At 46.5% G+C, this 71591-nt stretch overlaps 1 protein-coding gene, 1 long non-coding RNA gene and 1 other non-coding gene across 3 annotated transcripts; 1 reads left to right on the top strand and 2 right to left on the bottom strand.

Annotated features, from left to right (window-relative positions):
* Positions 1-14104: 14104 nt before the first annotated feature.
* LOC128110218 (U1 spliceosomal RNA) lies at positions 14105-14267 on the bottom strand. The gene has a single exon (XR_008218170.1). It is a non-coding gene; the product is annotated as a U1 spliceosomal RNA (small nuclear RNA).
* Positions 14268-30137: 15870 nt separating this feature from the next.
* On the bottom strand, positions 30138-66775 carry Acbd3 (acyl-CoA binding domain containing 3). Its single transcript, XM_052737809.1, has 8 exons — positions 66379-66775; positions 53428-53569; positions 52577-52717; positions 50100-50258; positions 48133-48307; positions 40571-40757; positions 38808-39092; positions 30138-35800 (listed from the first exon to the last, which is right to left on the bottom strand). The coding sequence occupies exons 1-8, from the start codon at positions 66665-66667 to the stop codon at positions 35589-35591; spliced, it is 1590 nt and encodes a 529-aa protein (XP_052593769.1). The 5' UTR covers positions 66668-66775; the 3' UTR covers positions 30138-35588.
* A 520-nt stretch (positions 66776-67295) lies between these two features.
* Positions 67296-68959, top strand: LOC128110065 (uncharacterized). Its single transcript, XR_008218011.1, has 2 exons — positions 67296-67751; positions 68472-68959. It is a non-coding gene; the product is annotated as an uncharacterized LOC128110065 (long non-coding RNA).
* The last annotated feature ends 2632 nt before the right edge of the window (positions 68960-71591 follow it).

Here is a 71591-nt window from a genome sequence, read left to right as displayed (position 1 = left end):
CTAGAGCCCACTGGCCACCCAGTCTAGTCAGCTGGCGAACTTCGGGTCCAGGGAGGGAAATAAGTGGCCAGGTGTAGTGGCACCCGCCTTTGATCCCAGCACTCAGGAGAGGCAGGTGGATCTCTGCGAATTTGAGGCCAGCCTGGTCTACAGAGTGAGTACCAGGACAGCCAGGGCTACACAGAGAAACCCTGTCTTGAAAAATAAATAAATAAATAAAATAATAAAATAAAATCAAGACAATCCCCCATAGGCATGCCCTCAGGCCATTCTGATCAAAGTAATCCCTCCATTAAAGCATTCCTTCTCAGATGACTTGAGGATGTGTTGAAAGGTCCCTCAGGCTGGTGATGGTGGTGCACGCCTTTAATCCCAGCACTCCCGGGAGGGAGATCTCTGCATTTGAGGCCAGCCTGGTCTACAGAGTTGAGTTCCAGGACAGCCAGGCTACAGGTCTACATAGAGAAAACCTGTCTCAAAAAATTAAAAAAAAAAAGAAAGAAAGGAAGGAAGGAAGGAAGGAAGGAAGGAAGGAAGGAAGGAAGGAAGAAAGAAAGAAAGAAAGAAAGAAAGAAAGAAAGAAAGAAAGAAAGAAAGAAAGAAAGAAAGAAAGAAAGGAAAGAAGCTGGACAGTGGTGGCACACATCTTTAATCCCAGCACTTGGGAGGCAGAGGCAGGTGGATCTCTGTGAGTTCAAGGCCAGCCTGGGCTACAGAGTGAGATCCAGGACAGGCACTAAAACTACACAGAGAAACCCTGTCTCGAAAAACCAAAAAAAAAAAAAAAAAAAAGAAAAGAAAAAGAAAGGAAAGAAAGAAATGAAATGGTGACTCTTCTCAAATCTGCTTTCGGCTCAGATTCTTAAATATATAAACCAGTTTCTTCCTGGTGTCCTGGAGTGCACACTTTCCTCTCTTTGGAAGTTTTTATTTTTTATTTATTTTTGCTAGGGTTGGAACTCATAACCTGTATACATGCTCGGCAAAACACTATACAGCCCTCTCTTCTTATAGCCTAAAGGACAATGAGGGTCGCATGCATCTGGAGACAGTTCTAGAGCAGTGTGCTTTACAGAGTTCTGAGGGGAGAGCAAGAGACCCCACAACAGCATGGAGCAGGCATTTCATGGCCAGCAAGCTCCAGCGAGCCTCCCGTCTCTGTGCACACACACACACACACACACACACACACACACACACACACACACACACACACTCAGTGCTAGGGTTACAGACACCTGGCTGAACTCAGGTTCTTGGGCTTATGCAGCAAACGTTCTTATCCACTAAACAATCTCTTGAGTCACCTGAGGTCACAGTCTCAAGGGCAGAGCCAGGTATCAGTAAGTCATGATGCTCAGAACTGCCAAGAAACAGCCAGCCACAATCCCAGAGAGACACTTTTAAGAAGGCTACTTGGCGAGGAGCTCTGGAGGCCCAGGCCTCGGAGGCCAGGCAGGCTCTTGGAGTCCATTCCTGGCAGCCCTCAGGCCCTGCTTTGCCAGACTACGTGGGAAGCCCCACCTCCTCCTGGCCCAGAGCTTCTAGAAAGATAGCAGGAAGGAAATGTGGACTTTGGGGTCAGGGAGCCCTGGGTCCCAGTGCCAGTTCCTCAGGCATGAGCCATGTGGCCATGGTCATGTGGAACCCGGGGAGCCACAGCTCATTCAGTGACAGAATTAGATCACCAGTTACCCTGCCTCTCCTGAGGCCCTGTGAGTTAATGGAATATCATGGGTGACTGAGCTGAGAATGATGGCCTCCCAGCAAAGGCAGGATCCTGTCCTCTGAGGAACTACAACCAAATGTGGCGGCTGCTTTGTGTACCGGGTCTCTGTTTTAACACAGAAATTAGGCTGTCGCTAAATCACCAAGCCCTGTCCTCGTGGCTTACTGTGACACCGCCGAGTTCTTAGACACAGTGGCAGACACATTCAGGGCGAGGACTATACACAGAGCTCTCTGAGTGGGCTTTTTGAAGGTGAAGCCATTTACCCACACGAGGCTCGGCACTGTCACGGCTCCCACTACCAATGGCAATGTGCAGGGCTCATTTGGCTGATGGCCAAGGACATCTCCACTCCCACAATGTGGACAAGGAGAGTGAGCGGGGAAAGGGATGGACCCCAAGTCTGTCCAAAGTCACAAGGCACAAGCAAGGCCCCCAGGTCTTGTGGAGCAGGGAGGGCAGCGTCAACGCCAGGCCTGGGCTGAGGGTGCACTGTCCCCTCTTGAGAGGGTCTCAGGCTCTGTGCCTCAGTGACCTGGCCTGTAGAATGGGACCATCACCTGCTGGGCACGCCTTTAATCCCAGCACTTTGGAGGCAGATGCAGGTGGATCTCTGTGAGTTCGAGGCCAACCTGGTCTACAGAGTGAGTTCCAGGACAGCCTGGATCGTTATACAGAGAAACCTTTTCTTGGGAAGAAAAATGTCACCATCACACCTTTCTGGGTTGATGACCATGTGAAGGCTGAGCGCACACCTGGTGCAGCCTGGCCTTAGCTAGAGAGGGGTGCAGGGACTGAAGGGAGAACAGGCAGGGAAGGGTAGAAAAGCGGTAGAAAGGAAGGAGACCCCAGCTCAAGAGTCCATGTCAGGGCTGGACAAAGGCACAGGTGAAGTTTGAGGGTGTTTCAGCTAGGGGAACTCACACAAGCCAACCAGGGATTGGGGAGACAGAGTTCTGGAGGGTGAGGGAGAGATGATGAAGGGTCTACCTGAAAAGAGGCTGTTCCTACCTTGATGTGTGATGTGTGTGTCTTTGTGCATACCTGCGTTTGTGTGTACTTGAGTTTGCCTGTGAGTTTATGTATGTTTGTGTATGGGGGTGTTTGCATGTGTGTGTTCATGTGTGTTTCTTGTTGTATGTGTGTTGCAATTTTATTTGCATTTGTTTTGACACACTCACTGGGAAGCTCAGGCTGGCCTCAGACATATGGCAATTCTCCCCAGTGCTGGAATTAAAGGGGTTCACAGCCTCACCCAGCTTTATTATGGGTTATTAAGTCATGTGACCAGGAGTGTCTGGCAGGAGGTCAACTCGGCAAGGAGGCTGTTTCAGCCTGGAGACCCAATCTATTCTCCTGCCTCACTCCTTCCTGAGACAGGGTCAGTGCCCGGAGGAGCCACTGCTGTTCCCTGCCTTCTATCTGCCTACTCCTGCCTGTCACCAGTGTCCTTTCCAGGCTGCGCCATCTCATCTGGAGTCATGGCAGCTCAGCTCACTGGTAGCTCTGCTCACTGGGCAGCTCAGCTCATTGGCAGCTCTGCTCACTGGGCAGACAGCTCACTGGACAGACAGCTCACTGGCAGCACAGCTCACTGGCAGCACAGCTCACTGGACAGACAGCTCACTGGACAGACAGTTCACTGGACAGACAGCTCACTGGCAGCACAGCTCACTGGCAGCTCAGCTCACTGGCGGCAGGCCCAGAGGTGTTGAGCCTTGTGCTTTGTGAAGCTCCAGTCAATTCAACCCTCAGCCAGGCTATCTGCCATGAGCGTTGGGGATGGGGGATGTGGGCTATCTGCCATGAGCGTTGGGGATGGGGGATGCTGCTGAGAGGGGAGGCCCTGCACCTGGTCTGCAAGTCACATCCAACCAGGTTCTACGGCTGGAAGACAGCCCCAGATCAGTGACTACCTTCAGTAATGCTCATCATTCAACCATGTTATGTGGTCACCGGGGCGGGAGGGTGGGTTGGGGGGAGGATGGAGTGTGGAGAGCAAGGTTCTCCTCTGCTCAGTGTCTCAGGGATCCAGACTCCCAGAAGAGCCACCTTGTGGACAATCACCAGGCACTCTGGCATGGGAAGACAGGGCATGGAGCACTTACGCTTTTGACCCGGAAGTGACATGAGTCACTTCCAGTTATAGCTGATGGGCCAAGGCTAGTCCATTAGTCGGAGGTCAGGGCTTTGGAAGATGGAGGTGCCTGTGTGTACTTCCTGGGCAAACAAAGCCTGTTCAGCCTGGCTAAGTGCCAGAATAGAGACAGGTCACTTCTTGCCTGGATGTGGAAAATGGACGGTGAAGGGTACGGGGACAGTGTAACACCTTCCTGGCTGCCTCTGTCCTCCATCTGTTCTTGCCCCCCGAGGACAGCATGTGGGACACTGCCCCACTGCTTCATGTCACCCTCTCTCCTAGGAAATGCATCTCTACTCAGCCCTGGCCCAGCCCAGCCCCATCTTGGTCCTTCTCCAGTCTCAGCAAGGCTGCCCAGTAACCTCTGTGATCTCTGACTCCTCCTGGAACGCTCCTCCCATCTCTGCTCACTGGACTCCTTAGTAGCCATCAAAAGGAACAGAGCAGGAATGGGGGACAAAGGCCCAAGAAGATGGTGCCACTCAGGGCCAGGAACACCTGAGCAGTCCATGCTTTTGGCCACACACTGTACAGGAGGGCCAAGAGCAACAGAGATTCTTCCACGCAGACAGGGTCGAAGCTCCCAGCTTGGGACTTGCTCAACCTGGCCCCGGGTTCCTCATGTGCATGACAGGTGGGAGGCAATGGTAGCTTCAGGGCCTGGGGACACAGTAGGTATCTGGCTTCTCCATCTTGCTTCTGGGCATTTCTGGAATGGGAAAGGGCCACTCTCTGCTTGGATAGCTAGCAGGTCTTGGATTGTGTTAGATTTAACAGGAAAATCTGCAAAGACACACAAGAGCCTTATCCTTGGGGGATCCCCAGGGCTAATAATGGATAGTGAGAAAAGCCTGGTCTCCTTCCATACCCAGCCACCCTTGTTCCCTATGGCTTTGAATCTCCTTTTACATGAAACCCTGGGTTTTACACACACACACACACACACACACACACACACACACACACACACACACACACACACACCCCAGAATTCTTGTGAACACAAGACATTTAGGAATCAGGGCTGAATCAGAGCCCCTTCCGCTGTTTCTGTACCAGGTCCTGGAACACACATCGCTGACCCTGATGCACTCAGCTTTCCCCTTCAATCTTTTTTTTTTTTTTTTACTCTTATAAATGAAAACATTTAATTGGGGCTGGCTCACAGTTTCAGAGGTTTAGTCCATTATCATCATGGCGGGAAGCACAGAAGCATGCAGGCAGACATGGTGCTGGAGAAGGAGCTGAGAGTTCTACATCCAGATCTACAGGCTGCAAGAAGACCTCACCTTCAATGTGGGTGCTGGGAATTGAACTCAGGACCTCTGGAAGAGCAGCCAGTGCTCTTAACCACTGAGCCATCTCTCCAGCCCCTAAAAAAAAATTTTTTTCCCCAAGACCGGGTTTCTCTGTGAAATAGTCCTTTTTGTTTTGTTTTTCAAGACAAACTTTCTTTGTGTAACAGCCCTAACTATTCTGGAACTCCATTTGTAGACCAGGCTACCCTCCCAGAGTTTGCCTGCCTCTGCCTCCTGATTAAAGGCATGTGCCCCCACTCCCAGCTCACCTACAGTCTTAAAAAGCCTAATTAGCTGGGCATGGTGGCTCACACCTTTAATCCCAGCACTCAGGAGGCCAAGGCAGGAAGATCTCTGTGAATTGGGCCAGCCTGGTCCACATAAGGAGCTCCAGAACAGCCAGGACTACACGGAGAAAACTTGTCTCAAAACAAAAACAAATGAAAAAGAAGAGGAGGAGGAGGAGGAGGAGGAGGAGGAGGAGGAGGAGGAGGAGGAGTTATCGAGAATTTGGGACTAGTCAACTCAGAGGGTTCCATGCCCTCTTTTGACCTCCCTGGGCACCAAGGTGTACAGACACTAGGCAGCACCCCCATACACATAAAATGAAAAGAATAAAAGTTCCCTGAAGCTGGCGGTAGAGGCGACTGTAAACCGCCCAGTGTGGAGACTGAGAACAAACCAGGTCTCTGCAAGAGCAGCAAGATTGCTCTTAACCACGGAGCCATCTTTCCAGCCCCAATAATAATTAAAAATTTAAAAGTTAGCTGGGTGGTGATGGTGCACGCCTTTGACTCCATCACACGGGAGGCAGAGGCAGGTGGATCTCTGTGAGTTTGGGGCCAGCCTCTTCTACAGAGTGAGATCCAGGACAGCCAGGACTATTTCACAGAGAAACCCGGTCTTGGGGAAAAAAAAGTTTTTTTAGGGGCTGGAGAGATGGCTCAGCGGTTAAGAGCACTGGCTGCTCTTTCAGAGGTCCTGAGTTTAATTCCCAGCACCCACATGCTGGCTCACAACCATCTATAATGAGATCCGGTGCCCTCTTCTGGCCTGCAAGCATGCATGTAGGCAGAACACTGTATCCATAATAAATAAATAAATCTTTAAAAAATTTTTTTTTTAAACTAGTGTGGCAGCTGGATAGAAAACTGTTCTTGGTCTATATGTAGATTTCATCAACTGCAGTTAAAAAAGCAGATATCTATACTCTAGTTGTTCTAGACATAATGAAGATTTTCAAATAACTAAGTCAGTAAAAATTTCAAGTTAAATTAATTAAAATAAAAAAAATAGTTCAGGCTGGTATCCAAGCACTCAGGAGACTTCAGGGGTGAATGGAAAAAAGAAATAAGGAGACGTTTGAAACCTAACAAGAGGCAGGCTGATCTCTGCATTTGAGGCCGGCCTGATCTACAGACAGAGCTCCAGGCCAGCTAGGACTACACAGTGAGGCCCTATCCCTGACATAATTTCTGTAATGTCATGTGCTCCATAAGCGCAGTGGCTGGCTGGTGGTTCCTTCAGAGGCCGGCTGGGAACTGGCAGGTGTGTGCTTGCTCGCTCCTGTCCCCAGGTGTCCGCCCCGCCCCCCATCTCCGCGTGGAGACCTGTCCGACCAGCATTTGCTCAGCCCTACCCTTGGATGACCAGTGAGTGTATCAAATCCAGCGTGCCCAAAACTGCCCTCCTGAATCCCACGCCGCTGGCGGAACCTGCAAGGCCTGTCTTCATCTTCGATAATGGGCCTGCGAGGTTGGCTTGCTCTTTCCCAAGCATCCTCTCCCAATCCCAGCCTTAAACACGGCTACACACACAGCTCTCACTTCTTCTGGGTTTCATCGCCTCTGCCTTTATTGATTCACTTCCGCTTTTTTATTATATTTTATTTTTCGAGACACGGTTTTTCTGTGTAGCCCTGACTGTCCTGGAACTCGCTCTGGAGACCAGGGTGGTTTCGAACTCAGAGATCCACCTGCCTCTGCCTCTCCAGTGCTGGGATTAAAGGCGTGTGCCACCACTGCCCGGCCATTCTGCTGTCTTTTTGTTTTGTTTTCACAAGAAAAGGTTTTTGTTTGCTTTGTAGCAATAATTTGTATTTGTTTAAATCAAGGGCTCACTACCTGGCTCACCTTAACTTTGGGCGATCCTCTTGCCTCTGCCTCCAGAGTGCGGGATTACAAGTTTGCCACTACACCCGGCATCAATAAATATTTTCAGTGAATGATGACTTTCAGGTGGGCAGCACACTCTCAACTAACCCAGGACAGGTGCTCCTGTCCGAAGCGGTGAGACCAGAGTTTGGAACCCCAGTCTCTGTATGGGGAGTGAGCGTCCTGCGGGGACACTGGGACCTGAATATCCGCAAGGTGAGGGCAGTGACCACGGTGGCTGGTGGGGCGCTTCCTGATCGATCTGTCCTCTCTCTGCGGCTGGGAAGGAGGGAGGTGGCTTTGGCCACAACTGCTGCTGAGCCAGAGGATCCTGGAGGAAGGAATGACGCGCACCTATGGGCTCCAGCAGCAGGGTTTTTTGGATGCTGCTAAGTGACCAGAGGCCGGAGAAGCCTACCGTGGAGGTGGAGTCCCGGCCCTGCAGGAGGGCGGGGCGGCCCAGGGCGAGCGCGCTCCCGGGGAGGCGCGCTCGGGCGTCCGGACTCGAGCGCTGGGGACTCGGTTTACAAAGGCGAGCCCGGCCCTGCCCCGCGGTGTCTGCGGCCAGCCACCGAGTGGGTCCCCCGACCAATGAACTCCGGCTCTAGTGAGCCGTGGCTCCAGGGGTCCCAAGTGTCCCCGGCTCCCGTGGGTCCCGGGCTCCCCGCCGCCTGCCCCCGGAGGCCTTTTCTTTCTTTCGGCCAACAAGGCGGGGTCATCTACCGCGAAGACGAAAATCTTTCCAGGAAGTTTGTACCTATTAATATTCCAGTTCCTGGCAGCAGCTCTCCGCGCAGGGGAAGGGGGCAGGGCGGAGCCTGCAGCTGCTCTTACAGCCGAGTGTCCACCGCTGGCCCGAGGCAAGGGGCGGAGGGGCAGCCCCTAGGTCCCCACGCCGACGGCGGGAGCAGGACCTGCTCCGATGCTCGAGGCACCAGAGCCCGGCGGCTTGCCCGCGAGCAGCGCGCGGTGGGACCCGGAGGATCTCGAGGCCGAGACCAAACCAAGAGCTGGGACGCGGCGGGAGGGGGATGGGAGAGGGACGAGAGGGATCCGTGCCTCGGAGAGGGCAGGGGGTCAACCAGAGGCCGGCGCTCAGGCTGCGCCGCTCCCCCAAAAGAAAACTGGTCCGGGAAGCAGGCGCCCCAGGGCCCCGGAGAGGTTGGGACCCTGATTCTGACCTTGCTACCGTAACACAGCCGCAGGGCACTGCAGCAGAAATGTGATATTTGAAAGCTGTGTGGGCTCCTTGCCACCACCTTGCATGACTGCCATTATCTCCGATCACAGACGCAGAAATTGGAGCTCGGAGTAGTTAAGTGACTAGAGCGCTGGAGGTCCTAGGGTTGTCACCCACCGCAAGGTCTCGTGTGTCAGACAGGATCTCCTAGAAAGAAGCGCAGCTGCTTTCCTGCAGCAGTGGCCAGCAGACTCCTCAGCCCAGGGAACCGCAGGAGCCACCCGGAGCTTACTGGAGCAGTCGACCTAATGGAAGGGAAGGATAAACAGCTGGCAGAAATGCCAGCTCAGTCCTTCTATCTGGTCACAAGTGGAACATAAATCACTTAGTGAACGAACCTGAGTTTGTAACAGCGCTGGGGCTTATGTAGATAAGCTGTGTCCTGGAGTGCAGGCTTCTGACCTGGGCACATCAAGTATGTGATTTAACTAAGTGCCTGTGTCACACGGTCTCTTCCTCAGCGTTCTGGAGTCCTTTGCAAGGTACTATGGTAATCTTCCTGCCCGGGATGGTCAACCCTACCTACGCTGTGCAGGAACTCTATCCAGTACTGCATGGAGGGCACTGCCACCAAGTTACCAGTACTGAGACACGGAAGGGCAAAGGTAGTATCTCAAAACCTCCTCCTTCCAACCTTCAGGGGTTCCTGGTAGCCCGGGGCTCGTGTATGCCTCCCAGATGACCAGTGGGCCTGAGAGGAGGCTGTGACAAAATTTGGTGTCCTTAAGGTGGGGTTTGTCAACTAGAAAACCTTTCCATAGCCCTTCTGGGAAAAATCCTCAAAGGCAAGTCCCAAATAGAGTGTGAGACCCACCAATGGTGGCCTGTCTTCTGTCTCCTTGGGGTGACTGGTGTGGAGACCTCGCCTGGACATTTCAGCCTCCCCCTGGAAAGCATCAGCAGGAGATACCTTCTGGAAGCCTAAGTCCGCCAGCGTGACTGCCTCTTCAGCTCTCAGCCTTGTCTAAAGCCTGCCTTCTGTTTCCTTCACCGAGAAGAAGGCCCTGTGAGACAAATGCCCTGGGTTCAGCTTGGGTGAGCCAGGAAACCCATTGCCTTCCCTTTGGGCTGCAGAGACCTGCTAGGTTGTCATGCACAGGTCCCTGGAACAATGATTGGTAGCATCAGGTATTTTAATGCAGAGCTAGACACACAATCCTTGCTAAAAATAAATACAAAGGAAAACCCCAAAGTAGCTAAGCCTATTTTCATACCTTTTATTTATTTATTTTTTTCTTGCTCGGTGCTCTTTTGTGATACTCGGTGGCTGCTTTTTCTCCCAGGGCCCACCCTGAGTGTGGTGGTGGCTCCATTCCAGGTCCTGGACATGCAGCCATAGGCAGAAACAGAGGGGAGGAAGGGAATGAGCTAAGGACCATTTCTTTTGAGTGAGATTTCCATTAAGTGGGATGATGAACCCCCTTCGGAGACATGGGGGAGCTCCGGGGTGAGGACCCCCTCCCACTGTACAGCCCTTCTATGGGGAAAGGAAGTTTTGTAAAGCACCCGATGAACGCCTCACCGCACAGCAGAGGACACCTCTGAGTTACTCTGGGCTCCTGGGAGCATCACCTCCTCATTTTAGAAGGGACAAATGTCTAAGGATATCTAGGCTAGAACCAGTCACCCCTCTTTTTGTGGGGACCGATCTACTGAGGGGCAGGGGTGCAGATTTTCTCTGCCGGTCTCTCTCCACTTCCTGCGCCACTGGCGGGATGGGGTCGCACCTCTGGTCTGATCGGAAGGATGCTTCGCGTCAGGGACCTCGGACTTGGCCGGAGTCAGAACTTCTCTCCCCACTGGCTGGTTGGGGGCACTTGAGAGTTCCACTCCTGCTGAAACATGGCGGTCTCACTCTTCTTGTCTGTCTCATTACTGCGGAGCCCACAGTGCTTTGGTACTTACCCTGGAAAGACAGAAATGAGGTTCTTTTCCCGGTGGGGAGGGGACCCGGTAACCGGTTAATGCTGGCAATATCCTAAGTGCCCTAGACCGGAAGAGTGCCGGTTACCTGGGAGCAGAGGGCCCAGCCTGGGCAGGGAGCTGGTGGGCAGAACTGGTCTCTAAGGATGAGGGAGGCCCCAGCTTCCCTCTGTGTCCCCCAGTCCTACTACAGTGGGTCCTTGGGCTGGCTCCCACAGAGCACTGCCCCATCGTTACACTTGGTCCTCTCACTGTGGTATTTTCTCAAGGATTTGTGTGTTATTCTGTTGTGATTCTCCAGTCCCTTTTTATATACTTCAGTGTCTATAAAGATTTGGGGGGCCTAAAGAGATGACTCAAGGGTTAAGAGCACTGGTAGAGCTTCTAGGGGACCCGGCTTCAATTTGCAGCACACATATGGCTACTCACAGTTTTACTCACCTCCTGCTCCAGGAGATCAGGTGCCCTCTGCTGGCCTCTTCGGGCACTGCATGTATGTAGTACACAGACAAAAATACCCGTACACATACAATAAAACATTTTTTTTTCTTTTTTCTTTCTTTTTCCTTTTCCTTTTTGGTTTTTCAAGACAGGGTTTCTTTGTGTAGCCCTGGCTGTCTTGCAGCTTACGCTGTAGACCAGGTTGGCCTTGAACTCATAGAGATCCACCTGCCTCTTGTCTCCCTACTGTTGTTATTAAAGATGTGGGCCACCACTGCCCGGCTCTTTTTCTTGCTGTTATTAGCTTGTTTTTTAAGACAAGGTCTCATGTTGCCCAGATACTCATCATATCGCTGCCGATGACCTTGGAGTTGCAGTCCTCTTGGCCCTCCCCCAAGTGCTAGGATTACTGATGTGTACTGTACCATCACGCCTGGCTTTTATAATGACTTTGCCTGCATACCGGTTGGGTAAGTTACACAGTCGCATAGGTCGGAGTTCTTCCTTTGTGGGGCTGGGAGTGGGATTCAGGTCCCCTTGAATGCTAGGCAATCAGTTTACCCTGGAGCTAGACCCGAGCCCAGCACGTCAAAACGTAAAAGGTCAGGAGAGTGTCAGCCGAGTGTGGTGGCACATACTTTTGGTCCCCGCCACCCAGGACGCTGAGGCTGGTCCTCAAGAGTTTGAGACCAGCACAGAGCAATAGCGCAAGACTCCAGCTTTTTGTTGGTGGTATCTTTGGCACTTTGGTTTATTTATTTTGCCTGTGTGTGGGTGCACCCATGTGCCATGGCATGTGTGTGGAGTCAAGAGGATGGCTTGTGGGCATCAGTTCTCTCCTTCCACTCTGTGAGTCCCAGGGATGCAGTTCAGGCTGTAAGACTGGATGGCACATACTCTTACCCACGAGGCATCTTGCCACTTCTGGCTATTTACATTGTTTCTGTTTGTTTGATTGTTTTTTTTTTTTTTTTTTTTTTTTTGGTTTTTCAAGACAGGGTTTCTCTGTGTAGCTTTGCGCCTTTCCTGGAACTCACTCTGTAGACCAGGCTGGCCTCGAACTCACAGAGATCCGCCTGGCTCTGCCTCCCGAATGCTGGGATTAAAGGCGTGCGCCACCACCGCCCGGCTGATTGTTTGTTTTGAGACTAGGGATCTTTCTGTATGACCCAGGCTGGCCTTGAACTTGTGGCAGTCCTCCAGCCTCAGCTTCCCTGGTGCCATACCTCCTTTAAGGAAATCCAGCAAGATCCTGGTACATGCTAGGCAAGTGCCCCACCAATTCTAGATCCTGGCTCATAAATAAATCAGTCAAAGGGGCAAAGGGACATTTGGGGACAGCCTGAACCACACCCCTGCACTGCCACCCCTAGCATCTGACTGGCTGGGTCTGGGGAAACAGGCTCTGTTCTGTGTTCCAGCTGAGAGGTTTTGGCTCCCAGATATGCAGAAAGTATTTCTATACCCATGAGGCAAGTAAGCACCTGCCAGGGACACCCCAGGACTGGAGGGGACTGCCTCAGGACACTGACTTGATGGCCCAGAGCACTGTCAGCCAAGGCCAGAGGAGGCGAGGGTGGGCTTGGGTCTGAGGGCCAAGGAGGAGAAGTGGCTGGAGCTAGCTGGCCAGGACAGGTACCAATGGCCTCGGTTCATCAGCCCCTGTCTGGAGAGCCACGGGCTCTCTTCTTGGGCTAACGGGATATTGTTTCTCTTCTTCCTGGGTTGCTCCCGCTCTCTCTTTGCCACCAGACCAACTTAAAACCTCAGCAGTTAGAAGATACTTGTGCCGGGCCTCACTGGCTGCGTCTCCACCACCACAGAGTTCCGAGGGCCCAACCCTGTCCGTTGGGACAGGGGCTGTCACCATTTGGCTTGGGGGAAATGCCCGTTGTTCTGTGGGTGACATAGAGGCTGACTGTGAGTATTTGTGGGGAACCAGGTCTGAGCAGGGGCCTGTCCTCTCTGGATGGGTAGCAGCTCTGATGCTAACAGGGAGGTGAGGCGTAAGGGGAAGGGACCAGATCTTCATCCTGAGTCGGGATGACCTCTGTCCAGGTTCCAGAGGGTGAATCCACTGCCCTGGGGGGACTTTGTGGTGTCTATCTCTCTGACCTTGAAATGCTGCCCTCTAGTTTGAGGAAGGGAGGCAAGTATAAAGGTGGGTTTGGGAGAAAACAGATTTTACCTCAAGGGGAGGACCTGGAGGCCAGACCCTGGCTGGAGGGTGCCGTGTTGGAAGTAGATCGTGGTCTTCCTAGTGTAGAAGGGCTTATACTGTGTCCTGGGAGGGTGGGTTTCTAGCGTTAACCATGGGTAAAGAGGAACAAGCGTTCCTGGCTGTGGTGAGGCAGGTCCAGGTCAGGGCCACCTTCAGGGGAGGTCTTTAGGGCCTGTGAGGTTATCAGATTGAGGTGATCTAGAGAGGGTTTTTTTTTTCCTTCATGCCCTGGCTCACCCAGATCTCAGTTCTCAATCAGCTGCCAGCCACACACTGAATGCCTTGTATGGCATACCTCCATTTATGCCCCCAGGGTGAGTGGTCCTCCCCTCAGGCCCCCCAGGGTTTCCCTCTACCCTCCTGGGGGTGGAGGGGCTGCCTTTTCTCCAGGAGACATCAAGTACGGCTGTGGAGGGTGAGCCGCTCCTGTGTGGAAGGGGAGTGGGCTATCCTCTGTCTTTGGCTTCTACCTTTTCCTCATCTGACTTGGGGCGAGCTATATTTGTCCACGGGCTTTGAAGACTTGAAATTTTCACAAAGGCAGCAGGTGAGACGGCTCAGCGGATACAGGAGCGTGACGTGACGTCACGTCTGACGGCCTGGGCTTGATCCCCGGAACCCACACGGTAGAGGGAGGGAACTGACTCCTGCAAGATGTCTTCTGAGCTTCACACTCAGCGGTAGCACACATTCCCACACACATTCATCACACACAACCACACGCATGCACGCAATAAATAGAGGGTATAAAAATTTTAAAATAGTTATCTTACTTTTTCCAGTGTGTATGCATGTGCACACGTGCATGTGAGTACAGAGGCATCAGATTCCCTGGAGCTGGAGTTACAAGCAGTTGTGAACAGCTTGACCAGAGTGGTCTCTGGAAGAGCAGCAAGTGTTCTTAACCACTGAGCCATCTCTCCTGTGTGTGTGTGTGTGTGTGTGTGTGTGTGTGTGTGTGTGTGTGAACACAAACACAGTTCTCCACGACCACAAATGATGCAATCAACTTACCTGCATTTGGGGAAATTGAAGGAGTCAGCACACCGGAGTACGAAGTGTGAGCCTCACCCTGGAAAAACCACCCTCTCGATCATGGTATTGCCCCTGCTGGGTAACTACTGTAATAAATTAAAAAAGAAAAGAACAGAAGAACATAGGGCTGATAGATGGTTCAGCAGTTAGAACACTCGCTCTCAGCCTGACAAGCTAATTTCAGTCCTCAGAACCCATGGTGGCAGGGAAAGGTTACCTTTGGAAGGTTGTCCTCTGCCTTCACATGGAGCACACTCATATACATACACAAGCACACACAGGAATACATACACTGGCACACACAGGAATACATACACTGGCACACACATAGACAAACACAGGCACATGTGTATACACACACACACACACACACACACACACACATGCATGCACACAATATTTTTGAAAAAGAAAGATGATTTTAAGCAAAAGGCACTAGGGTGCTTAAGTGTACACACTTCAGGGTGAGTATGCATTTCTCAGGAAAGAGATCATGGTTTTGGTTTTGGTTTTGAGATAGGGTGTGATGTTGCTCAGGCTAGCCCAAAACTCACTAGCGGCAGATGGCACTAAACTTCGGACCCCCTTACTTCCACCTCCTAAGAGCGGGGACGGTAGGTGTGCACCCCAGCTGAGGAAGCGGCGTTTAAGTACTGTTCTAGTTTCCTTTGGACAGCTGTGATAAAGGCAATCATGAGCGCGACTTTAAGGTAGAAAAGCGTTTATCCAGCTTACAATTCCAGCTTACAGTCCATCCCTGTGGGAAGGTCAGCACAGGAACGTGAAGCAGCTAGTCACATAGATAAGTCTTTTGTTTTTTTTTGGTTTTTCGAGACAGGGTTTCTCTGTGTAGTTTTGGTGCCTGTCCTGGATCTCGCTCTGTAGCCCAGGCTAGCCTCGAACTCACAGAGATCCACCTGCCTCTGCCTCCCAAGTGCTGGGATTAAAGGCGTGCACCACCACTGCCGGCAAAATAAGTCTTTTTAAAAGGAGATTATTTTTACATAGGTCACAAGGTTATCAAGGTTGGTTTTTTTTTCATTTTAAATTGTGTGTGTGTGTGTGTGTGTGTAAAGGTGCCCAAGGAGGCCGAAAGAGGGTGTCAGAACCCCTGGAGCTGGAGTGAAGGCCACCTAATGTCGGTACTGGGAACCTAACTCGGGTCCCCTGTGAGAGCAGCAAGTGCTGAGACATCGCTCCAGCCCCCACCCCCACCCCAGTGCTGAGACATCGCTCCAGCCCCCACCCCCACCCCAGTGCTGAGACATCGCTCCAGCCCCCACCCCCACCCCCACCCCAGTGCTGAGACATGCTCCAGCCCCCACCCCCCACCCCAGTGCTGAGACATCGCTCCAGCACCCCCCACCCCAGTGCTGAGACATGCTCCAGCCCCCCCCCACCCCAGTGCTGAGACATCGCTCCAGCCCCCACCCCCACCCCAGTGCTGAGACATCGCTCCAGCCCCCACCCCCACCCCAGTGCTAAGGGTGGAACCCGGGCCCACACATGCTAGGTAAGTGCTCTCCACCACTGATCTACACCCCAGCACCAGCTTCTTTGACTTTTTTTTCCTTCACATTTACTTATGTGTACGTGTGTGTATGCGTGTGTCTGCCAGAGCATCCGTGACGAGGTCAGAGGACAACTTGAGGGCGTTGGGTCTCTCCACCATGTCAGTTCTGAGGACTGCACTCAGGCTTGGTGACAAGGGCCGCTACAAGAGTCTTCTTACCACCCATCACGTCTGAGATAGGCGCACACCAAGTTGCCCAAACTGGCCTTCAACTTACCTGTCTAGCCCAGGTAGGCCTTGAACTTGAAATCTTCCCTTCCTGGGTCACCAGTGATATTTTCTCAAGAAAGGTCCTCTGCGGGCAATTTGGGTTCAGCTAGCAAGACCAGATTCCTGGAGCCAAGGGCTTCTTTTGAGTCTCACGTTCCTTAGTTTTTCTTTTCTTTTTTTTAAGGCAGGGATCTTTCCTAGTCCAGGTTGGCCCTGAATTCTCTACCAAACAGGTCTTAAATTTTGGATACTCCCGCCCCCTCCTTCCAAGTGCCAACGTTTCAAAGGATTTACAGGTGGTGAAAATGAACAACAGTGGTTTCTCCTGATGGGCAGGGAACGTGGCGGCCAGGCGTTCCCTCGGAGGCATGAAGCTGAGCTGCCATGTCCTCTATCTTCCAGGACCCAGAGAGGTGCCCCACGGGGCTGAGTGACGCTGTCAGCAAGTGTGGGTGGGGTTGGGGATGGGAAGTAGGCCTCAAGCTGAGCAGGCAGTGATAGAAGCCTGAATCCCACATCAGGCCTGAGTTACAGTCTGGGAGGCTGAAGGACCATCATGATCCTCTGAGTGGTCAACTGCTGCTGAGCCCCACAGATCAGCCACAGGAATCTATGTTAGCCTGGCAGCAGTGGTGCAAGCCTTTAATCCCAGCACTCGGGAGGCAGAGCCAGGTGGATCTCTGTGAGTTTGAGGCCAGCCTGGGCTACAGAGTGAGATCCAGGACAGGCTCCAGAACTACACAGAGAAACCCTGTCTCGAAAAACAAAACAAAACAAAACAAAAATCTACCTTAGGAGTGGAGAGCTCCAGGCAGGAAGGGGCCCAGCTGTAGGAGCCCCAGGCTAGGTGGGACAGAAACTTGACTCTGTGCTAGGGTAGATCAGAGGGAACGGGAGCTACCCAGGCCCAGGGCAGCCTTTGCGGCACAGAGCGCTCTACCTTGTAGATGAGTTAGTTGCAGTGCGGTGTCTAGCTTCCTGAGCCGGTCACCCCGTAAGAGGAAAGGTTCCCTTTGGCTCACAGCGTCAGAGGTTTCTGTCCACGGTCGGTTGACCCAGCTGCTTTGGGCCTGTGGTGGTCCATTATGGCAATCATGTCCTAGGGAAGAGGGGGATGGGATCCCACGACCCGATTCTCGGGGTCCAGATCACTGCCCCCCCCCCTGAATGGTTCCACCACCTCTCAGTGGCACCAAACGGGGACCAAGCCTTCCGTACTTGGGGTACACTAATTCCAACCACAGCAGCTCGGCAGCGCTTTTACCTGAGTGATTTTTGCATGAGAACTAATATCCAAATCCCTAGGCTGATGGGAGAGTGTTTTGCCTGCACCTTATTCTCCGAGACATTTTATATTATATTATATATTATTATTATTATTTATTATTATTATTATTTACCATGCAGGTTTGCTTATGGGCAGGACAGAACTCTTACTGAAAAGGAGGGTGGGCTTCGGGATTGTGGTTGTCATATGTTGGGGCAAGATCTCAGCCGGAGGAGTGCGCTAGAGCCCAGAGGCTCCCCGCTCCCACCCTCTTTGATACCTAAGAGGCCCTCGTTAAGTCCCGGCAGAGAGCCTTCAAGGGTCTCCAGGCCACCTCCACTCTACCTCCTGGAGGGAGCCTCGGAATGGTACAGTACTGTCACCCAGGCGGTGCTGGCTGTCACAGGCCAGAGACCCAGTTCAAGAAGGGCCAGCCCCTTGTGAAATCACACAGTGACCCAATGGGGTTCCCAGGCTGGTGGTCCCTGTTGGCTCGGGTCCTGGAGAGGGTCCTCACCTCGGCCCCTCCACAGTGCCAGTATAACTTGGCCACCCTGTGCAGGGGCACCATGTGGCCGGTCTGGGTCTGATTGGCCACCCTGTGCAGGGGCACCATGTGGCCGGTCTGGGTCTGATTGGCCACCCTGTGCAGGGGCACCATGTGGCCGGTCTGGATCTGATTGGCCACCCTGTGCAGGGGCACCGTGCGGCCGGTCTGGGTCTGATCTTGCAGCACCTGGGGCCTGCGTCCCATGCCCGGGGCGGAGGTCCTACTTCGTGGCGACATTCGTGCGCCCTCTGGTGTCCATCTGGCGAGCCTGGGGCTCAGAATCGCCAGACCGCAAAGGGAGGGGTGACCCAGATCCGCAGACCCTGTGCTTGTGTCTCCACTCCTTGTTTGCAGAAAGGAAGCACGCTTCCGTTGACACTCAGTTCCTGGAAGCCAGCGGGGGAACACTTGGACCACCAAATGGGCGAGGAGTGCCCCCGAGGCCTGTGCCCCGGGAGGAGCGGGCGGGGACCGCGCACCCAGCGGAAATGGTGGCTGTTGTGCTGGTGTCGCGCCCTCCCACTCCGTGCTGCGGATGCCGAGCACCCTGGGTGGGAGGCCTGAGGCCAGCCGGCCAGAGTGAAAGAGCCCCCAGTCACTGGAGGGGACATGGATAGTGACTGATCCTCTCCCCGCCTTTCAAATTCGCCCTTGTTTACCGAATTTATCGGAGGCTCCAGATCAATACAGACTCGGTTCTCGGGTTTTTGCTTGGAAATGTGGCTCAGACACCGCTGTGCTGCCCTGGCAACCTGGGAGGGCCTCTCTACCCAGGCGCAACGCTGGGACCTTGCGCTGAGACCCTTAACACAGCCAGACCCAGGCAACTTCCCATGTGCTGCAGCGGCGGCGGGAGGGAGAGCGGGATATGGGGGGGTGGGCAGGAGAGAGGACAGGAGGTGGGGGAGTGGGGAGCGGGCTGCAGGGAGAGTGTCCTTCGTCCTGGACCTGCTGGGGACCTCGAAAGAAGGGAGCTAGATGGGGAGGGAGCCTCAATAGAGTCCCCTTTAAAGTACTTGCTGGCCGGGCGGTGGTGGCGCACGCCTTTAATCCCAGCACTCCGGAGGCAGAACCAGGCGGATCTCTGTGAGTTTGAGTCCAGCCTACTCTACAGAGTGAGCTCTAGGACAGGCACCAAAACAACACAGAGAAACCCTGTCTCGAACCCCCCCCCCACCAAAAATAAATAAATAAATAAATAAATAAATAAAAATAAAGTACTTGCTGCCTGATTGAGTCCTTAGCTCTAGAGCTAAGGGGAGTCCAGAGCTGGGTGGGGAGGATGGATGTTTTGAGTCTGCAGGAACCTCGAGGCCCACGGAGCAAGGGGAGTCCCTGGGAGGAGCAGGTATTCCACCTTGCATGCCTGGAAAGAAGGTTGGTTAGGTGGAGAGGAGTTTGAGGAGATAGGGTATTGCATAAATAAACGAAATTTGTTTTCGGAGGTCTGGAGGCTGAGGGTCTAGGAAGTGTAGCTCCGTTGGTGAAGTGGGGGTCTGGCATGCAGAAAGGCCCTGAGTTTGATTCCCCAGGGTGGCATAAAATCAGGCATGATGGTGCACATTGACAGGCACAGCGCAGGGCAGGTGGAGACAGGAGGATCAGAAGATGAAGGTCATCCTTGGCAACAGAGTAAGTTCAGAGCCAGCCTGGGCTATGTGACCCTGTCTCAAAACCAAACCAAACCATTGTTCTGGCAGTTGGGAAGGCCAAGATCAAGACCTGGGAGCTGGGGAGGCTCTGTGTCCCTTCCTACAGTGGTGGCGGTGGTGGTGGTGCATCCTCCAGGGGAGACACCTGTGTGTCTTCACATGTGTGGGGGTGGTGAGGACAAAAGGCTGCTTCCTCCAACCTCTGGCTCTTCTACAAGGATGCCAAGTACTGTTGATGGGACGGCATCGTTCAGACTGTGGTGGTCTCCGGAGGAGGCAGCCCCTCTGAGAATGAACTGCATGAAATGAGCTCCAGAGAGAACCACACATTTAGAGTGACAGTGGCGTCCAGTCAGCTTGTCCCCAGCACATGTCCATGAGGAAACGGGCCGGGCGTGTGCACTTCTTCCAGTTACCCCAGACGTGCTTCTGGAGGGAACGTGGCTCCCACTCAGCAAGGTGTCTCCTCTAGATCGAGTGCTGGAGTTGGTCCTTGGCTGTTGGTGCTCTCTGGGGAGACAGTGGGATCTTTAGTAGGTGGGGTGTAACTAGAGGAAGTAGGTTACTTGGGGTGGGGTGCCTTTGAAGGTTATACAGAGTCCCTGTCCCCTCCTGTCTCTACTTTCCCTCTACCTAGAAGTAAACAACCTTGTTTCTGCACGCTGCCCATTGCCCAGATGGCTCTGCCTTCACTGGGACCCAGAATTGATAAACTAAAGGACCGTGGGTGGAAATCTCTAAACTGTGAGCTAAAATAAGTCCTTCATTCTTTAAGTTGTTTCCATCAGGTATTTTCTCACACTGACACAAAAATAATCATCACAGTCTGCAAAGCCTGGGACAGCACAGGTGAGAGCCACTGGGCTCCTGGGTCCCCAACGACCTTGGGACATAGCACAGGACAGTTTTCTCCCACTGCGTGGAAACTGCCTTTGTGGAGTCACATCCCAAGTGCTGGTCCTGACGCAGCTCCTGCCATGCAGACGGCTTTATCTTGCTTATGTGGCCTGTGGCCTTTTGTACTGACCAGATGGCGTTCCTCACCCATGTCACTCGTAACACCAGGAAGGGCCACACACCGGGCTTCAGCTCCCAGAGGTCTGGGCAGTGGGAAGCAGATGAGATGCTCAGGAAACTACTCAGAACTTCAGAGAAAGTGTGGATGGCACCAGGTGTGGTGGCGCACGCCCTTAGTCCCAGTGCTCAGGAGACTGAGACAGGGGGATCTTTGTAAATTCAAAGCCAGCTTGGTCTACACAGTGAGTTCCAGGAGAGGAAGGGCTACATAGAGATGCCCTGTCTGCCGGACAGTGGCGCATGCCTTTAAACCCAGCACTTTGGGAGGCAGAGGCAGGTGGATCTCAGTGAGTTCAAGGCCAGCCTGATCTATAAAGCAAGTTCCAGGCCAGCCAGGACTGTTACACAGAGAAACCCTGTTTCAAAAAACAAAACAAAAGCCCTATCTAAAAGAAACAAACAACCAAAAAAAAAAAAAACCCCACCAAAACAACAACAAAACCCAAAACCAAAAAACAAAAAGTAAATAAATAAGAAGAGAAAGGGGAGACAGTGTCATAGCCCCAATTGGCCTGGAACTCACTATGTAGCCCCAGTAGCCTGGAACTCAAGGCAATTCTCCTGCTGCAGCTTCCTGAAGGCCGGGATTACAGACGTGAGCCACCATGCCCAGTTTATATAGTCCTTCAGTGTGACTGGTAGAAGTGTCTTCAGTGCAGCCGAGGGTACCACAGGATGGACGTCAGCACTTGATACATTTGTGTGGCTTCCCTCTGCTACAGAGCAACAGAGACTCTTTGTCTGCTGTTTGTTTCTTCAGACAGGACATCACTGTGTAGCCAAGGCTGGCTTCAAACTTTCTACCCTCCTGCCTCAGCCTCCAGAGCACTGAGATTACAGGTGTGAACCAATGCTCATCCTAGGTGCTATTCTGCACAGACATTTAAGTGCAAGTCCAGGGCCTGAGTGAGTGGCTCCATCTGAGGCTCCGTTGGTGCCATCTGAAGGTGCGTTGATTTGGTGTTGGCCAGGCAGCTGGTACTGTGTGGTGAGCTGCATCCTGGGTGAGAGACTGGACTGTGGACTGGGGTCTCAAAAATTCAAAGTATAGCACAGTGTGGTAGCATTCTGAAATCCTACCACTCAAGAGGATGATCATGAATGTGAGGCCAGCCTGGGCTAAATACTGAGACCTCATCTCAAAGAGGGAAGGATGGAGGAAGGGAGGGAGGGAAGGAGGGGGAGGAGGAGGAGAGGAAGAGGAAGAGGAGGAGGAAGAGGAGGAGGAGGAGGAGGAGGAGGAGGAGGAGGAGGAGGAGGAGGAAGGAAGGACAGATGAAGGAAAGGAAGGACCCACCCTGACCAATGGACCAGCAAGTTGACTCAATGGGTAAAGCTACACGTTGCCAATCCTGAAGGTCTGAGTGGGATCCTGAGGACCCACACAGTGGAAGAGAGAACCATCTACAAGTTGTCCTTTGACCTCTACTCATTCAGTGGTGAGTGCCTCTACCCCACATAAGTAAATAAACTTAATGAAGGTTGTAGAAAGGGAAATGAGGCTGAATGTAGGACCAAGTAAGTGCTTGCAGGCCCAAATGTGTCCACTAGATGGCATCAAAGCTAATAAGATCATCTTCCCAGGCCGACTCCCAAGAAGAGTGAACAAGGTCTGACCCCTCTGCTCCTGGGAAACCTGGCTGAGCCGCATATAGTTCCGAGAGATTGAGACTTGGGGAGTATGGTGGCTGTGGATGGTTACATAGGCTGTGTCCTGGCTAGAGATGGGGCTGGAATGCAGGTTGTGGCACAGACTGCGACATCCCAGGGGAGCTGCAACTTCGTTCTAATTTGCACTGGTTCAGAAGGCGCTCCCACAGAGGAAGAGTGGGAACCTGCAAATCTGGGAGGGGTGGGGAATATGGGCACCGCAGAAAATGCAGGTCCAGCTGGAAGACCCGCCCTGTCAGGTATGAAGACTCAAGGATGATACCACAGATCGCCCTGCCCCAAATGGAATGACTCAGTGGACACCAGACAGGGTACAGGTACCGGAGACGAACATGCTTTGCTTGAAGTCCTCACCCACATAAGGGTCGTGTCTTTGTCCTTATGTATCTAGGAAAGGAACAACAGCAGCAATCACTAACTGCAAAGCCAGCCCGGCTGTTCAGCCACCACCCCCTGCAGGGCCCACATCTGTCCCTCTCCCAACATCTCAGATTCCAAGTACCAGAGACCAGGTTTGCAGAGCCCCAGCTGCAGTTTCAATACATCCTGCACTGTATGCGCTCCCTCCACTCAAAGGACCAGGAAGGAGGGACAGAGAAAAGAAAATGGATGCTGGCCAACTGAAAACAGGTGACAGCGTGTCTCCCAAAGACAGCAGCACCCACTCTTCTTCCTCATGCACTTCTCACAACATGGGGCAGTCGGTCTTCTACAGACCCTGGAGTCAGTTCCCTTCCCTTGGATCTGGGAGCTCGTGACTCAGTTGTGTGTGATGTTTCCTGATGGTGGGGACCCACATCTGAAGTCCATCTACCTGGGAACCCCTGTGCAACTACCAATAACCAGAGAACCCAAGGTCTGGGTGAGGGGCCTGAGAACAGAAAGCAGGACACAGGACTGAGCGCAGGACACAGGACTTCCAGTGACTCCACACTAGCTTTCAGCCATCTGTGCTCACTAAGCAGAGCAGAGATGAGCTCGCCCAGGCCATGCTGCCGCCGATTCATGAGCGAATTATGAATTGTGTTAAGCAACAATTTTTCTTTCTTATTTTTTGGGTGGAAATGGTTTCACAGCAGCTGGTTGGGTTAGTTTTTTGTCAATTTGACAAACTAGAGTCACCCGGAAAGAGGGAACCGCACCTGAGGAATTGCCTCTGACAGACTGACCTGTGGGCATGTCTGTGGGGCATTTTTTTTTTTTTTTGATAGATGGTTGATGTGGGAGGGCTTAGCATGTAGTGCACAGTGTCACCCCTGGGCAGGTGGTCCTGGGTTGTATAAGAAAGCAGGCTGAGCAAGTTACGGAGAGCAAGTCGGGAGGCAGAGGCTCCTCTAATGATCCTGCTTAAGATTCCTGCCTGGCTTCCCTTGATCATGGACTGGGATGCGGACGTGTAAGCCAAACAAACCTTCCCCAAGTTCCTTTCGGTTATGGTGTTTATCATAGCAACAAAGAGCAAACTAGCCCGGAACCCAATAAAACACAAGACCCAAAGTTCCTGGTGGCCAACCATCACTGTTTGCTTGGCACTCGAAGGTTTCCGGGACACCTTGACTTGAGCGAGGGTGTGGTGGCTCACATCCCTGTAATCACAGCTCTCAGGAGGGCGAGGCAGGAACTGTATAACTAGACTGTTTCCACTCCCCCACCCAGAAGACTTTCAGTGCCTACAGTGACAGATCACTAGACCAACTGCACCAGCTGGTCTCAACAAAGCGGGGCTCTCACGTTCCAGGGTGCATCAGAGACACCTGGGGACTTCCACAAGGACAGGTGGTGATGGCAGGCAGGTGTCCTACCCCCAGAGTTTCTGGTTAGGTCAAGGGTGGTGTCTGATAATTTGCATTTCTAACAAGCTTGCCTCTGTTGGCTGGAGCACTAACATCCAGAAGGACCGGTCTCAACGCAATGCTGGGCCTGGCATCTTCAAGTCCCAAATAATTGCTAATCCCAGCATCTTCTCCAGGAGCTGGACCAGCGGGGTGGCTCGGAGCAGAGGACAGCAATGGCCTTTTGTTGTTAATCAAGAAAAAAATCTCGAGCCTCCTTGAAAGGGTGGCTGTTTATAGCAACAAGGCTCAGTCAAGAAGGGCCAGTCCCTGCCCAGTGAGAGCTGGGGTCCCTCCCATTTGTTGAGAGTTGAGAGCAAGCTGAAATGGGCTCCACCCAGTCAGGGGGCCATGCCCAGAAAGGGCAGCTCTGAATGCTTCAAGACCAGCCTCTGGGAAAGGAAACCAGAGGCCGGGGTTTTAATTCCAGAAGCTGCAACCTCTATTTTTGAGTTATGGGGATGAAACCAAGGGCCAGGTACATGCTGGGCACAGGCACCACCATGAGCCACACTCACTAGTCCCAGACTTCCTCTTTTTCTTTGGTTTTGTTGAGACAGGCTGGCCTTGGATTTCTGATCTTCCTGCATCTAGTTCTCAAGTCCTGGGATTACAGGGTTGTGTCACCGGGCCTGGCCCTTGCCTTTATGTGGGCAGGCTGCAGGCTCTGAGTGGCAGGACGTGCCCAGGCCGACCACTGAGAGCAAGATTCCGCCTCGGGCATCTGTGGAATTCCTCCCTCCTGGCTGGAATGCTGCTCCCAAGCAGTTTGTGTTGCTGGCAGCACTTGGTTCTCCTTAATCTACTGTTTCTAGATGCAGTCCAGCGGGACACTGGCCTCACAGATGCAACGCTCTGGTTCAATCCTCTCTCTCTCCAAGGTCTTAAATAGCTGAGGCCTGGCCTTGAACTTCTGATCCTCTTGTCTCCATCTTCCAAGTGCTGGCATTACACATGTGAGATCCCAGGCCCAATTCACGTGGAACTGGGGATCAAACCTGGGGCTTTGTAACTGCTGGGCAATCACTCTACCAATTGAGCCTCACAGGCAGCCCCGACATTTTCATATATACGTATCACTGTACTTTGCTCATATGCCTCATTACCCTCCCTCCTGTGGGTCTCCTTCCTTTCCCAAAGAGCCCGCCTTCATTTTCATGTCCTATATATGCATGCATATGTATTTCTTGTATTTTTTATTGTGAGCCTAACCTTTAATGGCTGAGACATCTCTCTAACTCTACATGCATGCCTATTTCTAAATGCATCTCGGCTATAGCCCAAAATTAAGCCCTGAGGGAGAATTTAAGCAGACCCATCACACACAATGAGATTGAAGCTCATCCAAAACAAACAAAAACAAAAAAGCCCAGGTGGGCAGGCAAGGTGGAATATGCCTTTAGCACTTGGGAAGCTGAGGCAGGCAGAAGATGATCTCTGTGAGTTCAAGGTCAGCCTGGTCTACCAAGTGAGTTCCAGGCCAGCCAGGGCTGTTACATAGAGAAACCCTGTCTCAAAAAACTAAAACAAAATAAAACAACAACAAAAAGATCCTATTGAGTTCAATAGAAAACTTTTGGACCTAATAAACAGCTACAATAAATTGGCAAGATACAAAATCAATAATAATAATAATAATAATAATAATAATATACAGTACCTTCATCTATACCAACAGTCTATATGCAGAGAAAGAAATTAGAAAAAGCATCCCATTCAAAAATAACCCCCAAAATTAAGTATTTAGGAATATAGCTAACCAAATAAGTGGAGGACATCTACAATTCAAATTTCAAAATATGGGACTGGAGAGATGGCTGAGCAGTTAAGAGCACTTGCTGGTCTTGCAGAGGACCTGAGTTCGATTTCCAGCATCCATATCGTGGCTCACAACCATCCACAGGCACACACAAGGTGCACGTACATACATGCAGGCAAAACCTTCATACACATACAAAAATAAAATAAACCTTTAATTAAAAAAACTCCAAAATATTGCAAAAGGAAATCACAGAAGATACTAGATAGAGGCAAGATATAACACGTTCCTGGGTTGCCAGAATATTGTGAAAACGGCTATGCAACTAAGATGAATTATAGACTTACGCAACAGCTGTAAAAATTCTGATGTTATATTTCACAGGTTAAAAAAATCAATTAGAAGAATTCATATGGAACCACAAGGGACTAGAATAGCTAAGGCAATTCTAAGGGGTAAGAACACTGCTGGAGGAATGAATACCTGACCTCAGATCACACTATAGAGCTATATGATAAAGACAGCCTCATGCTTGCATAAAACAGACGAGTAGACCAATGGAACCGAACCGAAGACTCTGAAATAAAATGACAAAGTTATGTCCACTTAATTTTTGATGAAAGAGGCAAAAATCATACACTGAGGGAAAGATAGCGTATTTCACAAATAGTGCTGGCAAACTGGGGTGGAGTTGGATTCTTAGTTTTCACCTTGCAGAAAACTCAGTTCAAAATGGATCAAAGACCTTATTTTAAAACCCAAAGCACTGGAAGTTTTCCAAGCAAACAGGGGATTCCCTATGAGATACTGGGGCAGGCAAGAACCTTTTACATAGAACACCAACAGCCCAGGAACCAACCCCAGCATCGACACAAGGGCCCAGAGGAATAAAGAGTTTCTGCACAACAACACACAGTCAGCAGAGGGACAGCCCACAGGATGGAGAAAATCTTTCCCAGCTTCACTTCCAACACCCGTGTTGGCATGGACAGAATACACGGAGAATTGCAGAAAAAACGTTTGAGACAGGGTCTTACTATGCAGCCTGGGCTAATCTGGAACTATGTAGATCAGGCTGGCCTTGAACTCATGGAGTTCTGCCGGGCTTTGCCTCCTGAGTGCTTGGATTAAAGGTGTGCATCATTATGCCCAGCAAGAATTGCAGAAATTAAACACCAAGAAAATAAAACTGATAATAAACAAATGGAAAAACAAACTGAATGGAAACCCCAAATGGCTAATAACTATTTCAAAAAGCGTTCAGTACCCCTAGTCATCAGGGAAATGCCAACTAAAACTACTTTAAGATATGAATTATCAGGGCTGGAGAGATGGCTTAGCAGTTAAGAGCACATACTGCTCTTCCAGAGGACCCGGGTTCAATTCCCACATAGCAGCTCACAACTGTCTGTAACTACAGTTCCAAGGGACCCTCACACAGACACACACACAGGCAAAACACCAATGCACATTAAAAAAGATTTAAGTATCTCACTCCAGTCAGAATGGCTATCGTCAACAAATCGGACAACAACTGTTGGAGAGGATATGGAGAAGGAGACCCTTATTCATTGTTGGTGGGGTTGAGCCAGGTATGATGGTGCACCCCTTTAATCCCAGTACTCAGGAGGCAGAGGTGGGTGGATCTCTGAGTTTGAGATCAGCCTGGTCTACAGAGTGACTTCCAGGAGAGACAGACCTACACAGAGAAACCACGTCTTGAAAGAAAAAAAAAAAAAGTACAAAGTTTGCTGTCCAGTTTCAATGAGTTTCTGACAGCTAGCATGTGGGAAGGTGACAGCTTCATCCCGACACAGCGGACCCCTTTGGAAGCAATGTGGAAAAAAGCTCATGCCCAGTTTTAGTAAGTTGTTATTGAATGTGACAGAGACTCTGATGCAAGCTGCTCCCAAGCTGATGTGGGAGGCCTGATGACATCCCTGTCCCTAATTCAGCACCTCATTACACATGCCAGGCTGAGGTATGAGTAACAGGGGCAACAGGACGACCCGGTCTGTGGCTCTGTGCAAACCCAGTTATCTTCCACACAGCTCAGCAACCTGGGCAGATCGCACCCCCACTGCCACCTGCGCCAGGCTGGACCCTTTAGTAGCTCACACCTTTCTGTTTTCCCAGTGCCAAAGTCCGCTCTACTTCCTGTTGGAGAAGTGACACTCCTTAGAGGGAGGCCGAACCTTCCTTGTTGGGATTGGAGGAGTCAGTGGTCCTGCAGACGGCAGTCCAGGGGCACTGGTTTCTCTGATCAGTTTATTATAGCAAGGTCCAAAGGGAGAAAAGGGCCCACATGTCCTCCTTCTGCAGCAGGGTTCTGGGAGGTGCTGCTTCCAGGGGAATCTCAACACCCTACTGAGGGGGTGCAAAGGCCAAATGAGGCACCCATTTTTACTATTTTTATTGCTCACTGGCTGCCAAAGGTGTTTTACACATACCTCCTTCAACCTGCCAGGGCTAGCTCTCATTTCCTAGATCACAAGAGGAGGTCACAGGTCAACAGAACAGAATACCCCGTCCCCCCCTCCCCCCCGACACACACCATGTATGGAAACTGTCAGGCTTTGGAGATGGTTTTTCTGTGATCTGTGCTATGTCAGCTGTAGTGGAGATGCAGCTGAACTCTTAAATCATGAGGGCTTTTCAGAAAGTTCAACCAGCTAAGGTAGATTTGTTGTTTTATTTGAGACAGGGTTTCACTGCGTAGGCCTTGCTGACCTGAAATTCACTCTGTAGACCAGGCTGGCCTCGAACTCACAGAGATTCGACTACCTCTGTGTCCCTAGTGCTGGGATTAAAGGTGTGCATCATCACTGCCCGGCTGGATTTTTTTTTTTTTTTTTTTTCTGAGACAGTCTTGCTATGTAGCCCTGGCACTCAGTGTAGCCCAGGCTTGAATTCATGATTCATGATCCTCCTGATGTAGCAGGGATCTGGGTATATGTATGTGTGTGCCACATTGTATGGCCCAAGGCAGGGGTAGGCTTGAACTTCTCAAGGGGGAGCGTCATATTAGTTATATGTATTAACTAATATATATATTTAAACTTTATGTACATACTTGACTGAATGTATGTGGAAGTCAATCTGGGTTCCCTGCAGAACAAAAACAAGGGTTTTTAACTTCTAAGCCATCTCTCTGGCCCTCTTATCCCCCCTTTTTTCCTTCGAGATAGGGTCTCACTCTGTAGCCCAGAGTTTTTGCAACCTTGGTCATGGTGTCTCTTCACAGCAATAGAACATTGACTAGGGAAAAAAAAAAGTTCTCCTTTAACTCCAGTCCAAGGAGACCCAATTTCCTCTTCTGGCCTAAGGGCACCTACACTAAGGCTCACACAACCCCACACACACACACATTAAAAAATAAAATTAAGGCCGGGCAGTGGTAGTGCACACCTTTAATCCCAGCACTCGGGAGGCAGAGGCAGGCGGATCTCTGTGAGTTTGAGGCTAGCCTGGGCTACAGAGTGAGTTCCAGGAAAGGCGCAAAGCTACACAGATAAACCCTGTCTCGAGGAAAAAAAAAAAAAAAAAGAAAGAAATCAAGCTAGGTGGTGGTGCACACCTTTAATCCCAGCACTCTGGAGGTAGAGGCAGGCAGATCTCTGTGAGTTCTGGGACAGCCAGGGGCAGAAACACTGTGTGGTAGTTTGAATGTACTTGACCCCCATCTCATTGGGAGTGGCACTACTAGGAAGTGTGGCTTTGTGAGCCACCATGTGGGTGCTGGGAATTGAACTCAGGACCTCTGGAAGAGCAGTCGGTGTTTTTAACCTCTGAGCCATCTCTCCATGCCCAGAAGTGTGGCTTTGTTGGAGTGGGTCTGTTGTTGGAGGAAGTATGTCACTGTGGGGGTGGGCTTTGAGGTTTCCTATGGTCAGGATACTGGTAGTCCAGTGTCTCATTTAGCTTCCTGTTGCCTGCAATACGTAGAACTCAGCTACTCCTCCAGCACTATGTCTGCTACATGCCACCATGCTCCCCATGATAATGGACTAAACCTCTGAAACTAAGTCGCCACACCCATCTCAACTAAATGTTTTCCTTTATAAGAGTTGCCGTGGTCATGATGTCTCTTCACAGCAATAGAAACTCTAAAACATCCTGTCTTGAAAAACAAAAAACCAAAACAAAAATTAAAAATATATGTAAGTGGACAAACATAAATCTAGCAGTATAGAAACTCATACACATGGAAATAAGCAAAAATCTATACAGGAATAAAAACTAACAACTTAAAAACATCTATACGTGTAGTTGGAAGATTTCCTATGTCCTGTGTGGCCCGTGGTCGGTACAAATCTCTCACTCACAGTCCCACAGCCTTTTATAAAATAATCACACAGAGGCTTAATATTATTTATAACTGCTTGGCCATTAGCTCAGGCTTATTACTGACTAGCTCTTACACTTAAATTAACCCATAATTCTTATTTATATTTAGCCATGTGGCTTATTACCTTTTCTCAGTTCTGCCTTGACATCTTGCTTCCTGTGTCTGGCTGGCGACTCCTAACTCTGTCCTTCCTCTTCCCAGAATTCTCCTTGTCTGCTTATCCCACCTATACTTCCTGCCTGGCTACTGGCCAATCAGCATTTTATTTGTCAACCAATCAGAGCAACACATATTCACAGCATACAGAATGACATCCCACAGCATATGCACACATGCAATATACAGACTAGAATTGGGAAATCTTTTATTTATTTATTTATTTATTTTTTTGGTTTTTCGAGACAGGGTTTCTCCATGTAGCTTTGCGCCTTTCCTGGAACTCACTTGGTAGCCCAGGCTGGCTTCGAACTCACAGAGATCCGCCTGACTCTGCCTCCCGAGTGCTGGGATTAAAGGCGTGTGCCACCACCGCCCGGCGGGAAATCTTTTTAAATTGTTTTTTGTGTGTGGGTGTGTATGTCGGTGCACACGTGCCATAGCTTGAATGTGGGGGTCAGAGGACAATTTGCAGAACTTCTCCTTCCACCCTATGGGTCCTGGAGATTGAACTCAGGTCCTCAAGATTGGTGGCAGGTGCTTCTACCCCCTGAGCCATTTGCCAGCCTTGTAAACTATATATATATTTAGAGATGGTCTATGTAGCCCTGGCTGTCTTAGGATTTGCTATGGAGACCAGTCTGGCCTCAAATCCAGAGATCCACTTGCCTCTGAGTGATGGAATTTAAGGCATGCACCACCAAACCCAGCTTAAACTGAATTAAAGATAATGAAATCATATAAAATTATTCAATTGATGGCTCAGTGACTGAGCTAGCTTATTTTTCTTGCACAGGTCCAGGTCCCCCCAGAGCAGCTCACAACTGTTTGTAACTCAATCCACTTTATCTGACACCATCTTCTGACCTCTGTGGGCACCATGTACACATGGGGTGCACGGGCATACAAGCATGCAAAATACACACACAAATAAAACTGATACATCGAAAAAGAAGTTTGCTTAATTGAAATGGGTAAAGGACACAGGAAATTTTCAGGAGAGGAAATCCAATCAATAAAAGAAATGCTCTATCCTGTTAGTAGTTACCAGGGAAACACACTGGAATTTCATTTTTTTAGAATTAAACTTTATTGTTGTGTGTGTATGTGTATGAGGGCATATACACACTACAGTCCACACGTGGAAATTGGAGGACAACTTTGTAGAATGTGGATATTTCCTTCTACCCTTACATGGAGTTCTGACTCAGCTGGCTCAAACATGCACAGCAAGAGCCTTTACCCGCTGAACCACCTGAAAATTTAAAGTTCCAAATACTTTCCAAGCACTGACGCACAAGTGGAGAAAAATCCATAACTAATCTCACCTGATGGGCTACAGTCAAATGCAGGCAGACTGAATAAACTTATCTTCAGGCTATGAGTATAACATGCATATCAAACATGAATGCCTTTCATGCTCACATTCAGGTCCCAAGACATCTCATAATGTCTATAGAAACATTCCAATATCTGAAAAAGCCTAAAACCAGAAACATTTGTGTTACCAAGCATTTAGGATGTTGGTTATTCGACCTGTATTTAGTATCTGCAAGTTTCCCAAAACAACCTGGACTTTTTTTAGAAGAGATTTATTTTTATTTATGTGTATGTGTATATGTTAACAAGAGTATGCTCACAGGTGTATGGGTGCCCAGGGAGGCCAGAAAATACCCTCATATTCTCTGGAGCTCGAGTTATAGTTGTGAGCAGCCTGATGTGTGTGGGTGCTAGGAACTGAACTCATGTCTTGGAAGAACAGTATAAGCTCTTAACTACTGAGCCACCTCTGCAGCCCCAAGTATGCTTTGAAAGTTAAAAATAATTTTTACATGTATAATCCAATGTGTATGCATTCTTTTCAGAAATAAGGTAAGTGTTTCAATTTGTACGTCTACCACATTTTGACTGCCTACATTCAAAAGGTAATATTCAGCCAGGTGCAGTGGTTCATACCTGTGGTCCCAGAACGAAGGAGGCTGAGGCAGAAGGATCATTGTGAGTTTAAAGCCTGTTTGGGGTACATAGGGAGCTCCAGGCCAGCCTGGACTACAGAGTAAAACCCTGGACAAAAAAAAAGGTGGGGGGGGGGCAGTGTCAATTATACGGCAAAGTCAGCCCCTTAATTTCCTGTACCAAATTAAGTACCTGGTCAAATAATTCAAATAATCAATTCACAGCTCACAAGTGGCATGTGACCTTGTAAAATGGAGGTAGTTTAGTGGACCTATATTTTAGCATAACTGGAAGAGATGGTTAAGTGCTTGGAAACGGCTGGAGTGATGAGATCAAAGCATTTACTCTCAAAAACAAAACAAAACAGACACCCAACTCAGCAAGAAAGTTAAGGATTGCAGGTAAGTATGTAAGATAAAAGTCAACAGGAGCTAGAGATAGCTGAGCAGTTCAGAGCATTGGCCGCTCTTCCAGAGGACCTGGGTTCAATTTCCCGGCATCCACATGGTAACTCAGCTGTCTGTAACTCCAGTTCCAGGGTGTCCCATGCCTCTTCTGGCCTTTGCATGAACTAGGCGTGAACATGGTGCACAGGTATACATCTAGGCAAAATACCCATACACATGAATAAATAAATTAAAAAAGTCTAACACTAGCTGGGTATGGTATTACACATCTATAATCTCAATACTCAGAGGGCATAAGCAGGAGGACTAAGAATTCAAGGCAGCATGAGTTATATAGCAAGTCTGAGGCCAGCCTGGGCCACATAGCAACATCTAATGTTTAATACCAATTCATACACATTTAAAAAAGTTGGTGAATAGAAATGAATTAAAATTTTCTCTACTCCTAATAGATATACTGGCATACATTTTTAGATTGCATGAAAAAAAGCGTGGGAATGAAACAAAGACAGTCTGGGTTGCTGAAGCGTCACATTCTGATCTTCAGTGGACAACTTGCAGCCATCTGGAAGCAGCTGCTTCTCTTCTTCCCTAAGATGAGTGGTTAAGACTCTGAAACACGGCCTCCAAAACAGGCTGCCACCACAACAGCTTCCCTTAACTGTCATTCTTGGGCTTGATTTCAAGGTACACCACACAGCACGGGGACCAAGAGAATCATCTCATTCAGTCTCTCCAAATTCAAAAACAAAAAAGAAAAAAAAAAAAACCAACAAGTCCTGGTACCCTGTACCCAGTGTGGTCTTATGCTCTGTAATCATCCGTCCAATTAGAGGCTACACACCCCAGGAGCCATTATAAAATAGAGTACCTCCCCACGTCACAGCAAAGGCCACACAGGGCAGCTTTGGAAAGTAACTTTATAACCTGATCATCTGCAGGATGAAAAGCCAACACTTCTCGTCAAGTCTGGACAATTTAAAATCCATTATAACTCATAGAGAAAACGAGCTAATCAGAAAGAGTTTGGTATTTTTCAACTAGATAAACAGAAAAGATCATCTAAGGCATTTCTCCTTATTCTGTCTAAATGAAAAAAGACAGTTAAATGCTTCAGGGAACTGTATTAACAGAAACATCAACAAGTTACAGATAAACATTTTAATTGATTAAATATATTACTTTCAAGATCTTTTTGAAATCGTACTTGTACTAATCAACAGCCAAAGGCGATATAAAGAAGTTTAGAACAAACGGTTCAGGTCTGAGCACGTGAAGAGACTGCTATGTAGAGTGACATACACCGCTCCCAAGAACAATATTTTTAGAAGATAATTTCTTAACATGTGCAAGGACAAAACTGTAATCAAAGGCTGAAAGAAATATATATTAGTGCCTGCTTTTTAAAAGTTTATTTTACATTTTAAATACAGTATTTTTTCTCATTAAAAAAAATCCTAACTCTGTGGTTTCTATATATACAGAAGAGCTGCAGGGCAGCCTAACGAATATTCTGGATGTAACAGCATTCGACTACTTCTGAATCAAAATTCAAAAACACAGATTAAGCACTGGTTAGGAGAAAACAATCCAGTTTCTTAACAACCAAAAGAGAACAGAGTTAAATACCTATAAAACCAGGTATTAAAAACAGAAGAAATGCAGCATGTGAAAACCTCAAACAGCCTTGTGTAGTGAACTGTGCACACTCAGCCAGCCAATGGGATCCCTGTGGAAGTGGTCTGTGGTGTCAAAAGGAAGTCTCGGTTTCAGTACAAAGTAACAAGGTGTGCACTATCTCTGTCACTATCTATCTACATTTCCCTCCCTCTGGATACTTAACCACTCACACAATTTAAAATAATCCATGTGGATTTGTTTTCATAAGAAAACCAAAGATGTACCTTTTCCCACCAGTAGGTCGTAATACAGATTAAAGCTGTAACATTTAAGCATGGGTCTATGCATTTCCAATTTTCTCTAGTATGTCTTTCCAAACTGGATCGTGGAGTTTGTGCCCTAATAATACACAGAAAGAAATTTGGACTGTCCCTGGCAGTGATTTTCTATTAGTGCAATGGTACTCCTCAAATGCTCAATTACATTAAAGTGATTTTGCATATTTTAATTCAGTAGGTGCCAATTTGAGTTCATAAAACTCCTGGCTGTATGCTTGTTACAGAAAATAATTTCAATTTGAGATGTTTCACGAAGCTATATCAAAACAAAATCAACTAGTTTTGTTAGCAGTAGTGTGAATGGCAAATGGAAGAAAAGGCCTGAGAGTCTGAGGACCTGGTAGGAAGGATGCTGAGGTGTTCTATGTATCTTGATATGTCAATTATCTACTGAGTTTGAACATTCTAAGTTTAAGATTCTCTCAGAAAATAATTCTTTGTAACATAACTAACTAAACAGCTGTATCCAAAGCAAAAACAACCTGGGTCACTCAGGTAAGACCAAGTTGAGGCCATTTCTTTTTCTACTATAATCCATGAAGTCTTGAGTTTTTAAGTTTCAAACTGTTGAGCTTCATTCAGTCGGAGCTGATGTAGACTACAAGAGAAGCATTCTCAATTAGAGCTGTAACAGCGGGCTCTGGTAGAACACACGGAGCAGACAGCAAGGGACTAACCACCAGCCAGGTCGGGTCAACGCTGGGACGTTTATTTTGGAGACTGAATATTTAACATGTAGCTCACATAACTCCAGTATCCATTAGTGGCTCTGCTGGTCAGCACCCAAGGGCTAGAGGAGTCTTCAGAACTGCTTTTAACCTCAGAGCATCAGTGCTAAGGGTCTCAGGAAATCCTGGTTCCCAGCAAGAGTTCATAAACCATCAGAACAAAATCAAGAAGGTAAACACTGACTCCAATGGGCCACAAAAGTCAAAAGAAATTAAATGTCATCTTCTGCCCAACCTTGGACTCCAGGCTCTGTGACATGGGCTTTATCTAGTGTAATAGACTCTGTAGTAGACTGACTTGGACCTCCACAAAGAGTAGGAGTTGTCAAACTTGAGGAGGTAGACTCCCCTCCCTGGATACTGGTGGCTACCCGCATACACTTCCTCGTGACAGTCCCGCCGGTACACTGGCACAATCTCATCCAGCAGAGGCTTGTTGGCATTCTTTTTGGCTTTCTCTTCAGAAGTGACATTTTCTATGAGGAAGTGACAAAAAACCACACAGGTCAAATGACAGGTCCAGGAGAACCACCTTATTCACCAAGCAATGAAACTTCATTCTCTGTAGTAGAATGACTTGTTAGAATTCTCTTAGTCATCTCCAACTCTGCACGTAGGCATGTATTAGTCACTCATTTCAATGCCCAACCACCACTACGCACAGCTGCTGGACTCTGGGAGCCCAGGGACAAATGTCAAGTAGTGGGAACAACCAGTGCCCCAGCCCTCTGGGTTACTACTGCTCACATTTCCCAGCCTTCTTTTGTCCACTCCATATCCATCCAGTTCCTAACTACTCCTTCTATAAAACAATCTTGCTCATGCAACACAAAGACAATGCTGTGCTGATCTCTTCCACAATGAGGCCGCCTTCATTTTAGAAATGGTGGAGGGAGCCCAGGCGGACTACTGTTTCTGTACATTCTAATATAAAACCCACAGTACAGAGGTATTCAGAGACAGCCACAAATGGAACACGAGTTGTTAGATGTCTTATTAATAAAAACAAACCCGAAGCCAGGTATTGGGGTGAGCGCTGAAAGATCAGAGAAACAGAACCAGCCACAGCTACCTCACCTCGCCAATTCCTCAGCTGACCCTGTTTCCTCAAACTGGAAGCCTCTGTGTCCTCATCTGAATGGGTCTCAGCTGAACTGTGCTGCCCCAAAGCCTAAAAGTTTAACAGCTCTAGTTCCTGGTTTTCACGCCTTATATACCTTTCTGCTTCCTACCATCACTTCCTGGAATTAAATGTGTGAGTCACCATGCCTGGCTGTTTCCAGTGTGGCTTTGAACTCACAGAGATCCAGATGGATCTCTGCCTCCAGAAGGCTAGGAGTAAAGGTGTGAGTGCCACCATTTTCTGGCCTCTATGTCTGTCTAGCAGCTGTTCTGTTCTCTGACCCCAGATAAGTTTATTAAGGTGCACAATATATCGGGGAACACAACATTTCCACTAAGCCTATTTAACACAGAGATGATACAAGTGGATAAAAAAATCAGCTCTGATCACAGACTGTCACTGTTAATAGTTTTCTGGAATACAATGATATCAAGTTAGGGAAGAAACACTTCTAGAAGCTCGTAAGAATGAGATAATTATGCCAAATTGCCTCAGTCTAAGATATTAAACATAAACAATCTCAAAGAAAATAGGTCAAGGGCACTTCAGTATAGAAGATAAAAGACTTTTAGGTTTATAACATGGCAGAGTGAGTCCTGGCAACATCTACTAATTGTATGTGATGGTCACAGCCAGGAATTTTCAAAGTGTGAAAAGCTCTCAAGAGGAATTTAAGGAAATAGGACCAATTATATATCATGTGGCACCTTAAAAAATAAAATAAATAAATAAATACAGATTTACCAGCACCATTATCAACAATGGTTCATTAAGATAAATACATTGGCCGGGCGGTGGTGGCGCACGCCTTTAATCCCAGCACTCGGGAGGCAGAGCCAGGCGGATCTCTGTGAGTTCGAGGCCAGCCTGGTCTCCAAAGCGAGTTCCAGGAAAGGCGCAAAGCTACACAGAGAAACCCTGTCTCGAAAAACCCAAAAAAAAAAAAAAAAAAAAAAAAAAAAGATAAATACATTGGGGGCTGGAGCGATGGTTTAGCTGTTAAGAGCATTGGCTGTTCTTCCAAAGGTCTTGAGTTCAATTCCCAGAAACCACATGGTAGCTCACAACCATCTATAATGGGATCCAATTTCCTCTTCTGGTGTGCAGATGTACACGCAGACAAGGTACTCATATACATTAAACACATGAATAAATGTTTTAAAAAAAAGAAAATACAATGTACAATTTAAGAAGTTAAAAATGCCAGGCAGTGGTGGTGCACACCTTTAATACCAGCACTCAGGAGACAGAGGCAGGTGGATCTCTGTGAGTTTTGAGACCAGCCTGGTCTACAAAGTGAGTTCCAAGACAGCCAGAGGTGTTACATAGAGAAACCCTGTCTTGAAGAAACCAAAACAAAACAAAAAAACCACAAAAACCCAACAACAAAAACAGGGGAAACTGGGAGAAAGGCATATGCTAATGTGTCATCTTTAAAAGTTTTCTGTGAGCTGGGCAGTGGTATTGCACACACCTTTAATCCTGGTACTCGGGAGGCAAAGGCAGGCAGATCTTCTCTGTGAGTTTGAGGCAAGCCTGGTCTTCGGAGTGAATTCTAGGACAGGTTCCAAAACTACAGCGAAACCCTGTCTTGAAGCCCCATCCCCTCAAAAAAAGTTTTCTGTGAATGTAAAATGATACTCAACTTTTTTTAAAAAAGGTAGGAGATCCAGACATAGTGGCTCACACCTGTGGTCCAGCACAAGGGAAACTGAGGCAGGCCTGGTCTACAAAGTGAGTTCCAGGAATGGTATATGGTAGGCAATACCATTGTCCCGTTGAGGGACACACAGGAGAGCTAAGGTCAAGGACCTCAGCTCTCTTTTACCAGCTCTTTTCTTATAACCTTAAAATGTCCTTTATTTCAATTTTCAAATAAAGTCCTTTGTTAACAAGAATTCTTACGTGCTCTTTCCAGTGTTTTCAAAATGGGGTATGGTGGCATTCCACTGCTAGTTCCAGCTACTAAGAATGCTGAGGTAGAGGACTGGTTGAGTCCACCAGTTCAGGAAAAGCTTGGGCAACAAAGCAAGATCTTGTCTCAAAAACAAACAAAATATACTACAACAAATTTCAAAGTGATTTCCTATATTTAGCTTGTCAATACACAAGGCTATAAGTAAAACAACACCCAGAAAGTAGTAAAATAACACACTGCCAATCAGATTGTCCTGGCACTTAGAGAAATTCATGCTCAGGGCCTTCTTTGTGAGAGACTGGCCTTTCTCAGAGCCTTTCCAGTCAACATCCCACTACTGAACAGAGTATCCCTGTCCATGAAGTGTTCAGCAGGAAGTCTAAAGTGACAAAGACATCACACACACAACTCAGTAGCTACTGAATATGGACCAAAGCCTTACCCTCCTCCTCCTCCTCCTCGTCACTGGACTCACTGACATGCACACTGACAGCGGCGTTGGGAGAGTCTGTCCATTCAAAGTAAACCCCAAACCCAATGTCATAACTGTCTGTCGCAAATTCCCAAAAAAGGTATGAGCCTTCTTCATGAGTGGGGACTCGAACGGTGACTACTTCTCCTCGGCGTACTGTAATCACAGAATCTGCATCCTGCCGAATCTTCTCTTTAAAGTCTTTGATCTGTGGTCTTGTCCACATGGATGGAGCTGCAATCACTGGAAGAGATTCTAAAGGCAACAGGATTTACAAAAGCTGAAGAAAAAAGGTTCGTCCCCTGCAGAGAACATCTACACAAGGCTACCTCTGTTCTGACACCAATGGCAGATAGCTCAGACCAAGGATGGAGGGGAATAGAAACACCCCTCAGGTTATATTATCCAAGAAGGTCACAGGTACTGAGAGGTCATCATATCCCTTCAATAAAATGGAATCCACAATCTTACAGGCGATTTTTCCTAACACTCTGCTTTCATATCATTCTATCTGTTGAAAAGTCTTAATCTCCAAGCATCCTGAGCTTCTAAGGGCCTTTCTGAAAAGAGCTAAGTAAGAGAAAAAGAAAATCCTGGGCAGTATCAGAACCACATGGAAAGGACGAACGTCTTGTTACTGAGCAATGAGCACATGTACTGTAGCACTCAGCAGGCTTTCAGTTAAGTCAGATGTACTAACAAAAAGATTTCCTCCCATTTGCAAACCCAGGTAAGGCTGGGATGTAGTTTAACTGCAAGTGTTTACCTGGCACTCACATCCTGGGTTCAATCACTAGCACTACATAAACTAAGATCTAGAGTTCAAAGTCATCTTCAGCTACATGGTGAGTTTAAAGCCACCTTAAGCTGTCTCAAAACAAAACAACAGTTGTGGTGGCGCATGCCTTTAATTCCAGCACCCACTGTGGCAGCAGAGGCAGACAGATCTGAGTTGGAGGCCAGCCAGGGCTACACAGTGAGATCCTGTCTCAAAAAAGGGCCACTGAGATGCCTCAGTGGTAAAGACACTTGCCACCAAGCTTGATAGCTTGGTTACTCATCAGAATCCACATGGTAGAGGGAGAGAACAAAATTTGGTAAGTTCTCTTCTGACCTCTGTGTGCACACATACATAAGACTCTTGGTAAGACCAAAGAAGGTCTTTTCTGAAGCTATTTCTCTGTTACTTGCTCTAAAAAGTCAAGGAAGAGCAGAATGGGTTTCAGGAATCTTCCTTGTTCTAAGTGTGCTTATATCCAGCATGGCACTCAGAGGCTGAAGTGAAAAAACAACACAACACAACAAAAACCACTTGAATCCCCCCCCCCCCCCCCCCCCCCGGCCCCCCTGCTTAAAATTAAAATCAGGAAAATTATACTTCAAAGAAACAAATGGTTACAGAATAATTCACAAAAATAGAAGCTGTAATTGATGAGTATGACAGATGTCTAAAGTAACAAATTTCTGTCAGGGTAACAGGCATGTCCCACCACACCCAGTTTTATGTGGTGCTTCAAACTGACCCAGGGCTTTGGGAATGTTAAGCAACAATCCCTAGCCCTGATTTCTGTCTGTGTCAACAGAAGCATCAGATTCAAAGAGTAAAGGTGTGTTGGACTCCCACCCACCTAAGTGCTCTCAAAGCTCGTCAGCTTGTCTTCCTGATTCCCGCTTTTCATGAGGTCTACAGAATGGTATCTGGACGGACAAACACATATGCTAATAAACTCTACCTTTTGGTCCATTTTCCAAGGCTTCTTCTGCCACTTCTGGCTCACTTTCCTTTTCAGAACTGACAGTGTGGGTTTTGGCCTGCCCATTAACTGACACCATGTCACTCGCTCCAGCTGCATTCACCTTTGATGATGTAGGCAAGGAAGCCCCGGCCACTACCACTTCCTGCTGCTTCTGTAATGCTGCCTACAAATTGAGAAGAAGTGAAGATAACTCTCGTCAGAAAGGCTAACATTTACCTAGGAGTGAAGTCTGACGGCATGCATTGGCTCTACACTAAAGCATTCTAAGAAACTTGATCCACGTTTGCCAGTTTTTATCATTTCTGTAATAAATATTACTATAATACCAACTGATAGCTAAACATGATTAAACTATCAATCTCAGATAAAATTACTAAAGGCAAAATTAAGTATAATAACATGCCGCTGCCTTCCAAGTGTTGAGATTAAGGGCATGCCACTATGCCCAGCAGTGATATATATTCTTAAAATTGAGTAGAAGAAAATGTTTATTTATGTTTTAATAAAATTTAACTATGCCGGGCAGTGGTGGCGCACACCTTTAATCCCAGCACTCCGGAGGCAGAGGCAGGCAGATCTCTGTGAATTCGAGGCCAGCCTGGGCTACAGAGTGAGATCCAGGACAGGCACCAAAGCTACACAGAGAAACCCTGTCTCGAAAAAAACAAAAATAAAATAAAATAAAATAAAATTCAACTATATGCAGAGTATGATGGCACATGCCATTAATCCCAGCACTCAGGAGCCAGAGTGAGACAGATCTCTGTGAGTCTGAGGCCAGTCTGGTCTACATAATGAGTGCCAGCCAACAAGGGATACAACTGAAAGCCTGTCCTTCAAACTACAAAACTAGATATGCTAAGTATGCTTGTACCCAGCACACCACTCAGAGGCCGAAGTGGGGAAAAAAAAACCACTTGAACCCCCTCATTTTCACCTTCAACTGCTGAAAATTAAAATTAAGAAAATTATACTTCAGAAGATTCACAAAAACAGAAGCTCTAATTGGTGAATACAACAGTTGTCTAAAGTAATAAACCAAACCCTCATATGGACAACTATTCTACTATGGATAGAAATAAATATTCACAGAAAGATTACAATCACAAATTTAAAAATATTTTTAAAATTTAGGTTTTAGGGTGTTAGAGACCAAACCCAGAGCCTAATATTAGCCTTAGTAGGTGCTCATCTACTGAATCATACCCTCAGGCCCTAACTAAAATTTAACAAAACTATCAATCATACTGTAAAAAAAAAAAAAAAACCACTGGTCTAAAATCTAAGGGTCACAATAGTGAAGTTAGAGGTCAAAGTGTGTTCTCATTTAACATTTTATACTGGGCTGGGTACAATGGTACACGCCCACAATCCCAGCACATAGGAGCCTGTGGCAGCAGGATCTTGAGCTTGAAGCTAGACTGATCTACATATCAGGCGGAGAAAGAGGAAGTACAATGAACAGACATTTGTGAGGTTCACTGGTGTGGGCCAGTAACTCCAGACAGAAGGCTGAGGCAGGAAGACTGCAGTACAAGAACAGGCTGAGATACGGAATGAGTTCTATGCCAACCAGGGCTACTTAGTGAGAGTCTGTCTCAAAGTGTACCGAGGGCTGGGAATACAGCGCTCAGTGCCACAGCACTTGCCTAGCACTCGGCTTTTTAAACTGTTACTAATCCACAACTGAATGTTGGGGGGTGTCCACAAAAAATCTGGCAACAGTACCATGTTTCCGAATGCACAGGACTACAAATTCATTCAAAATCAAAGTATAATAAAACTGAAGTGTTTCCAGCAGTGCTCAACTCTGCTGCATCAAGGTAACTTCCACACTGCCTTGGTTCTCAACATAAAACACATGCGCTTTGCCCATGGCTGTCATGACATACAATACCAATGAAAGCTGCCTGATACACCTTGGCTCAAACTCAAGATTATTTTATGTTATAAATTACAGTTTATTGCACATAAAGTTTTCTGTACTTAAATAAAATGGCTTATTTATGGAAAACAAAGACATAATACTTCCTGCTGTCGTTCCTCAGCATGTATACTATCAAACTAGTATGTATTTAGATTGTAAGAGCTGGAGAGATGGTTTGGTGGCTAATAGTACTGACTACTCTTACAAAAGACTCAGGTTCAGTTCCCAGCATTCACATGGTGACTCACAACCATCCACAACTTAATTCCAGGGTTCTGATGACCTCTTCTGGTATATGCAGGAACCAGGCACGTACACATGCATAGATATACATTCAGGTAAAACACCCATACACATAAAATAAATAAATCTTCCAGAAAAAAAATTTCCTGAGGGCTGGCAAGATGACTAACCATACAAGTTAGTTTTGCCAACTTGATAAAATCTAGAATCTGCTAGGAAGGAGGTCTCAATGAAACACTGTTTATATTGGATTGGCCTGTGGAAATGTCTGTGAGACGCTGTCTATTTTATCAAAGGATGTGACCCAGTGCATTGTGGGAAGCACTACTCCCCAGGCAAGGGATCCTGAACTGTGTGAGTGGGAAAACCCAGCTGAAAGCAATATCTTTTTTTTTAAAAGATTAATTTATTATTTTATGTATATGGTGCTCTATCTGCATGTACATCTGCATGCCAAAAGAGAGCAACAGATCCCATTATAGATGGCTGTGAGCCACCAAGTGATTGCTGGGAATTAAACTCAAGACCTCTGGAACAGCAGCCAATGCTCTTAAGCACTGAGCCAACCATCTCTGGGGCCTGAAGCAACATCTGCCTACTCACCGCTCTCTGCTCTTAACTGTGGAAGTGATGTGAGCAGCTGTCTCAAGCTCCTGCCAGCCACTGTGACTTTCCCAAAGTGATGGACTCTAACCTGGAATTGTGAGCTAAAATAAACCCTTTCTCTCCTAAATTAAACCTTGTCAGGCTGTTTTATCACAACAGCAGACATGAATCTAGGGTAACAAATAAGGGTGCTTGCTGCCAAGCTGGCTGACCTAAATTTGATCTCTGGAACCAACCAACCCACATGATAGAGAAAACTGGCTCCGGCAGGTTCTTCTCTGTCCCCTTTATACACACAGATAAAATAAGTAACATTTTAAAAAATGTCCTGAGTCAAAATGGCAGAGTTAGCTGAGTGTGGTGGCGCACACCTTTAATCCCAGCACTTAGGAGGCAGAGGCAGGTGCATCTCTGTGAGTTTGAGGCCAGCCTGGACTACCAAGTGAGTTCTAGGACGGCTAGGGCTACAAAGAGAAACCCTGTCTCAAAAAACAAAAACAAACAATAAAAGGGGGAGAGTTAACAACACCTTTAACCTAAGAACACCTATGTAAGGATATTTCCAAACCAAGATGGGAGCAGCTATCAATGTTACTTTAAAACCAGTTCCAGGCCAGCCTGGTCTACAAAGCGAGTTCCAGGACAGCCAGAGATGCTACACAGAGAAACCTTGTCTTGAAAAACAAAAACAGCAACAAAAAACAAAAAACAACAAAACCTATTAAGTCAGCATGGCATGGTGGTGCACACCTTTAATCCCAGCACTGGGGAAGCAGAGTAGGTAAATTTCTGAGTTCCAGGCCAGCCTGGTCTACAGTGAGTTCAATAGAGCTGGGGCTATGCAGAGAAACACTATCTCAAAAACAAAACAAAACAAACAAAAACCCTATTAAGTAATTTTTGTCTTTTAAAAAAAGGTGTATTTCATTTTTAACTGTATGTATGTATGTGTGTATGTACATGGATGCCTGCAGAGGTCCAAGATAGGGTGTTGGATCCCCTGGATCTGGAGTTACAGGCAGTTTGTGAGCCTCCTGATCTAGGAACTGGGAACTACAAAATCAGTACATGCTGTCATCCAGTGAGCCATTTCTCTAGCTCCTATTAACTTCTGGAGGACTTAAATGTGAATCACAAATCCACGCAGAAAGATGTACAAACAGTGACGGCCTGCGCATGCAGTCCGGCACTCACTCCCCAACACAGTGTGCTGACCTAAGCCGGGAAGGAAGCCCAGTACTCTAGAGGTGGAGGCAGGAATATAAGACATTCAATGTCACTCTTGCATGCACAGTAAATCTGGGGCAAGCCTAGGCTACATGAGACCCAATTTCAACTAGAGGTATGCAAATCATTAATTATACAGCTTAATCCATTTTCATATATCAAACATATCTATGTAACCATCACCGAGAATAAGAAATTACTTATACCCCAGAATCCTCTCTAGTTCCTTCCTCTAGACACCGTCTCTAACAGTGTTTTCAGATTCAATAGCTGTAGATACGCTTTGTCTACTTTTAAACCATATATAAATCATTGTATAATATGTGCTGTAAGAAAAAACAAGTCTAACTTTTCCTTTAAAAAAAGGCGGGGGGGGGGGGGGGGGAATGGCTGGGTAGTGGTGGCTCACACCTTTAATCCCAGCCCTCTGGAGGCAGAGATAGGTGATCTCTCAGAGTTCGAGAAAACCTGTCTCAAAAAAACAAAACAAAAATTTTTTTTTCATTAAATAAAAAGGCAGGGTTCCACTATGCAACCGTGGCTGGCCTGAAACTCAGAGACCCACCTGCGTTTGCCTCTTGAGTGCTGGGTTTAAAGACAGGCATCACCATGTCTGGCCCCTCAATACTAATTTTGTAAGGCCTATCTATAAGGGTCACAAATAAGTGTATTTTGTTATTATTGCTATAGGATATTGCACTGTGAAAATATAAAATTTACCCATACAACTAGTCATTGGCATTTGGGAATGTATGTGGGGAGCAGATAAAGTCCTGAATGACTGTGGTGCTGGTTTTGCTGTGTGCAGTAAATGTAGTGACTTTCCATGCTGCTGCTGGAGCGTCTCCATCTGAGTGCATAGCACTCAATCCCAGCTTAACGTTACTTATGTGGGTCACTTCTTCATTCCCATACCCTAGTCAGGTCAAGGCCAGAGCAATGCAGTTGACAGCATAAGTACTTTTTAAACACTTGGCCTCTGCCAGGAGGCCAAGGACTGATATTACTCTTTTAACAAAAACATGAAATCATAAGTAAGTATGTTTACAGGATTACCAAGAGAGACATGTATGCTGGCCTATCTGTACATGCAATCACATAAGAAATCATTTCTAAAGGAAAATTACCTCTCTTTGCTACTATATAAAACATGGTATCTTTTCGTGTGTGTGTTTTTCAAGACAGAGTTTCTCTGTGTAGCCCTGGCTGTCTTGGAACTCGCTCGTAGATCAGGCTGGCCTCAAACTCAAGGAAATCCACTTGCCTCTGCTGCCTGAGTGTTGGGATTAAAGGTGTGTGACATAATCACCCAGCCAAAACACAAGTTTTTTTTTTTTTGTTTTTGTTTTTTTTTTTTTTTTTTCCAAGACAGGGTTTCTCCATGTTTTGGTGCCTGTCCTGGATCTCCCTCTATAGACCAGGCTGGCCTTGAACTCAGAGATCCATCTGGCTCTGCCTCCCGAGTGCTGGGATTAAAGGCGTGCACCACCACTGCCCAACACAAGATTTTAAAATATATTCTAAGGCTTAGATTCTAAATCACTTGCAAGGTTAGTTAAAAAAAAAAAAAAAAAAAAAGCACCAACTATTAGAAAAGTACATACAACCAAAACAAGTCAATACATTCAAAACATTACAGGATGGTGGAGGACGAGAAGGCATTCTTGGAGCTAATCATTTCTTGAAATTCTACAGTAAAATCAATAAACTCCCTTCTCTGGATCCCACGGCCTAGAACGTTCTTCTAATAGATACAGTAGGCTGCAATTATTTATGTAGCACTCCCCCCCATCCATCCATCCATCCATCCATCCATCCATCCATCCATCCATCCATCCATCTATCTATACACACACACACACACACACACACACACACACACACACACACACACACGCACGCTTTGAGAGAAGTGTTCAAAAGGACAGGAAGATCTAGGTTTGGTAGTGCATGTTTTGTAATCCCAGCCCCTGGGGGTTAAGGTTTGAGTTTCAGCCTCAGCTACACAAAATCCTGCCTTAAAAACAAAAGCAGAAAGGTACAGCAACAACACAGCAGAGAGAGCAGACGCCAGCAGAGCAGTTCATAAAGGCTACCTAATCCTTTAGAGTAGTGAAGTTCCTTCTTCCTTCCTCTTATGTAAAATTCATTAGTAAGTTAGAAAAGAACCTGAGTGGTAACGAAGCTGTGAGGCGGAATTCTCAGGCAGCCTACTGTACCTATCTATCCCCAGAAGCAACCAATTAGAGTTTGATCACACCAATTCTGAGACTTCTAATTCCATTTCTTGGATTTATCCTACCAGCATGACTTCTTCCTCATAAAGTGATAGCAGTCTATGAACATGAAGTATAGAACAGCAATCTTATTATCTCACTGCCTATTAACTAACCAAGAGTAGGGGTGGGTGGTAAAATACTAAAGCAGAAACAGGCTATAGACGGCAGCAAAGCATCTCTAAAAATGATGTTACTAAACTGTGGTTTAGTATCTTTCTGATCCTCTCATGGGTTATACTGAACCTACAGGTTTTTTAACATCTCACTGATTTCTAAAACTAGGGGAGAGAAGTTATTTCATTTAAAAATGTTCTACCTTTCTAAAAATTATTTATTATTATATAATGAATAAATGTGTGTATGCTGATTTTGTTTGTCAAAAGTCTCACAGTCCAATATGGTAAACATTTATAAATCAATTAATTGACCTTTCTATACCCCTCCTCCACCTCTCTCCCTTTTCCACTTGGAGATAGGGTCCTTCTAAAGCTGCCCAGACTAGTCTGAACTCTCAGCACCTGGGCAGTTGGTATTACAGGTTTATACCACCAGGTCTAGCTATTATCTTCTCTTCCCTTTATAATCCTGTGAGGTCAGGAACCTTGATCTTGGGTCTCAGTTTCACAGAACTTGAGAAAAAGCAGGTAATCATAGCAATAGTAGCATGTCAGAAAATCAAACGATAATGGCAGAATCAGGACAGAATCCAAGTACCATGTCTTTCACTTAAACCGCCTTCTATAGTTTTGGTTGTGAGCCTAGCCTTTAACAGCTGAGCCATCTCTCCAGTACAAGCTATCTAAATGATGAAGCAAATATTCAGGAATAGGATGCTAGAGAAGGAGTATATGCTGTCATGAGTTCTATGGAGTCCATCCCTTTAAAGCTGTCTCACCCTCACACTGCATGTTCTGCTGAAGGATGTTCTTACACTAAGGCTAGCTACCCAGGTCCTCATAATTACAGGGCACTACTAATCCATACCAGACTCACTGTTATGACACTAGACTTATACAACTCCCACACAACAATATACACATAAAAATCATTATAATATAAAGGTACATCCTCTGAGATTCAAGAGCCTGTATTTTCTCTCGTAACTGCTAGTACAATGCTAATAGACTGCCTAAAAGATCAGCTAAAGAGTTACTTTATACCTTAGAGGCTAGCTGATGCAAAATTCATCCCCAACTGTTAGGAAAGAAACTGGGTTCCATGGAAACACAACACCTTCTCTAAAGCTGCTGTCATACCTGTTGCTGTGCAAGCTGAACTTGATACAACTGTTGCATGTACTGCTGATAGTGCTGCTCCTGCAGCTGGCGGATGAGAATCTGCTGCTGTTCGTAGTTCCCTGGATACTGCTGGGCTGCGTACTGCTGGAATTGCACGGCAGTCTGCGAGTTTAAAGCTGCCATTATCTGCTGCCTAAAAACATTAATAAATACATGCCAGTCTAACGACAGGAGACTGTTCATGACAAAATGAAATGTCCTGTTCATTCTTACAGTTTAGAACTTAAAAGTGACTAAACTAATAAAGCTGAACAAAACCATGTGTTCCAGGCCCAGAATATTTAAGGAAAAAACTGACCTCTAATTTTTTACTTAGGTTTTTCAAGAAAAATTGGAATAGAGAATACTAAGCACATCACCACCGTCAACATCATCATTAATTAGTAACACTTACTGTGCTTTTTTGATGTGCCCCGCAATGTTTAAAGCATTTACACGTACCAACCCACTTAGTCTCTGATGACACTGTGAGGTTGTTTAGCAACTGCCCAAGATTTGACTGCAGCCAGATTCGAGAGTCAGGACTCAAATCTAGCTGGTCTGACTCCAGAAACCGTACCCATTCACCATGATGCTGTAAGATGACTGACTGCCATTTGGGCACAGATGGGTGTTTGACTATGACTATGGCTTCTCTACCTAAACAGCCCAGAACAGCACAAGGCAGGTGAATAGCTAACTGATGTTAGAGGCACTTGACTTAAAGGTGCCTTTATTAAGAAGTATGAAGATAGTAAGAGCAGGGCATGCTGCTTGGTTTAGTGATCTCTCTCTTCCTCCCTCCCTCCCTCTCTCCATGGGGTATATTATATAGAGCCCAGGCTGGCCCCAACTCAGCCTCTGAAGTGCTGGATCAAAGCTGTATACCGCTGCACCTTGTTTGAAGAACACCAGTTTCTACTGAATTATTACAATTCTCTTTATTTTCTTTTAGAGAAAACTACATGTTTCAAACCTGTTATGTGACCACTTACGAAAGACTTCAAGTCTATTTATTAAGAAATAAACAGATAAATAAAGCAAAAACTTCAGAAACCGACTAACAACTAACACTGGGTCACCTTAGGTGTTCAACTCGAAATCCAAAAGAGAATGGCTTTAAAAACCTCACTCCGCAGTAGAACAAGGCCATGGATCACTTTGAGGCTAGTTACCATGGAAGGTTTTCCGAGAAACTGCTGGAAACAGTGAGGAGAACTCATTGTACCTCAAGTGTCCTGGCTTACCTTTGCTGCCATGCCATCCCTGGATCCAGACCTCCTTTTCTGTGTTTACCTTTGTGTCTACAGCTGTCCTTTGAAAGCCAGGCCTTTCTGAGACAGCTGCTCTCAGCCTTTGCTGAATATAGAAACTTCAGCTCCCACGTCCTGTACTGGAGCTGGGAATGGCTATCTGGTACACATGGGTTAGCCAGGCTCTAGGTCCTCACAATGTTTATCTAGCCAGCCTCTCAGATACACAAAAAATAGATGACACAGCCCCTAGGTAAGACAGCCTTGTAAAGACGAAGAACAGAAACCGCAGAGAGCACTGAAGACTAAGAAGACTAGCGGTCCTGAGGACTTAGCGACATCGGACTCAAGACAGAGCAACTGGGCGACCTCAATCGTTGCTTCTAGTCTTCAGGTTTACAAGCTAACCCCGAATTTCTTCAGCTCATTACTCTTTGGTAAAAAACAAAAGTCACTGCTAAAAATGAAAAGGAGTAGCCAGGCGCTGGTGGCACACGCCTTTAATCCCAGCACTCAGGAGCCAGAGCCAGGCAGATCTCTGAGTTCGAGGCCAGCCTGGGCTACAGAGCGAGATCTAGGACAGGCACCAAAACTACACGTAGAAACCCTGTCTCGAAAAACCAAAAGAAAAGGAGCTGACGGGTTCTCTCCCAGGCACATGGTCACAGGGGCATTCTAAGGCACACAACTCACTTCTGCTGCTCCAGCCGAAGCCTCTCCTCCTCCATCCGCCTCCTCTCCTCTTCCTCCCGTCGAAGCCTCTCCTCCTCTTCCCGCTTCCGTTTCTCTTCTTCCTTCTGCAGACGCTCCCGCTCTTCCTCTTCACGCTGCCTTCGCTCCTCCTCCGCCTTTCTATAAGGGACAGACAGAGCAAAGAGAATGAACTCTGCAGTCAATCTTATTTTTAAATCACTTAAATTTCACTTCCCAGTGAAAAATAAGACAAAAATCTATTCAGAGAATAGCAATCTGTTAAAAGTTCAAACACATAAACTTCCATGTAGTAGAAACTTAAAATATGGAGTCAATCTCACAACATACATGAGTATATCAAGAATAATTATTAGATGGGTGCTTTCATAGTCTTTAATGACAAAATAAATAAAAGTAAGCAAGAATCAAAAAAGGCAACTTTTAAAGACATTACATCTGATTCAACAACGTACTATAATATATAAATCAACTCTTATATTATTTCATTTTCATTAAGTATCAAGTCTTAGTCTGGCATGGTGGCTCTCAGCACTGGGGAGGCAGAGGCAAGCACATCTCTGTGTTCTAAGCTAACCAGAGATACATAGTGAAATCCCTTTAAAAATGGGATTGGGCCGTGGTACCTTTAATCCTAGTGCTTGGGAGGCAGAGAAAGTCAATCTCTGAGTTTGAGCCCAGCCTCAGAGTGAGTTCTAGGACAACAAAAGCTACACACAGCTTAGAAACCCTGCTTTAAAAAAAAAAGAAAGAGGCCGGGCGGTGGTGGCGCACGCCTTTAATCCCAGCACTCGGGAGGCAGAGCCAGGCGTATCTCTGTGAGTTCGAGGCCAGCCTGGGCTACCAAGTGAGTCCCAGGAAAGGCGCAAAGCTACACAGAGAAACCCTGTCTCGAAAAACCAAAAAAAAAAAAAAAAAAAAAAAAGAAAGAAAAAGAAAGAAAAAGAGATGGGGCGGGGTGGGCTAGAGAGATGGCTCTGCAGTTAGGAGCATATACTGCTCTTTTAAGAGACCAGAATCCGGTTCCCAGCATCCACATGATGGCTCACAACCATCTCTAACTCCAGTCCCAGGTGTTCCAATGCTGTTTTCTGGCTTCTGAGGATACTGCACACACAAAGACAATGCAGGCAAAATACACATACGCATAAAATAAATAAAATTAAAAAAAAAAAAAAACAACCCGAAACAAAACGTCTTACTTTGATTATCTATGACATATAATTTATGTCACTGGGTTTGTTTGTTTCAGGCAAGGTGTCATGATGTAGCCCTCCTGGCTTGGAACTTGCTATGCAGACCAGACTGGTCCTGAATTTTGAGTAATCTTCTGCCTCTGCCTTCCAAATACCAGATTACAGAGCATGCGCCATCCAGCACAGCACTTTTATAATTTACTCATTGTCGGGCTATTTTTCTTTTAATTTTTTAGTTTACTTTTTACTTTTTATTTTATGTGTTTATTTTATGTATTTTGCTTATATGTATATCCAGGCGAACCACATGTGTGCCTGGCACTCACAGACGCCAAGAGAGGGTGGAACTGGAGTTATAGATAGTTGTCAGTCTCCTCCACATGGGTGCTGAGAATCAAACCCAGGACCTCTGGAAGAGCAGTTAATTCTCTTGACCACTGAACCATCTCTCTAGCCCCCTAAATGGTTATTTCTAACCTAGGATAAACAGGAAATCAGAGGCCCAGCTATTTCTAAAGTATATCAATCAGTACAGTTTACTGTACTGATTTCATTACCGAAGACACTCAGACAATCAAAGTTGTTAAAAAAACAAAACAACAACAACAACAACAAAACCCTCAAAATAACAGGGGTAGGGGCACAAGACAGCTGTGTGCCACCACACCAAGCTAAGATCTAATTCATAACAACAGAGAATCTCAGAAACATAAACAGTGACCTCAGCAGCATCTACTCCAAATGCTAGAAATAACGAATAAGCTATCTAGGATCCAAAGCCAACACATGTCTGTGTAAACCCTCCACAGAGCACAGTTAAAAACCATAAAATGGAATAGGAACACTCCAGAAGACAGAAGCAAATGGTATGTCAGACCAGAAAATAGGGAGGAAGGAGTGGATGAATTCATGGTTGAGCTTGTTCAAAAGCTTATTGCAGTGAGACAAAAGTAGCCAGGGGTGGTAGTCCACAGGTGTAATCCCAGCACTCAAGAGGCCAGTCTGGGCTACACAGCAAGACTCTGCCTCGAAGGAAAAAGCAGAGAATGCTGCTGTAGATGGGGTTCATTTTAACAGAAGGAAGCAGCCCCTTTCCTTCAAACTTAGATGAAAACCTGCTCACATCAGAGTTCTGAAAACCTGCCCCAAGAAGCGGAAGTGAGGAAGAAAAGAAAGATGTCTGCTCTAGAACAGATAGATACTCCACACAGCAAAAGCAGCAGTGCACAATGGCCCACTACCATGCACGCCCTGTAACATCACCTTCTTTTCTCTTCTTCCTCCTTCTCTATTCTGTGGGAAGCAACATACGCTGAAAGGAGAGGACAACACCTATTTAGAAGCTTCACAAACTCTACCATGGCATCCTCTTTGGACATGTTTCCCAGGGCCGCCCATTCTCTCCTGCAAAGAATAAAAAGAACAGTTACCTTCCCTTAGCAAAATGAGAATCTATTTAATTAAACCTACATGAAAAATACTCAACTACAATTACTAGAAGCAAAAAGTTTAGAATGTCAAGTTTCAACAAACCTATACCAATATATTAAGATGCCATAAACATTCCAAAATACAAATGCATTTTGATTATTCACACTTGTCAAAAAGCAACCTATAGTTTATTTATATATTTTAGCCTGAACCGAACAAAACCACTCCATTTTCTGGCACAATTATGTATGTCTCAATAAGGGAGTCAATCGTATGTATTTTACAGTTTTATGCTGATGGGAGTTTGGCCTACATGTTTACCTGTGCACCACTCACAGGCTTGGTGCCCTTGGAGGACAGAAGGGGGCCTCAGACACCCTGAAACTGGAAGTAGAGATGGTTTGATTCTTAACAGCTCTTAACAACTGAGCCATCTCTCCAGCCCTAGTATAGTAGTACATGTTTCAAATCTCTGTCTTCAATATTATTTAGGAAGAGTCCGATGAAACTGTACTTGTCTTATGTTCATAAGCAGGTAAGTAAACTTCTTCCATTATGAGCAAAATCAATGTCTCATTTGCTATGCTACCCTAAGAAGTTAACTATTTACACCTTAAGCAATCCACATCATGCCTCTTTCTAACATCATTATTAAATTTACTAAATAAGAAAACACTTGTTACCTCCTATCATTCCCCAACACATCGAAGAATCCAACCTCAGGGGAAGTGTCTGGGTTATACGGGCCCAGGAGAACCTGCTTATGCAGTGCCACAAACTTCAGTTTCTCTTCGTAAGTTGGATGAAAAGCTTTGCCATCTTTTACTGAAAGAGGAGAAAGTTAAAGAAAATAATTGGTATTGGCAAAATACACATTTTCAGCACTGGAAAGGTATTGAAGTTTGCTATTGAGTCAATAACTGCCTGTTATGTAAAATGGAAAAAAAAATTAAAAAAAAACCCAACTACCTATAACAGATAAAAGCAGTATATTAAGACTGTTATTTTATATACTACATTTTAATAGTCGGGGCCTAAAATAGAAATCCTTTATAGAAGATTTTCTCTTCTTCCTCCCCACTTCATTTTTTTCTGTAAGTCAGGTCTTACTAATATAGCCCAGGGTGGTTTCTAGCTCTTCATGCAGCCCAAGCAGGCCTCAAACTCAAGCCCCTAAACACTGAGATTGCAGGCATGTGCCAGCACATCCAGCTTGAACTATATTTTGTTGAACAACTATCATTATTTATGTTAAAGTTACCATAGAGAAGCACATCTGTCAAACTGCATACAGGCTTGTAAACAGTATCATTTGAACATCTACACAGACATTAAAAATACACATTTTTAAGTGCCCTCCCTCCCAGGGTTTTTCTGTGTAGCCTTTGCTGTCTTGGAACTCACTCTGAGTGCTGAAATTTTTGCTTGTTTGTTTGTTTGTTTTTTCATTTTTTCAAGACAAGGTTTCTCTGTATAGCTTTGGAACCTTTCTCCATCCTAGAACTCACTCTGTAGACCAGGCTGGCCTCGAACTCACAGGGATCCACCTGCTTCTGCCTCCCGAGTGCTAGAATTAAAGGCATGTACCACCACCTGGTTTAGATGCTTATTTTTATTGTTGTTTTCCTCCTTTGTGAAACGGTCTCATTATGTAGCACTGGCTGGCCTGGAACTCACAATGTAGAATCAGGCTGGCTAGAACCTCAGATTTGCCTGCTTCTGCCACCCAGATAAAAATGATTTTTTTTAATGATTAAAAAAAATCCACAAAACAAAAAAACAATTTTAATCACTTTGAACAGGACCATGCATTAACAAAATACATATACTTTGGAAGGCTGTGTTTAACGTATAACCACTCTAATGAGGTGGTATGATGTTTTGGCAGGGGCTTTGGAATCAGATGGACTGAGTTTAAATCTCATCTTAGACATTTCTGAGCTGTTGGATGAGTTACTTTCTTAGTTTAGACATCAATAAAAGGAAGGTTACATTGCACTTTCAGAGGTTAATAGTACATTATTATTAATATCAACTGTGTGATTCTTTTTCCTTATCATTGGCTCTGGTAGGTTTCCATATGGACAATTAAAAAAGAAGACAGCCAGGCATGGTGGTGCATACTTTTAATCCCAGCACTCAGGAGGCAGAGGTGGGTGGATCCAGTTTGAGGCCAGCCTGGTCTACAGAGTTCCAGGACAATCAGGGCTACACAGAGAAACCCAGTTGAGGTTCCTATAACCTCAACTGGGTTTCTCTAACACTAATTGAGACAGGAGGATCACCCTGAGTTTGAGGACAGTATAAGCTACACAGTGAGTTCAAGGCCAGTCTAAGAGTGAGACTGTGTAACAAAGTAAACAAAAAAGGCAGAATTAAGTTAGTTTGACAAAAAAATGACCTAACCATTACCAATATTCAAAAACAGTAATAAAACTGAGTCCTGGTAAAATGAAAAATCTTTAAATAACCCTCCTCCTAATAGTTTTTTGGTTGATTCTAGTAAAAGTGGACTACCAAAATTCAAAAACCCCAGCTGGCAAGATTGGCTCAGCAGATAATCTGGCAAACTGAGTTTTATCCCTAGAATCCACAGACTGGAAGGAAAAAATCAACTCCTTCAAATTGTCCTCTGACCACACGCATGACACTGCCCTCCTCTGCATAAATATAAAAAAATTAAGTATAAACCATGTACAAATTTCATCCATACACACAGTGGTGATCAAAATAAAATCACTGAAGAGTAAGAACATGAGTTAATGTATATGAACAGGATGCTTAGTGAAGAAGAAATACAGAGGTTGCCAATGAACATCTAAAATGGTATTCAACTTCACTCATCAAAGAAATTGAAATTAAAACCATTACATACTAACACATCCCTACACATTCAGCTTTTAAAAAGCTAGACATTATCAAGAGTTGAAAAGAAGGGGCTGGGGAACTGGCTCAGTAGTTAAGAGCACTGACTGCTCTTCCAGAGGACATGGGTTCCATTTCCAGCATGCTGACTCACAACCATCTGTAACTCCAGTTCCAGGGAATCCAATGCCCTCTTCCGGTCTCTGCAGGCATCAGGCATGCATGTGGTACAGAGATATAAATTCAGACAAAACACCCACATACATAAAAGTTTAAAAAAAAAAAAAGGTTGGTGCCACCCACCTTTAATTCCAGCATTGGTGAGGCAGAGGCAGGAGGATCTCTGTGAGTTCAGGGTCAGCCTAGTCTGTGTAGTGAGCCAGGACAGTTGGGGCTACACACTGAGATCTTGTTTCAGAAAAAAGCAAGTGGTAAAAAAAAAAAAAACCACCATAAAAATATTTCATCAGTCCTAAACCCTCTCCCATATACAAGCACACACTGCACACAGTCTAATTATCTCTAAAGTGAAATTAGGCTTTATAACACACCTTACATGCATGCAAAGCGAAAGACCTCAAAGAGTCACACCAAGGAGATGAGTCTCAAAATGGAGATGAGGACTAGGAGGGAGGCGACGCCTCTAGAGAAATGTAGTGGCGTTTACTCCCTGTACTATTTATTATCATAGGAAGACATCGGGGTGGATAGAACTCTTCAGAGGAGATGCCTCTAGAGAAGGAGCTGATGGAACTGGGGGGGACTTCACAAAATTTCCCCGTATGTGACTGAAATTTTTTCTAACAAGAGTAAAATTATACAACATTTGAAACAAATACTAATTTTAGTATTTCTGTGCATGTGTGTGTTCTCTCCTACCTTTATGTAGGATATAGATATAGAACTCAGGTCTCCAGGCACGCAGAGCAAGAACTTTTATCCACCAAGCCATGGAGCCATTTCAATGGGCCCCCAGCACTCCGCCCAAAAAAGCTTTTAAAGATTTTTAAAAAATTTTGTGTGCACACATACATGAGCCCATGTACGTATGTGCATTTGAGTGCCGGTGCCTGGAGGCCAGGGCACTGGATCCCCGAGAGGTGGAGTTACAAGCAGCTGCACGCTGCCCACTCTTGGTGGTCCTCTGCATTCTACATTCTTAATCACTGAGCCAACTTCAGCACACACACTCACACTCAAATACCTTCTGAAAGACAAACTGTGCGGCCAGGGAGAGGGCTCAGTGCTTAAGAGCATGTGCTACTCTTCCAAAGGATCTAGGTTCAGTTCCCAGCACCCACCACCCAGCTCATAACCACCTGTAACTCCAACTCCAGTGCTCTCTTCCAGACTCCGAGGGCAACTCTTACAATGTTATTTTAATCAGTGGTGCTCATTACTAAGACGTCTGTGGATGTATTCCATGTGCACACATATGCACATGTGGAGGCTAGAAGTTAATATTCAGTGTTTTCCGCTGTTACTCTCCACCTGATTTCTGGAGGGCCAGCAAGCCCCACAGAGCCTCCTGTCTTGGCCTTCCCAATACTGGGATTACAGGTACACTGCCAGCCCAGCTTTTACACGGACGCTAGAGATCTGAACTCAGGTACTCCCCACGCTTGCTTGGCAAACACTTTACCAACAAAGCTACTCTTCAACCCTATATAGGATCTTCTTAAAATCTGCTCAACTTAATACAAATTTTATTTGCATTAAGCAATTTATTGTTCTTAGAGTTTATAAAGTATTGAAGTTCGATTAAAGACCTGTAATTTTTCTAATATTCAGGAAGTTCAGGAAGGAACTTTATTTTTGGCTACATAGCAAACTCAAGACCAGCCTGGACTACCTGAGACCCTCTATCAAAAGAACAAAGCAAAGCAAAATAAATAAAAACCTGTAAACTGGCTCGCCTTTAATCCCAGTACTTGGGAGGCAGATCCCTGTGAATTCAGCCTGGTCTACAAAGCAAGTTCCTGGACAGAAAAGAGCTATTATACAGAGAAACCCTGTCTCGAAAAACAAAAACAAAAAATTAAAAATTGAAACAAACAAACAAACAAAAACCCCAATCAACCACCCTGTAATTGGGCAAATCAGTGAACGACTGATTCTAGAAACATCCTCAGGGCTTATAAACATATTTGTAATCCCTGTTCCTGGGAGGCTGAGGCAGAAAAATTTTGAGTTTAAGGACAATTTTGACTATACAGTGAGATTCTGCTTCAAAAAAAAAATAGACATACATACTTTACATATGTATAACTGCAAACAAGTTGTTACCCAATTATATTGAGATAAAAAAAATACTTAGGGTTTACAGAGACAATATGAAGGCTGTGAGTTTGAGGTCAGCTGGGGATATGCAGTGAATCCCAGGACAGCTTGGGCTAGAGTGATATCTTGTCTCAAAAAAACAAAAAATAAACAAACCTTTATATTATCATTTGCATAAACACTAATAAGCCTAAGTGTGGTGGTTTGAGTAAGTATGGCCTCCCAGACTCATGTGTTTGAATGCTTGGCCTATACGGAGTGGCACTACTCTTAGGAGTTGTGGCCTTGTTGGAGGAAGTGTGTCACTGTGAGGGCAGGCTTTGAGGTCTCAAAAGTTCAAGCTACACCCAGCATGGGACTCAGTTCAATTTCTATTGCTTGTGGATCAAGATGTAGAGCTCTCAGCTACCTCTCCAGCACCATGTCTGCCTGTGTGCTGCCATGCTTCTTTCTGTCATGACCATAATGGACTAATCCTCTGAAACTGTAAGCCAGCTAAATGTTTTCCTTTATAAGAGTTGCTGTGGTCATGGTGTCTCCTCATTGCCATAAACCCGTAACTAAGACACTAAGACTTGTCCTTTTAAGAGCCAAAGCTGTTGACAGACAGCCTTTAGGACAAACTGACAGATTAATCGTTCTCCACAAAACAAACTAACCCCGACAACGGGTAGTTCAAAACAGGGGCCAGAGCAATGGTGCAGAGGGTCAATTCAGGCACTGCCACCAGGCCTGACGAGCTGAGTTTAATCCCTGACTGTGGGGTGGAAGGAGAGACATGATTCTTGCAAGTTGTCCCCTGCTCTCTACATGCATGTGATGGCCAATTTTCTAGGCTAGTTAACCTTGCTTAGTCAATCCTACTTCATAAAAACTATAAACACAGACAAAGTTATTAAACATTTTCAACATCAATTTTGTCACCGATAAAACAGAGGTAATACTTCAGGCTCTTCTGAACGCTGTAAGTAACCCATTTCCGAGTCTGCATAGAGCAGACCCCACTAAACAGCAACCATAGCAGTGACAGCAGTGGGAGGGACTTGAGTCCCCACTTGACACAAGTCACTCTCTTCCCAAAGAGTTCCATCTCATCACTGACTCTGAAAGATGAGCCTCAAAAAAGACAATATGGAGGGCTTTCTTTCTCACTACAGATACTACGTAGTTCCACCAAAGCAGCCCAAGGTCAAAGGTTTTCTTTCACAGCTAAATCACACAGTTGATTCACTAAAAATACACTGAACATAGTCTGTCAGGATTATTAAAACTAAAACTGTATCTCCGGCCAGGTATGGTAGCACACACCTTTAATCCCAGCCCTCAGGAGGCAGAGGCAGGCAGATTTCTGTGAGTTCCAGGCAAATCCAAACCACACAGTAAGTTTCAGGACAGTCAGAGCTACACAGCGAGATCCTGTCTCAAATGGCAACCACAAACAAGTATCTCCGAGTGGTACTGAGAAAAAAATTAGCAAACTCTTAAACTACTTGTTTTTGAGATCCTATCTCAAGTAGCCCAGGCTTGCCTTGACCTCCCTTTGTAGCAGAGATGATCTTGAACTTCTGATCCTCCTGAGTACTGAGAATACCCAGTTTAAATTCTTATACTTCGATAAGAAAGCAATACAGTACAGCATTCGAGTCAGTGAATGTGAAATACTTTGACTTAAAATTGCAAGGGGCCACCCCAATTAATGTTATACCCAATATTTAACTATTTGCCTCTTTTTCAACAGCACATGTAGACAGAATACTGTCAGGTGCTCTGCTGAAAGAGACAGTGAAAGAGAGGGATCCTTAATACCATGTAAGAAAGAGTACCCAGTTCAAACAAGGAATATTCAGGGTTTAAACAATGATGGAAGAAAGAAACAAAAAATGAGCAAACGGCCTGGCAGTGTTGACTGAGTCAATGTGGTGCTCTCAGAAGTAACAAGTGTCCTCCTAGGTGTCGGCCACAGAAGTTATTCACCTTGTCAAAGTTCTTCAAGCAACACACTTGAAATTTCTGTATTCTTCCCCATCTATCAGGCAAGTGTTGTAACTGTTTACATAAAAAACGTAGCCAGGTGTAGTAGTACATCCTAAATCTCAGTACTCAGGAAGCTGAGGCAGGATCCTAAGTTCAAGGCCATCCACAGAAGCAGAAAGTTTAAGGACAGTAAGGCCTTGGTTCAAAACGAAACAAAACCAAGCCCAAGAACTAGTCAGTCAGTGGCCTAGCACAAGCAAGGCCCTGGGTTTGCTCCACAACTGTTTAAAAAATTAAACAACAAAACCCAGTAATACCAACAAAACCTATACAAACTTCTGAGTCTAGTCAAATCAAAATTTTAGTTCCTATCCAATTTAATGTGAACTTGAAGGTTAGGATTTTTAAGGTCTACATATGTATCTAAATTATTATATACTTGTGTGCCTAAAGTAAGACAATTAATTAGTAAAGGGAAAAGTAAACTCCAACTGTAACAAGTTCCAGAGCAACAATTAGAATTGTCTGAGGCTAGTCCACCTGAGTGCAGGAAACATAATTATATGTTACTAATTAATAAGTTATAGCTATCCATTATTTGAAAACATTAATTAAGCCATTTGTTAAAGTTGTTATAAATGCTTATTTTTTAATGAATGATTTATTTTCAGACAGGGCCTCACTATGTATCTCTGGCTGGCCTGGAACTTGCTATGTAGACCAGCCTGCTTCTGCCTCCTGAGTGCTGGGATTAAAGGTGTATACCTCCATGTCTAGCTAAATTTATGTTTAAAGACAGGAAACGGAACTATTTCATCCATCCATATGACTGCTATCATTAGTATAGTTCTCTGCTCGTATATAATACTATCCATACTGTAAGTGGGCATAATCAGTAGCCATGTTAGTGTAACTTTGACTACAGAATGAGACCCTGTCTCAAAAACAAAACAAACAATATTTTAGCCAGGTGTGGTAGCACACGGTTTTAATTCTAGGTGCTTGGGAGATAAAAGCTGGCACATTTCTGAGTTTGAAATCAGCTTAGCCTACAAAGGGAGTTCTAGGACAGCCAGCGCTACCAAGAGAGACCTTGTCTCAAAAAACCAAACCAAACCAAACCTGTTCTTGCACATGTTTATTGGGGTGGGGGTCAGAGGACACCCCGTGCAGCTGGGCACTCTTCCATGGTGTGTGTTCAGGTGATAGACTCAGGCATCACGTTTGGCAGCAGCACCTTCAGCCACTGAGCCCTCTCACCTGCCCTTTATTCAGAATTTCAACCCAATGGAGATGTAATGCAAAAACTCAGAGTTCTCATACTTATTTCTGAATTTAAAAACTTTGTAATTTTGCCAAGGGTAGCACTGGAGAGGCAGTGGCAGGTGGATCTGTGAATTGAGGCCAGTCTGGCCTACATATGAGTTCCAGAACAGCTAGAACTACATAATAAAGATCTTATCTCAAAAATAAACAAACTATTAAGCATCTCTCCAGCCCCGCTCACATTTACTTCTTTTCATACATTTAAAACTTTTCTTAAGATGATAATGCTAGGGCCGGGCGGTGGTGGCGCACTCGGGAGGCAGAGCCAGGCGGATCTCTGTGAGTTCGAGGCCAGCCTGGGCTACCAAGTGAGTTCCAGGAAAGGCGCAAAGCTACACAGAGAAACCCTGTCTCGAAAAACCAAAAAAAAAAAAAAAAAAAAAAAAAAAAAAAGAAAAGAAAAAGATGATAATGCTTTAAAAGCCAATTTGGGGGCTGGAGAGATGGCTCCGGGTTAAAGAACACTGGCTGCTCTTCCAGAGGACTCAAGTTTGGTTCTCAGCATCCACATGGCAGCTCACAACCATCTGCAACTTCTGATGCCTTCTGACCTCTTCAGGTACCAGGCACCAAGTGGTACACATACAGACAGACAGACAGACATAAAAATAAAATAAATCTGAAACAAACAAAACTAACTTGGATCTTTCCACTAGTTTTTAATATTTCCATGCCAAAAATATTCAAGTGATAAAGTAACTAGATAGTACTTTTGAATCATTTTCCTCAGTGTATTTTATCAGAAAGCAGGGGTCCTATCTATTTTCACCTCCTACAGTGGAAGACCTGTCTGAAACCAGACAGAGATCCAACCTTGTCTCTTATTAGAAGTGACTGAGTGGCTTGGGCCAGGTCCCTTAACTAAGAAATGTAGATAACATGGAAGTCTCAGGGGAGGATTAGGTAAAAATAGTGTATACGCAACTTTTACCTAACATCTAGTAAACATCTGCACTGTAACTACTGACCACCATAAATTAATGTAATCAATCTATTAGACTAACATAATACAGCCATTTAATATTAGAGAAGGAAAAATCTAGCCCCTGAATAACTCAACAAAAACAAAACATAATTCCCTAAGTTAACTCCATCCCAGAAACATAAAGCTTTAGAATTCTTTAGGACCTTAACATAAAAAGCTAAGAAAGCCCAGTTTAATCTTGCTAAAATAGAATTAAGAGCAATTTACTCAGAAAAATCTTCACTGGTTCTTCATCTACAAAAAGCCTAAGTTGTTTTACAACTTCACCGTGTCCTTCCAGGATGGGAATTCAACTTTCTCTTCTCTACATCACACTACCTCCTATTTGCCCTCTCCCAAACACACATGCCCTCTCCACTGTCCCTTCTGGAATGGCCGTTCCCTCCACCTCCACCTGGGCCTCAGCTGTCAACTAGACCTTGAGGTCGTCTGACTCCATGCTCCTTAAGAGCAAAGAGCGTTGTACCATCCACACGGTCGTAATTCTCATATTAAACCTTATCCATAGTAAACACACACATCCCTGGGGTTTAGATAGTGAAACACTAACTTAAGGTCATCATAAGGGGCATTTTCATCTATGATGTACACACACCTCATCGCCTAGGGCAGAACTCAGCATCTTCTATGTATGTTATGTTACAAATGCTGAGCAAGCACGTTATCACTGTTACACCCCCCCAGCCCATATCATTTCACTTTCACTTCATCAAAAAATTGAGAGGCGTTGACATAATAATAAGCTCATCATTGGCCTATAATCATCACTATGACAAGTATGGAACACAGAGTCCCAGATTCCAGGCTATACTGCTGTCACTGCCTGCTTTCTCTGTCTGTCTGTCTGTCTGTCTGTCTCCCCTTGCTTTCTTTTTTTGTGTGTGGGGGTATACCTCATGTATCTATCTATCTATCCCAGAGTGGTCTTGCGCTCACTATGTAGCTATGAATGACCTTAAACTTCAGGTCCACCTCCTGAGTGCTGTGATTACAGGCTTGCACACCTTGCTTACATGGTACTGGCGATGGAACCCAGGTCCTAAAGCCAGACAGGTAAGCACTCTACTAACTGAGCTACATCCCAGGCCTCTCCAGCTATTTTCGATAGAGGATAATCTTGCTTTCAAGATTCATACTTAGTGAATAGAAGATAAAATATAATTAAAAAAAAATTGTGAGCCAGGTGGTTGTGGAACACACCTTTAACCCAGCACTCAGGAGGCAGAGGCAGGTGGATCTCTGTAAGTTTGAGGCCAGCCTGGCCTACAGAGTGAGTTCCAGGACAAACAGAGCTGTTACACAGAGAAACGCTGTCTCAAAAAAAAAAAAAAAAAAAGGCTGAGACACTGGTGCAAAACTACAACTGCAATACTTACAAAAACACAGACTTATTTTGCTAGGAGAAAACCACACGTTCAAATGAAGGCCTGAGTTGGGGAGATGGCTCAGTGGGTAGAGCACTTGATGTACAAGCCTGAAGACCTGAGTTCAGATCCCCTAAATCCACATCAAGAACGACACAGTAGTCCCATCTATAAACTCAGTGCTCCTACAGTGAGAGGCTGAGACAAGAAAACTTCCAGAAGCTCATGGAGGTGGCTAGGCTGCTCTACACAGCAGCAAAGGGGATCCTGCTTCAAGAACCAACACCCAACGTTGTCCTGTGACCTCCACACACAGAGGCATGCACAATATACACACCCACAAGAAACAAAGGCCGCATTGCTCGACTCACCCCAGTTTCTGTTAATTCTTCTTTTATATCCTTTCCCCTCTTCCAATTAGTGCCTGATACACTGCCGGCCCTTCTCTGTTATCTCAAATAACTCACACAGGAAAGTGCTCTGAATTGCTAAGTAGCTACTTTAGATGCTTGGATATAATTTTGAGCAATTTTGAGCACTTAATTTAGGAATTGAGCAAACTATCCCTATCAATGTACTTTCTTCTGTAAAGTGATTGATAACTTAGGCCCCTCAAATATGGGTTCTCTGAAGACCCTTGTCACTCAAAAGGCAATTTAAAATCTGTTTAGACCACTAAATTAAATGTGAAGCATCTAGTGTCACCTAATCCAGCTTCTTTTTTATATAGAACTTGATTCTAGCAAAGTTAGTTTTCTAGGAATTTATATAGCAACAATAATTTAAATTGAGGCTCATGACCCAAAACAATGCTAAATTTGCTGCCCATTATACAATTTTTTAAATTAATTAACTAATTTGTTTAGGGCCTCTTTTGTGTGTGTGTGATAGGTTCTCACTATGTAGCTCTGGCTGTCCCAGAGCTCACTATGCAGACCAGGCTGACCTCAGGTTCACAGAGATCCACCTGCCTCTGCCTCCCAAGTTCTGAGATTAAAGGTGTTTAACACTATGTCCAGCATTTTAATCTCTTGAAGCAGATATTGCTATTTTCAAGTAAGACCTGCTCAGATAAAATTACCCAGTTTTGTTGTTGTTGTTGTTTTGATTTTTTTTGTTACCCATGCAGCAAATCAAGGATTAGAAGTTGGTTCTTTCTGGGTCTGGAGCCCTATTTCAGTGGTTAAGAATGGCTCAGTGCTCTTCCCAAGGACCCTTGTTCAATTTCCAGCACCCAAGTCTGTCTGTCTGTCTCTCTCTCTCTCACACACGAACAATTGTTTTTTAAAAAAAATAAAGTTGGTTCTTTCTTGCAGTTTATGTTATTGAAAAGCAAGTTCCAAAAGTTAACATTTGTTGTTGTTTTTTGAGACAGGGTTTCTCTGTGTAGCCCTGGCAGTCTCAGAACTCTCTGTAGATCCGCCTACCTCTGCCTCCAAAGTGCTGGGATTACCACCCAGCCCCAAAATGAGCTTTTAAGGGCAAGCACAGCTATGTGAACTGCACAGAAACCAGAGGATTTGTAGTTATTCACAACAAACTCTAAAATCAAGCCAGTGACTCAAGAGACAGTGATTCCAAACTCATTACCAACTCCTCAGCTAGAACACGGTAAGGTCTGAACCCCTTGTGCAATGGCCGTGAACAGTTCAAGGGTAAACTTTCTAAATAAAAAACCAAAAAATACAATGAATGTACAGGAACCATTTAATGTTCGGGAAATGTTCATAGAATTTCACTAGTTTGTACAATTAAAGTTACTTAAAAATAAAACTACCTTAACATGGATCACAATGAATAACCCAACTTCAGCTGGTAAAGTATGTGATCTGAAAGTACTCTCTCTGGGACACCGTCATAAACAGGCCCTTCTGGAATGCACATGGAACCTGGCAACCACTTTTAAAGTTGCATTTGCCCTTATCTCTCTGTCTTTACTTTCCCATGCAAGACCTAAATACCTTTAAGAATCAGGTTATTTAGTCCAGTTCTTTCCCACTGACCAAATCTTTGAGTGGTACCTCCACTGTTAACCACATGAATCACCCAGTTTTTTTTGCCTTTTAAAGAAAAAAGGAAGAAAACCACCACACACCGGAATTTTGCTTTAAAAAAGTTAAGTTGTGGTGGTGGGGAGGGGGGAGGGGGAGAGTGGGAGAGGGGAAGGGGGAGAGGGAGAAACAGGAGGGAGGGAGGGAGGGAGGGAGAAAGGGAGAGTGTACTTTTGGGCCTTACTCTTCAGAGTTCACTTACAAGGTAAAATTTCATAGTGGCCACTATTTACTTACACAAGCAAAAGGGTATAAATGAACTCAGTATTTTACTTTCTCCTCCGCCACATCCCTACCGCCGAATGATCATGTCCTGTCCTATACACGCTCACAGTTTCCAAGAAGGCTAGAAAAGGTATATTTGGGACCCATAGACAATTTCCTTCCACTAAGATAAAAAGGTTTAAAAAAAAAAAAAAATCGGTCTGATGTGGCGAGCCACGGGAAACGGACAAACAGGGGATAGAGAGCAACGAAAAGGAGAAAGCCATCCCGGAACCGGAGCCCCTGGGAGCGCGCGCTCCTCCTCCCACTCCAGGTCACCGATACCGGAGAACTTAAACCAGGTAACAACGCCCCAGCAACCTCAGGCGACGCGGGCTGCTAAACCAGGGTTCCAGGCCCCTCAGGGGTGTGACCGAGGGGCGGGGGGGGGGGGACAGACCGGGAGTGACAAACTCCGGGTGCCGCCAAGGACGGAGCGGCGCTCCGGTCACCCCGGCCTCAGCTCGGGTGGGTGGGGCAGGCCCGGGCGGCCCGCGGCCCGGCAGGGGCGAGGGAGCCGCTCACTTTTGAAGAAGCGCAGCGCCAGGCCGTACAGCTCCTCCAGGCCGAAGCCCCAGTGCTGCTCCATCCGCCGCGCCTCCTCGGCCGCGCCCTCGGCCGCCGCCTCCCCGGGCTCCGGCGGCTGCCCCGCGGCGTCTGAGCCCCGGCCGGCCGCGGGGGGCGAGGACGGCGGCGGCGGCGGCGGCGGCAGCAGCGGAGCGCCCTCCGCGCCGGGCCGCTCCTCCGAGTCCGGGCTCAGCGTGAGGCCGTCGAGCGACACTTCGAGCTGCTCTACGTTCAGCGGCGCCGCCATCTCCGCTCGCAGCGCCTCCTCGGCGGGGACAGGCGGCGGCCACGTATCGACTTCCTGCTGACCTCTCACCTCCGCTCGCCGACACCGGAACTTCCGCTGCCGAGGCGGCCCGGGTGGGAAGGCGCCTGGTGCCCCGCCCCCGGGCGTCTGGGTCGCGCCCCTGCCGCGTCTTCCGCTCGCTCGGGGCCCCCGCGCCCCTCTCTGAGCTCGCCTTTCTCTTCTGCCCCGGCGCTTGTCCCGCAGCGGCGTCCCCGGGGTTCCCGCGTGGATCGGGGGCGCGGGAGGGGGTCGACGCGCCGTGTCCCGGGCGGTGGCCGAGCGCACGTCCGACCCTGCAAAGGGACGTCAGTGAAGAGTCGCTCCTGGCAGGGCTCTCTGCCCGCCAGTTTCTGTTCGTCTCCACGGAGACGCCGAGGAGATGCAGGGCAAATGACAGTTTTTATTCCTAAGTAGAAAGCAGGGTTCTCCTTCCCCAGAGTGTTCGTTCTCACCCTCCCTTAACTTACGATCACGCTGCTAAGGGGGGGGGGGGAGGGGGGAGCGTATTTGCTGTGTAGCTCAGGAGTCTGCCCTTGAACTCACTCTGTAACTCTAGTCTCCTGCTTCAACCTCCCAAGTGTTTTGACTCCAGGTGCACACCACTGGGACCAGCACTAAGGACCGTGTGAGGCCAAGTCATTCAGCTACCCGTGCCACGAAAGTGTAGGGCCAGAGGACAGAATCCAGGCAGTGTCGGGTACAGGAAAGGACGAAGGTAGTTAAGGAGAAACAGGCTTGACAGTACATAGCGGTCTCTTTTCTGGGTTTTGGTGTTTGTTGTTGTTGTTTTGTTTTTTTGGTTTGGTTTGGTTTGGTTTTGGCTTTTCAAGACAAGGTCCCTCTGGCTGTCCTAGAACTCAGATCCACCTGCGTCCACCTCGAGTACTGGGATTAAAGGCGTTTGCCGGACTGGTTTTGTTTCTGAGACAGAGTCCAGAGCTACATAACTCTGGCTGTCCTGGAACTCACTATGTAGACCAGACCAGACTGGCCTTGAACCCAGAGATCCACCTGTTTCTGCCCACCCAGAGTGTTGGCGTTGAAGGTATGCCCGACCTTTTGTTTGTTTGTCTGTTCCTTGGCAGAGTCTCCCAGTCACTAAAAGGGAAAAATTGTAAGCTTTTCCTGTATCATACACTGGACAAGCACTCCAGCCTAATAAGAATGTTGTATTGAGTGAATGACTGAATGAAGGCACACTTCAATTACATTCAGTATCAGTTCAGGTCAACACACATTAAAGACGACCTTGTGTATCAGGTACTGTGGAAAATACAAAGGTGAGTAGTTGTGGTGTCCAACCCCAAGGCATCATGCATGGTCCAGGAGGTGAGCCCATGCCAGAGCACTGTAGTAGGACCAGGCTGCTGGAAGGTATTACTGCCTCTGACTCTGAGCAGGTTTCCTAACTTGTCTCCTGCCTTGTAAGATGGAAATAAGCACATCCTCCACCTCTTTGTTGAGAAGACTGGACTCATGAACCTATCTGATATAAAATTAATCACTCTTGTGACTGTGGGCCTAACACTGGTGCTTACTGATACTAGCTGGTGCTAAGAAGAGGTTCTGAGATGTGTTCCAAGTTCACAGCCATTCCTGTCCCTTGTGACAAGACACCGTCCAGGCTGTAACCTATCACAGGCTATATAAAATGAGAGATTGAGGACGTTATCTGTCCGGTCACTTCTCTCAGTCTGTTTCTGCACTATCACTACATTACCACATACTGGGTGGCTTATAAATAACAGTCCTTTGTTTCTCACAGTTCTGACGGCTAAGAAGTTCAAGATCAAGACACTGGCTGTTTAGAAGGCTGGTTGTTGTGTAATAGTTTCCTCCAAGATTAAAACAGTCCATCCTGCAGGAAGCTCCTTAAAGCAGGAAGATGTACAACTCAAAACAGCTTCCGAAGTCCCTGAAACTGACTAGATTCACGAGGCCCCTCCCTGCCCGAGTATACAGTTAAAGCTGAAATACCCCTCAGATCTAGAGAGCTGTGCTGTAAAGTCTCAGACAAACCAAGCTGCCAAGAAAACCAGCCGTCCTGCCTGGAAGAGGTTTAGACCAACTGAGGCACCTGGAGGGACCCTCTTCCACCTGCTGGGCTGCCCGCAGGCTGTGCAGTGTGCTGCAGGATCCTGTCTTTGTGAGCTGTCACCCGCGCTGGGGTGGGCCTTGGTGATACAGCTGTCTTTGAGTCGTTTCTGCCCCGTATTCCTGTAAGTAATTTCAATAAAACTTACGGTTCACCAAGTTGGACTTTGGTGGTATCCGTACTTTGTCTGCCATGGGCTCCAATCAGGGGTGAGTAGACCTGTGTGGTGCATCTTCCCAGGAAAGGCTTTGTCACACAACACTGGTAAGGGCCCACTTTCTGCTCCCCAGGCATCCAGGTCTTGCTGTATTCTCTCATGGTAGGAGGAGCAGGACAGCTCCTTGGGGCCTCTAATGAAGGATGATTATTTTATGCGGGCGATACCCTTGTGACCAATCACCTCCCCCAACACTCTTCCTTATAGTGCCATTACATCAGGTTAGATTTTAACATGAATTTGGGGGAACGTGACATTCAGTCTGCAACACCACAGCAGTGTGTGTGTGTGTGTGTGTGTGTGTGTGTGTGTGTGTGTGTGTGTGTGTGTGTTTATACAGAAGAAGAGGCTGGACATTGCAGCAAACAGCTGTCATTCCAGGATGGGGAGATGAAGGTAGAAGGATCGAGAGTTTAAGGCTGGGCTGGAGAGATGGCTCAGCGGTTGAGAGGTCTTCCAGAGGACCCGGGTTCAATTCCCAGCACCCACATGGCAGCTCACAACTGTCCGTAACTACGGTTCCAGGACTTCTGACACCCTCACACAGACCTACATGGAAGCAAAATACCAATGCACATAAACTATAAATTGAACAACAACAACAACAACAAAACCTTTAAGATCATCCTCTGCTACAAACTGAATTTAAGGCCAGCCTGGGCTCCCTGAAACATACACGCCCACACCCACACCCCACACCACGCCGCTATCTCTGTATCTAGAAGAGGCAGAACTCGTTTCTTCTCTGGTTTTATCGTGCAGTGTTAGTAGGTTTAGGTTTTCTCTTCAAAAGTGTTCCAGAAGCTCTGCAAGGTGAGCGATAAGATGGAATTTCCAGTAGCTGACACCGTTCCTCTCTGCCCGCGTGCACAGAACAGCCTCTCTCTCTTATATTTGAGACAGCTTTCTTAGTATCTCAAACTGGCCTCACACTCACTGTGTAGCCCACACTGGTCTCAAACTTAGGCAATCCTCCTGCCTCAGCAGTGCTGATGTTACAGGTGCGTGCTACCACACTGCACTTGGCATTTGTCCCCTCCCTCCCTCTTTTTCCCCCCTCCCTTCCTTCCTGCTTGCTTTCTGAGACAGAGTCACATGTAGCCCAGTCTGGTCTAAAATTGCTATTTACTGAAGCATGCATTGAACTATTATTTTGTTCATTTGCGCATGTCAGGGTCAGGGAACAGCTTGTTCTCTCCTGCCATGTGGGGCTTAGTGATCCAACTTAGGTTCTCAGGCCTGCAGCATAGCCTTTACCCACTGGCCCATCTCACTGGCTCAGCACTCAACACTAGATCCTCTTCCCTCGACCTCCCGAGTATTGGATTGCAGAAAGTGTTTTAAAAATTCAGTTTTTCTCTTTTTGGAAACAAGGTCTCATTTGCCTTATCCAGGATGGCTTCAAACTTCTGGGGCCAAGTCATCGTCCTTCCTCTGCCTCCCCAGTAGCAGGGACAACAGATGTGTATCACTCCACTTGGCTCAAAACATTCTTTTTGGCCCAGCAATGGTGGCTTTTAATCCCAGCACTCGGGAGGCAGAGGAGGCGGATCTCTGTGAGTTCAAGGCCAGCCTGGTCTGCATAGTGAGACTGGGTCTCAGACAAATAGCAAAAACAAAATCACAAAAGGAAGAGGAAGAAGGAAGAGAGGAGAGGGGAAGGGAAGGTGAGGAGGAGGTGTAAGGGCTTCTTTTCTAGGGAGCCATTCAAGACAGTCCAAGGCCCAAGCGTAAGCTTCAAGGTTCCTCTGCGCCACCTGCTGCCTAGCAGCGGTAGTGCTGCCGTCAGCTGGGCAGAATGGGGCTGTCAGCTACTCCACCGACTCCTGGTGGGAGAAGAGGGGGAAGCCAGCAAGGGGAGGTGAAGCTCTGTGCTGTGAACGTGCCTGGGAGCCAGACAAGCACAGTCAAGGGCTGGTCGGCCCCAGGTAGTATTCTATGGAGGACAAAATTTTTCTAAATGTTCCTAATAAGCTCTAAAGTTCAGCCGGGCGGTGGGGGTGAACACCGTTAATCCCAGCACTTGGAGCAGGCAGATCCCAGCAGAGGCAGGCAGATCCTTGTGAGTTCAAGGCCAGCCTGGTCTACAGAGTGAGTTGCAGGACAGCCAGGGCTACACAGAGAAACCCTGTATCGAAAAAAAATAAGAAAATAAAAAAATTAAAAAAGAACTAAAGTTCAACAGCACATGGTCAGATGATTTAAGCTTCATTATGTGTGTGTCTTCATGTGTATATGTGCACATGCATGTATGTATCTGAGTGTGTGTGCACACATGATCATGTGTATGCATTTGCATGTATGTATGTGTGCATATGTGTGTAGCATGCATAGATATGAGTGAGGAGTGTACTCTGGAAAGCCAGAGAAGAACATTGAGTACCCTCTTCTATCACTGTTTACCTTATTCCTTTGAGACAGGGTCTAACACTGAAGCCCCAGTTCTTTCTGGATCATCCCCACAGCTCCCACAGCACCTGCATGGCCACACACAGCTTTTTTGTTTCTTAAGACAGGTCTCACTGTGCAGCCCTGACTGGCTTGGGACTCTCTATGTAGACCAGACCAGGCTG

Source organism: Peromyscus californicus, unplaced genomic scaffold (genome assembly GCF_007827085.1).
Source record: "Peromyscus californicus insignis strain IS unplaced genomic scaffold, ASM782708v3 Scaffold_14__1_contigs__length_90479793_seg_2, whole genome shotgun sequence".
Taxonomy (NCBI): domain Eukaryota; kingdom Metazoa; phylum Chordata; class Mammalia; order Rodentia; family Cricetidae; genus Peromyscus; species Peromyscus californicus.
This window is presented reverse-complemented; position numbering and strand designations above follow the sequence as displayed.

Coding starts and splice junctions, on each gene's coding strand:
- Acbd3 (XM_052737809.1), bottom strand. CDS start 66,667: ATGGCGGCGCCGCTGAACGTAGAGCAGCTCGAAGTGTCGCTCGACGGC. Junction 40,758..48,132: donor TTCAGCTTGCACAGCAACAG/GTATGACAGCAG, acceptor CTCAATTTGTAG/GCAGCATTACAGAAGCAGCA. Junction 39,093..40,570: donor CTTGGAAAATGGACCAAAAG/GTAGAGTTTATT, acceptor TGTTGCCTTTAG/AATCTCTTCCAGTGATTGCA.